Genomic DNA, 72,089 nt, shown 5'->3' with positions numbered 1-72,089 from the left:
AAAGTTCTTAAAGATTTAAAATTACTGAACTAAATCTAACTATCAACTTATAAATTCTTATATCTAGAAAGAAAATACTTTGTCCATATTTTCTAAACATAGGATAATGCTTTTCAATCCATTGGTTGTTCATCAACAATTCTACAAAAGTAAATTGAAGTTAAAATTAGTATATATGAAAATGAATTAGGACATTTGTTTAAATGAGATAAATCATATTACCCCATTTAAACCACTTTCATAACTGGCTTCCACAATGGTTGTTATCCATTGTTATGTAGTAGCCACACTCAAAGCCATTAGTTTGTTTATTACACTATACCATAGTTATACTCATTAGATAAATTATATGATAATACATAGTAAATGAATGATATAGTGTCAAACATCTAACTTGCACCAATACCAAAGATAAAAAACTTTGACCTCTTCTTCCATATGTTAGTCAAAGTTGTCTTTCTTTTTTTCCCAAAATCAACATGAAGACCTTTGACCTTCTCATAAATATGGATACCAGTTAAAGGAATTGTAGAAATGTCATGTGCTTGGTGTCCATTGAAGGTCTTTATCAATCTACGATGAAATTGATTTAGAAATTTGTGATGCCAAAGATATAATGTTTTCCTCCCATGTTTTAACTGCTCATATGATGATTTTTCTTCACAAAATGGACATACTCTATGACCTTTCGCATTATAATATGACAAGTTTTCATATGCAAGAAAGTTGTTGATAGTATAAAATAACATTGCATGCATCTGAAAAGATTCATTGGCAAAGGCATCAAAGACCTCAACCCCATAATCCAATAACAACTTCAAGTTATCAATCAATGGAATAAGATCAATGTCTATGTCATTCCTTGGTTATCGTGGACCACAAATCATCATAAATAACATAATGTACTTTTTCTTCATACACAAACCTGGAGGCATGTTATAAATAACTAACAAAACATACCATGAATTATGATTACTCTTAAAATTCTATAAGGGTTCATTCCATTTGTAGCTAGTCCAACCCTCAATTCCTTGATTCCATTCTGAATGCAAGAAATTCTTTATCAATGTTCTTTAGTTATATAAAATCTACAGGATGAGAAAGTAGTTCATCACATTTCCGTTCATTAGCATGTCATCTAAGATTTTTAGCATCAATTGGATTTGTAAACATATATTTAAACCTTGGAATTATTGGTAGATACCAAACTCTCTTCAAAGGAGGGTTGTGATTTGTGACCTCATCAATATTCTCTTGATCACCATCTTTGACTTTATAATGTGACAAACCACACTTGGGGCATCTTCTTAACTTTGTAAACTCTTTTCTATATAAAATAAAATCATTAGAACATGAATGAATATTTTGATATTCCAAACCCATCGAATAAAGTATCTTCTTTGCCTTATAATTTCAGTCAAGTAGTGCATTACTTTCATGAAGCATTTCCTTAAACAATTGAAGTAATTATGTGAAGCTTTGATTAGTTTACTCATTCAATGCCTTCAAATTTATCAACCATAACACTTTTGATAATCGTGTGAAGTTAGTTGGACCAAGATATAATGGAGTCTTTGCATCGATAGACGTATTTTCATACACCTTTTTAGCAAAGGACTGTATTTCAACATCACATATCATGTCCTTTAATTTGTCGTCCATTGTCCAATATACAAATTCATGTGTTTCAAACACACTTTGAATGCCTAAAAATTCACCATACCACATCCATGTTGTATAGTTCTTCAGAAATTCATTGCACAAATGATATTTTCTAATTTCGGCAACATCCAATCTTCTCCAATTCAAACAATTCACACGAGGACACCTCATTCTGACTCTATTTCTACACTACCAACATTACATTGAGTGAACTATATAAACTCTATCACCACTCTCTCGTAATCATAAATTATATGAGCTAAATTAATCAAACTTCAATCCATATCTATATTACGTAAATATGTGATTGAAATTAGTTTTCTATCAGTGCATGCAAATCTTACTTTGTCTCATAAAAGATATGACCCTATCCGATTTGAGAAGATTCACTTTTATTATAATTGAATAATATATAAATTGTGATCATTACCCCTTGTATTTTAAAAAAATTTAGTAGCATTTCATATTGGTCTTCACAAAAAAATGAAAGTGGTGACACAAAATCTCCACTATTATGCATCTGAAGATCAACCCTTAGTGCAATAAATCAAAATTGAGTAAAATTATATGAAATGAATATCACAATTTATGTACCAATCAATTAATAAAATGTGATTACTCTTCTCAAACTATCGGACAATTCAAAATTTAATACAATTATTGTCAATACAACCTCTCTTATTTTATAAAAAGTTTAAATCAATGCAAGATAAAAAACAATAAATAATATTTGTTGGGGATCATACACCCAAGACTCAATACCAACATGTTCACCAAAATAAATATTTCAAATCTATATAGGAACTTTGCATTCAATAAATCAAATATCTCTAAACAATAAAATTAAACAAATGTCTCTAAATCATACATATCTCTAAGTCATATATAACTTATAATTTATAAGTAACAAATATTAATCAAATTCAAAAATCAAATTAAAATAGCCAACATGGAATGAAGAGTAACATTAGGGGGAAAGTCAAGAGTAAAGAAAAGAGAATGGACCGCCTGAAATACTACAATGACACTAGGTTGGAGAAAATATAAAGAAGGCACTAAGGTGGAGCAGAAAAAGTGGCGATGACTTTGTTGTTTCTAAGAGAACGGTGAAATGATGAGGTGACGACTTTGCTCATTTGAACAAAGCAGAGAAATGAAGTGATGACTTTGCTGGTTCGAAGAGAACGACGAAATGCACAATAGCGTGGGGTGACGATGGGGAAGAAGTGACTAAGAATGCTAAAAAGTAGTGAAGAAAGGGTGGTGGTGCAATGTGCTTCAACAGTAGGAAGACAAAAGGAAAACTATGCATGCAAGAGAAAGTAGAAAGGTAAAACCTTTTTAACCTCGCGAGCAATTTCATGATGATTACTATAGTAAATTATCATTACTTTTTCATTCCCACTAGTGCAGAATTGGTCTTTAACATCACCCCGTAGACGTCAGACCACAAAATAACCAACGTAAATTATTGACCGGTGGCATTTTTGTAAATAAGTGGGCATATAGACGTCTGTTAGGTAGGGCCCCGACGTCTATAATATTATAGATGTCGGGGCCCCGCCTAACAGACGTCTATATGCCTGACAGGTAGGTGAAAAATCATTTTTTTCAGCCTTAGAGACGTCTGATCTCACCACCCCGACGTCTATATTCGATTATAGACGTCGGTGCCCCTCCCAACGGACGTGTATATGTCTAACAGGTAGATGAAAAGTTATTTATTTCCGCCATACAGACGTCGGATCACGCCATCCGACATCTAAATGACCTGATGAAAACTTGTTTTGGACTTCATATTAGTGAGGGCCCCGACGTCTAGGCCAGAATAGACGCCGGTTCACCTGGGCAGCCGACATCTAGTTTGCTGTTAAATCATACATGAAACCCGCTGTTACGAGCACCACTTCATCGTCTTCCTTCTCGCCTTTTCTCTCTGCGGCATTGCTTTTCCAGGTGTGTTTTTGTCTCTTTTGAACCGTTTAAACATACTTTTATTCCGATTATATTAGTCTTTGCTTGATTATCTTTTACTTGAACCGATTAAAATGAGTTTTTGTTGTGTTTTGGTGCAATTTTTCTCGTGTCTTTGGGTAGCGTTGTACCGCATTCTCTCTTTGCTAGTTTCCTCGTAAGAAAAGCTTGCGTCTTTTGGATGTCTTATAGCATTTCAACCCAAAACCGAACTTCGGTCCTTGCCTAGTTCTATTGTCACCGTTCGTTTTCATTGGCGGTTTTAATGGAACTAGGTAAGGACCCATTCGGTTGAAATGCCATAAGAGATCCAAAAGACGCAATCTTTTCTATGACAAAACTAGCAAAGAAAGAAGGTGCTACTACGCTACTCAAAGACACGAGCTGCAGTAGACGTTGGTTAATGCATGTCTGACGTCTAAGGGGCTCCATAGACGTTGGACATTGCATTGTCTGACGTTTATGGAGCCCTTTAGACATCAGACATTGCATTAACCGACGTCTATGGAGCGTCTTAGACGTCGGGGGTCATGTAGTAACCGACGTCTATAAAGACGTCAGATCTGTTTAAGTCCGACGTTTGATTAACGTCATCTACAAAGACGTCGGTTCTGGAGCAGACGTTAAAAGGCCAAAATAATAAACGTTAAATGCCCTTTCTACACTAGGGTCCATAATGGTTCTAGGTCAAATCATCGTGATTTTTTAAACTTCCACTATGATTTCTAAGCTTTTTCAAAAATTTAACTTCTCTATATTTAAGAACATGCCACCACATTTTGGTTTCACTACATTAACACTAAAAATGTTGTAAATCCACATCGTTGAAGGGACTTTTTACATTACTGAGTGATAAAGAAAAAAAAATAAATTTCAAGAATATGAAAAACTTGGGAACATAATGTTTGAAGATGAACAAGAATTTGCAATTGTAATGTCTTTATCGAGTGATAGTTAGATATCTCAAATTACTTAAAAGATAAATCTAATTTACAATATATAATTAGTGAACAAATCTTATTTTAGTGAGCCAATTAAGGTAAACTTAAATTCTAGTACTTAATAATAAATTGTGAATTAAGTAAGAAGAAAAGTTTGATATGTCATAACAATATCTTGTGAGTTGCCTTTTGAGTTGTTAGCTTGAATAATATTATGAAAATATTGACTAAATTTATGTGATCAACCACAAATTATATGTCCAAGTTTACTAAATTTTTCTTTTGATAATTTAATACTACAAAAAAAATCATGATTTATCTATCGATTATTATTTACAAATTTGTTTTGATAATTAAACATTACATACAAATATTACTTACCGAATATAATCCATAGATAAATTCAACATTACATACATATATTATCAATTTATCATAATTCGTAGATAAATTCAACATTACATACAAATATTACTTGCGAATTTCGATTATTACCTACATATTTTTACAGGTAATTGTCTTCTTTTTTTTCTTGTAGCGTAATGAGATTAAGCATTCTACTACTTTTCTTAAAACCTTTACGAGAAAAAGAGAATATACTCCTTCTATGTTGTTAAAAGATCCTTAGGATAACTAATCTTTCCTCCCTTATAATTTTGATTATTATCTCTCCCGCAACCAAAAATAACATTAAGTTATATAAGTTGCATGAATAAGAATTCTTATTATCAAAATTCTAAAGAAAATGAAAACTATTAGTAGTTTATTCTATGTGAAGTCGCCTACTCGTTTATTAAAGCTGTCAAAACGGGTAACCCGGCTCGATCCCGGTCCAACCCACCACAGGTGGGTCACTTAGTGAGCGAATTCAACCCAACTCACTTATTAGCGAGCTAAAAAATTCGAACCCGACCTGACCCATCACGGATGGGTGGATTAAACGGGTTAGCTTACTAACTCACTTAATTACAAGTTTTTTTTAAAATAAAAAGAATTATAATTTTTTTTAATTCAAATCTAAATAAATTTCACTTTAAAATGATGTTAAAGTCCAAAGACAATTTAAAATAATAAAAAAAAACAAATATCATAGAGTTCAAGCGTAATCCAAAAACAAGCACAAAAGGCGAATAAATATGTTTTTAATATTGATAATTTTTGTATCACTTGTCCATTTATTATATTAGAGTCTTGAATAGATAAATTATAATATTTTTTCTCTCTTGAAACATTTTTTTTATCTCATCTACAATATAATAAAAAAATTGCTAACTAAGTATATTAAAACAAAAAATAGTAAATAATTAAATTAAATTGGGTGGGTTGGTGAGCCAACCCAGCTCATCACGGATTCAACCCGCATGAGCCGGATTCTACGTGAGCTAGATTGAAAACTAACTCACATAAAAAAATTACATTTTTTCCAAACCCAACCCGGCTCAAACCTGTGGTGAGCCGGATTGGCTCGCGGGTCACAACCCATTTTAACAGTACTACTGTTTATTTGAGTTTCTATTAACATGCTTAAATTAGTAAAAAAATATTAACCTGTATAACGAAAATTTATTTAGAAAGGTGAAAGAAAAATTCAAGAACCAATTGAGCACATGCATATTTTAGAACCATTAGTATCTTTTATCATTTTCTTTTGTTTCCTATTCTCTTTGTCTTGCTTCATTTTCTATTGCGGGAAAGGCCTATTCAATCAATGACTCGAAGAGGCACAATTTTTCCACTTCCTTTGGTAACATGATAACATATACTTGTATGAAATTATATCTCGTTGAATTCACATTAAACTTATCCAATTAATTTTTTTTTTAATTTTTTGTTTAAATTTCTTGTTTCCTTTTTGGTAACAAATAATTAAAGTTATTATGATAAAGACAATTTGGGAAAAACACTATTTTATTTCTTATTAATTGTGGCAAGATAGCTATCATATACTTATACAAATATTAATATATCAACTAATTATCGTCGATTTGACATGATATTAAGAATACATATGATATTGTTCTTGAAGATAACTTTTGATCATTTGTTATGAGGGGTTATATTAAGCCTTGAAATTATAGTTCATTCTTTAACATTTTCATATCTAAATTGATTAGAATTTCTTATTTTGACCGAGTAAAACTATACTTTATTGTTAGTTTGGTTCGGATGGGTACTATCTCAAACTTTTCTTCTTTAATAGTTCATGGGGATGATGAGTTGCCTAATTGAATTTTAGATGATAACAGTGTGATTTCTCAAAAAGTTGTAATTTTTTTTTACTCTTCTAATATGGAATATGTGAATTAGAGGAACTTGATTCACTAACTAAAGTTTTAGTTCTTTCGAATTTATTGTATGATCGTTTACCTATTGATTTGGATGTTAAAAAAATGAGTGATTTTATTCTCTATGTGTCCTTTGTGTGATAATAATGTTGAATATTTCTCTCATTTGTTATATTATTATATGGTTATGAAAATGGTTGAAGGAAGTTTTTTGGAATTTGCAGTTTTCTTTTTTGGATTTGGTTCTCATCACTACAATTATTGGGATGATTTGGAAGATGAAAAATCATAGTAGATTTTAGGATCCAATTGTGTTTTCTTATAATATTTTTCAAATTAAGAAGTTAGTGTGTATGACTAAGAATAAATCTAAGAAGCATATGAATAATATTGTCTCTGATGTTTTGGTACTGAAATTTTTCAATATTAAACCAAGGAAGGTATAATGGTTTCTTTATACATAATATGTCAAGTTTCAACTATCAATTAGCCTAAGGTGAATTCTTATTGTGTAGTTAGGAGTTTTTCTTGGAGTTTTAGAGAGAAGTGATGTTGATGCTTGTATTTTTCTATATATATGCAATTCAAAGTTTCTCATTTTTTTTCGTGAAGGAAATCATTGTGATGATATATTAGTTAATTTAACTTTGATTAATAGGGAGCAATATAAGTGATTTAATGATTTACCTCATTATATTTACTTATTGTTTTTAGAACTTATTATAGTTTGAAAAAATTGAATAAATTTTATTATATAGAAGTTTAAAAAAAAATATGTGTTAAAAACGTGTCAAATAAATACTTAATAACTAACCTATTTAACTAATCGTGTCCTTTATTTAGTTGCATGGGGAAGAAACCGTTAACAAGAAAGTAGATAACCAATCTACACCAAGAAGAAATAGCAGTGGATCAGCAGAAACAAGTAACTTCTACATCAAATCCCTCTAAAAAAATGAACTTCATATAAATTTACTTCTTCTATTTAATATTTTTATTTATACAAGGACGTGCAAATATCTTGTGCGTAAACGAACGCTAAACATAAAATTTCAGCACCCAAAATCTCAGTTGGCACAAAAATAATCAGAACTTGATGAAGGTTAAGACACAAGACACAATGGCAATAAGATAGAACACCAAGTGAGAGCGGACTTCAATAGCGTTTCCATCAGATGAACCACCATCTATTGATGGAACCGTTTTAGATCCCGCACCTGCAATTCACCAAAATTACATAATAAAAACATCAGCAATGTACATGCATGTGTATACAACTATTTGAACTTATTACTCTAAAAAGTTTAATATAAAGTAATTAATTTAGGGCAAGAAAAGTTATTTACAAAGTGTACATTATACCTGAGGGAAAGTCTGAAGAAGAAGGTGATATCGACTCTTGAGGTGATTCAGCTGAGGAATCAGAAGGAGAAGCAAGTGGAGCAGTGGAAGGAGGTGTTGGTCCATTCCCAGCTAAAAATGAAATTAAATTCATGTCAATTCTTTATTATTAGCCAATTCATGGTTTAGTTTTACTTATGATAGACTTAAGACTTTAGTTAATGGTACTTAGAATTGTTACCTTGACACTGGCTAACTGGGGGTGTTTGAACTTTACAAGCGCCAGGGAGAGACAAAGCAAGAGTCTGATTAATGGTAATTCCGAAAGTGGAACCACCATTGAGGACGGAGCAAAGGCACTGTGGTGAAGATTGGACAATGCTTGAGAGCTGTGAGCAACATGGACCTGATGGGGTTGAAGAACTTCCCATTACGTAGTTCAGGCAAGGGCTCAAGCTAGTCAGTGTACTGGTGCAACCTGATTGAGCAGTAGCATTTTTAGTCCATATGGTTCCCACCATAACCGTAACTAGACACAACATAAACCCTCTAAAACCCATTATATTCAGAAACTTCTCACAGATCAGAAATCTCAAACTCTCAATGTGGATACCTTGTGCTGTGTTCTGATATTGATACAGAGGGATTTGTGTGAGTGAGGATAAAAAGGGTCGGAGGTATATGAGTTATATAGAGGGAAAACTAATTCTAAGACATAGACAAGTAAATTAGGTTGCCTACCTTTGTGAAAACTTTTTCCTTAAAAGGAAGTGTTTAAAGTGTCGTAATATTCTAGAATATGTTTGACTCTACCACCCCCAACACTTTAATATTTTGAAGCAAGATCCAACATACCAAGAGAAGCTAATTTGGGTTTTGGTTTAGTGATTATGGTTGCGAATTCACAGCAACCTAAGTTGATGCAGATCTTTGTAAAAGTCACACGAAATTTCAGAAACCTATTTTCTCTTAAAATTATGATGAAATTTACGAATTCCATCAGAATAATTTGTGTATAATTTTCATTCAATTATGAATTAGTGTATAGTTAAAGTTCATTAATATATGTAATAATTATTGTAAGAGTTGTATTATGATTATTTCTGTGTGGTTTAAGAGAAGTAGTTCTCACTAGTCTCCTGGTTGGTTAACAACAAGGTTCCAATGCTTGTTCCGTATGCGTAAAAAATGGTGGCTAGAAAATAGTGATTGTGCTTGAACTGGAATATTGAATTCTAATTATGTTTCTTTATTGATAAGATAATTTTATATAACGTTATAATTTTCCTGACGAGGTTATTATCTGTTGAGACGATGATATTATGGTATGGGCCATTCATTGATGGACCTTCTTCCTGCACCCTTTTAAATATTTCTCTACATCCTCATAAGAAAAATTCATTTTTACCCTTTTTAGGTTATGTAATCCGAAGGTGTCGAAAATGATTTTTATATTATGTAATTTGGAAGTAAAAATTATTTGCTAGATAAGAATTAATATTGACGAAGTATATAGAAAAAAGTGATAGAGAAAGAGATATACAGAATGACTCTGAATGGTTTAGAAAAAGGTCGATTGTAATTTTTAGCCCACCGAACCACACCATTCTAAAAACCTTTGACAAGATTATTGTTGTAAGGTAGTTGAACGTACGTGGTCTCCCTCATCTTCAAATCTACCTATTTTCCTCTTTCTCAATCATCTCGTGTCATCACAACATATAAACAACTTAAGACACAAACCAATCTTATATATTTTACTTCTTTCTGTGCAACTTTACATATCAGATTCATCACATTAAAACAAAATCCATCTTTATCTCAAAACCAACATTAATAGAATTTACACCAAATGAAACACCCACGAAAAGTTCAAAATTGTATCACCAGTGCTTTTGACCCTTTATTGACAACTTGCTCTATATATTGATATGAAAATCGGAATATTGGTAATGTGCATGCAATGAGTCTCCAAATCAAATCGGGTCCACCATGAGCACAAGAAGGGGCATTTCTTCCTGCACCCACTTTTTTTTTCCTACACTCCCATAAATTATGATATCTCCATTTTATCTTCCATTAAAAAATTATTAAAAACTTTAAAACCCTAATTTCACAATCCCTTCTTGTGTGCGGAATGCCCTGCACTTTCCTCCCTCTTACGTCACAGGTTCTCGTACATCTCCCTCTCTTGTTCTTTCACCTCTGCTTGTACCTTCTTCAAGTTCTCCATCTCTTCATCCATGGATGTTTTCTCTTGTTTCTATCACTTCTTATGTTTCAGTAACCATGTATTAGACTCCTTAACATACAAAAACATGATCCCAACTCAACCAGCCTCTAGAGCTCCATTGTCATGGCACACTGCATGTAATCCGTCGTGGTTAGGATTAACTCGTGATAAACCACATACTCAGGAGTGCAACCCTTACAATAAAGACCACTATTGGGATGAAGATGACATGACATCCCATTCTAGCAGTTAACATGTCGAGCAACTGGGATCTCACCTCTCTAGCCTCTCTTAAACCTTTGACATGTAAGAAATAATAATTACACCAATCACCTATGTAATTATGTTGTTTCCACTGTCGATAAACATTTACAAGGTTAAATGATCCGATTTTTCTAGAAGAATCATGGGCTCTGGATTCCGCGTTCCTGGAAGGTTTTTTTTTTTTTAATATTTCAAAATAGACATTCCGGAAGGTATTGTGAACACATGATTATACGTGAAATTACTTGAATTCTGTTATTGAATATTGAAAAACCATAGAATCTTATGGCCTGATAAACCTAATGAAGCAGGAAAAATTTACTAATTTCACGTAGGAAGCATGGGTTAATAACTAACTACTACATCATGAATTAAGTTTTAGCTCCACCTTCTAAAGACCTGGTTAACAACAAACCTAACTTATTAAAAAAAAAACAACTTCCTAATTAACATAACATCTTGTTTTTGACAGCTTCTTCAAATGTCGCTGGATCATCTTCTAACACCGTCATTGCATATATGTTATCAACATTTGATAGTCCTTCTTCCCTTTCATAATCATCCATCCAAATATGTTCTCTATATACCTTTTAGCCCTCCCTTAAGTGGAATATCAAGGATTAGAGTATGAGACTCATTATTAGCTTGACTAGAGTTAGTTTTAGTATTTCCAGCACTTCGTATTTCTGCTATTTGTTGTTCCAGATTTTCTGTTTCATTATGCTTAAGTTGTTCCTTAGTGTCACTTTCATAAGCTCCATTTTCAACCTAATCCAAAGTATCTTGCTGATTTGATGATATTTTTTGTCCCTATTTTCTATATTAATTGTACCTAGAACTGATATAGACACTACAAAAGAGTAGGGTATTACCGAAGGCCAGAAGCCCTCGGAAAATGCCAAAGGCTGTCGATAATGGGTGTTTACCGAAGGCTTATCGACAGCCAAAAATCCTTCGGTAAATCTGTTGTCGCTAACAATTACCGAGGGCTTCTGCCCTTCGGTAATTACCGAGGGCCAAAAGCCTTCGGTAATTACCGAGGGCCAAAAGCCCTCGGTACTTACCGAAGGGTAAAATCCCTCGGTAATTTCCGAAGGGCAGAAGCCCTCGGTAATGGCCATTCGAGGGTATTTACCGAAGGGTAGAAGCCTTCGGTAATGCACATCAAAAGCCTTCGGTAAAATGCAGAGCAGGTTTCAGAGAAATGGTTTTTCTTTGCAACCCACACCTGTATATCAAATTTCAATTACAAACAGACCTGCATATCAGTTTTCAAGCACATATAACCTTCCATAATGTGCATCTCAAAGATGCAGATGCAATCAATTATCAATATCCATTGAACATCAATTAATCCATAGAACATCCATTAATGTATAGATTATGTAATTATAGTTCAAATATAAAACAATGTAACAAAAGGATGTTCTAACATCCAAAGTCTGGAAGTAGATCTAACTAACAATGAAATGATATCAAGTCTAAAATGTTCTAATATCTAAATGTTTGTCTAACAAAGTAAGAAGAAAATGAAACTAATAATGTACATAACTATCATCAGAATAATCTTCATCATCCTGCTCCTCTACTGATGGCTGGACTGGTGTGGGTTGGACTGATGAGGGTTGGACTGATGTGGGCTGCTGAGTGGCAGCAGGTGATGAGGAGGGTCGTGACTGGGTGGGAGGAATATTTTGTTCGTCCTGTGAGGTTTGAGGCAAGACTCTCATGACCATGGCCTTAAAATTTGTAAACTCTGCTCTGAGATCAGTGATCTCCTGGTCACGTTGATGGAGTTCCTGCCTGAGTTGAAGAACCTCGTCAGGAGTACTGGTGGAAGAAGGCTGGTGCTTCAGAGTACCTCCTCTGGATGCTGTATAGTTTGCAGCAAGCTGTCCCGCACCATACACTCGTCCCTTTTTCTTCCCACCAACGATGTCGATCCAGCACTGTGTCCTACGGATGTCATCATCTGCATTACTGGCATCATCCGGTGTAGGAGCTGACTCATGTTCAGATCTAACCTGTGAAAGTCTCGTAGAAAAGTCTTCCTGTTGAAACATTAAAAGCAATGTCAGGGAACGATAGTATAACATAAATGAACAATTAGTAATAGTAATAATGTTATTTGCTTACATGAGTCTTCCGAGATCTTTCATCAACAAATTGATTAGTTCCCTTCCGAACATGAGTCTGTGCAAAGACCTCATCAACATGGACCGCCCGTCCTAGAGCCTGTGCCTGTAACATAATTAAGAATTACAAGCGTACATATGAAATAGAATATACATAACTTATGTATGAAAGAAAAAGTTATGTAATGAGATTATACCATACGAATGGCATGCTCATGAATGGTGATCGACCCACCAGTATGCAGGGTGCCACCCCTTTCAGACGCTCTATTCCGCTGGGCTTTGGCACACTTATTACGAAACTCTACTGTATTCCAATGGGCCAGTAAAGAGTTCCAAATGTGTTCACCCAGCCAGTTAGGGCGCTGTCCTGCATTGCGGGCATCCCTAAACATCTCTGACAGCCGATGAGATGCTTTCATGTGGAAATTTCTGTCTCCATGAATACATGACAATCATGACTCTTCAACCCTTGAATAGTACCGTTCTGAACATTGGCACATCTGGACAAGTTAGAAGCATATCCATCTGGCATTCTAAGCTCCTTGATCCATCCACACACTATTCTTGTCTCGTCTTTTGACATGGTGTAATTTGTTTTTGGTTTAAATAATCGGCCGTTACCTTGTGCCTTCAACTCTAAGTCTTTTCGTCCACAATACAAAGGTAAATCTTTTCTTGCTTTCTCATTATCTTTTGTCTTACCTTTAACATTCATAACTGTGTTGAAGACATTGTCAAAGAAATTTTTTTCTGTGTGCATGACATCGATGTTGTGTCTTAGCAAGTTGTCCTTCCAATAGGGAAGTTCCCAGAATATGCTTCTTTTAGTCCAATTATGCCATTCCCCAAACCCTTCTAGCCTATTCGGACCAGATTCAGTCACTTTTGGATAGTCTTTCACTCTTCTCCACACGTGTGATCCAGTCAACTTTGGCGGGGGCATATCCGTTTCAACTTGTCCTTTGCGAAATGCCTTTTTGTTTCTTCTAAAGGGGTGATCAATGGGCAAGAACCGTCGATGGCAGTCAAACCAACTACTTTTCCGGCCATGACTCAATTGGAATGACTTTGTATGTTCCATGCAATGTGGACAAGCTAATCGACCATGTGTGCTCCAACCAGATAACATGCCGTACGCTGGGAAGTCATTAATAGTCTACATCAAGGCTGCCCTCATAAGGAAATTTTGCCTCCTTGAAACGTCATACGTCTAAACACCATTCCACAACTTCTTCAAATCATCAATCAAAGGCTCCAAGTAAACATCAATCAATGATTTGGGATTAGATGGACCTGGTATTATACACGATAAAAACATGTAAGGCTTTGTCATATACATCTCAGGTGGTAGGTTGTATGGGGTAACTATCACGGGCCAACATGAATACGGTGATGCAGACGCCTGAATGTACGGGGTAAACCCATCAGAGCATAGACCAAGTCTGACGTTACGCGGTTCACTAGCAAAGGATGGATGTTTACGATTGAAGTGCTTCCAAGCTTCACCATCAGAAGGATGACGCAAAAGTCCCGGAGTTTTGTTACCATCATGCCATGTCATGTGTTCTACTGTTTGCATTGAAGTAAACAATCTTTGTAATCTTGGAATTATAGGTAAGTAGAACATCGACTTTAATGAAATTGGTTTTTTTTGCCTCCGTCCAGCATGCATTGTCTGATATCGAGGTGAGCCACAAAACTTGCATTCCACCAACAATGCATCATTTTTGCCACTGTCATTGTCATAGAATAACATACATCCATTAACACAACAATCAATCTTCTTCACATCCAATCCCAACTTTGAAACACATTTTTTGGCTTGGTAATAGTTCTTCGGCATGAAATTGTTTGGTGGTGTCAAATCTAACATCAATTTTGTATAGAAGTCCACTGCTTGAATGGGAACGTTCCAATTAGATTTCCCAGCCATGAGTCTAATGCACACTGACAATTTTGACTCAGATGAACCTTCAAATACAGGTAGATTTGCCTCTGTCAGTAAATTGTAAAACCTCTGCGTCGTTTCATTTGGAGGCTCTTCATCATGACTATCGTGTGCTTCTTCAGCATGGTGACGAAGAGCATTGTCGACCATCTCTTGCATGTAGGCAAATTGATCTATCTCACATGTATGTACAACAGTATTCGAACCTGATGCAAGCCGTTTTTCAGCTGCAGTGGAGGTCGAAGGAATTTCTTCACCATGAAATGTCCAGACCGTGTAATTAGGCATGAACCCTTTTTGGTAAAGGTGAACTTTGACGACTTCATCTTTCAAAATCCTTGTACATTCGCACTTGATGCATGGACATCGGATCCCTCCATCAAGGGCATAATATTGATATCGTCGGGCCGTCTCCACGAACTCTTCAACTCCGATGACAAAAGATTCCTTCAAACCTCTCCTTCCACTATAACAACGGTCGTACATCCATCCACGATGGTTGTGAAAATGGGCCATGTTCTGTGACAAGCCAAACAAATCAAAACTAAGCCAAAACAGCAACACTCCATGTGACATAAGTAATAAACCTATTACTACTCAAGTCGAACATGGAAGGCAATTTGAACACTATTGTCATAGGCATTCAATAAGGGCATGCAAAGAGAAGTCCTCAGTATTGAAATGCCTTAGATATTCTAAGGGGATGTCTATTAAAGTTGGAGGAGACAACTTATTACTACTGAAGTTCTCTTGTCTAGAGTACTTCCATATATTTTGTAGGTTCTAAGTGTTTACAGTATTTTTACCCTTCTAATTGCATTGAGAATGTGTGTAGTACCATAGGATTTTAAATGACTACTTAACATAATCAAGTTGTAGCCTAATAAATGAAAGACAATATACATGAACATACAATATAGACATCAACATAATTTATGCAATCAAATATCTATAATAAAAGCATGGATATATACTATAATTTGTGGTTTATGGAATTCTTTGCTTTTGAATAGTTTACTAGGTCCATTTCACTACTCTAGACATGTTAGGATGTTCACATTAGTTAAACTAAGTGTACATTAGGTCTAATTTTAGGTTTAAGTAGCCAAATTGAGATTTAGGTTGTTTTTGTAGTGAGTTTGTAATTAGATACGTTTTACCGTTCTAAACTTGTTAGGATAACTTCTTATAAGTTTCTTAGGCTAGTTTAGTGCAGTGTGCAAATTTTAACCATTCTAGTGCATTTTTAGTACTCATTTTGAAGAAGAAAAAGTTGTATTGGGTGTCAATTTTCGTGCAGCAGTCATTTTGTGCTATTTGGCAGTTTAAACAAGTCCTAATTGTTGTTTTAAACTTGTTAGAACATTCAAATTAAAGCCATATTCATCTATGGGCAATATGAATATTCAAACCTCATTTTTGAGTGAAATTGGGAACTAAAAGGGTGAATCTACTATACAGTTTGGTTTTGAACCCAATTACAGTTCAAACAAGTTTAAATTGATGAATGAAAGTTGCTGAAAGTATTACCAAAGAGTTTGAATAACTTATTAGTCAGAATCAATTAGAGTTCAAACAAGTTCAAAGGCCTTTCTAAGATAGTGCCAGTTGAAGACCCAATTAGTCAAGATAGTGAACTTGAGTGTTAAATACTTCTATGTGGTTATCAAAACTTAATAAACCTTTCTTGGTTTTATTTATTTTTATGCTTAAAGTATTCAAACATATTTACAAATCAAATGCAACAGGTTCTTAGCTTAAAAATAAAAGGAAATGATTTATTTATGATCTTCATTTATAAGCTTAAGGTTTTGAATTTTGACAGTAGACTCAAGTTTCTTTTACAATATAGGTGACATTGAGTTTTACCTGCTTCATTCTCCTTTTCATTTTTGACTTAGGTCATAATTTTAGAAGTGTAATGTTATTACAGACACTAGACATCATTTCTTCTTTTGATGTCTGTGTATCATTTCAATGTTATCATTTGTAGAGCTGGGTCATTTTTTTAGTTAATCTCCTTATTGGAACTTCTATCTCTTCTAACTCACTTTCCTTTGCATGTAATTTTGGTTCATGTTGTAGGTTAATATGTCCTAATTCTCAACTTCTACCCCTGTTGTTTTGGCTTTGGTCTTTCAAGTTTGATAATCTTGACAAATTTCATTTTTTATATTTGAAGCAGATAATTGAAAGAAATATTTCCTAATTTTAATTAATTCAAGATTTATAAATTCTTTGGTCTTGATCATGCACTGTTCATCCAAATAAAATGGTGAAGGAATATTTCTATAATCATAGTAATAGGTTGCTTTTCTAGTTCCCTTAATGATTCTGTTGTGGGTTGCAGGGGTGACTTTGGAGGATCCTCGCACCGATGATCTCAGCCAAGAAGTCAGAGGATTTATATTCTCTAAAATTCTGTTTGGTAAAATGTCACCTATATTTCTTTTTGTAGTTGACTCCCCTAAATTGACGTGTACATTTAGTTTGACGAAAATTAACCAGACAAAGTGGTTTATAACCACTATATGCTTCTGTTATTATCATGGGATCTATTTAGTGAACCTCACTTTGTGGCATAAGGCTTTTGTTATTGTTGTAAGTGTCCAAGGATAGCCTTTAGTACATTACATGTTTACATTGTAGCCTTTGCAGGGTCCAGGAAAAAAAAAGTAAACTGCACCAGAAAATGACACTTAAAGTGGTCCTTGCAGTGGCAAAAATGAATGGCAGGGTGTTTAAGGCTTAATTGAGACCTCAAGCAAGTTTATATCATCAATTTGGATGTGTGGAAACACTTAAACAGCAAAGGAAAAGACTACACCAGAAAATCACTAATCCACTTCCAATTTCAAGCAAAATTGATGGTTTGGATGGTGATTTTGCATATACGATTGTAAATGACCATTTCAACAGTGCACACAAGTTTGAAATGGTGAAATAAACTTGTGCAAACATATACAAATCACAGAAACATCCAAACTCAACAATTCAAAGCAGTTGTAGCCAATTATGCAGAACTTTTAATCAAAGTTATACCATAAAATCTGGTTGGAAAATGGAAAAATCAGTGTCCAAAATGAATGGTACTGTGTTTAAAGCTCAACTGAGACTTCCAGCAAGTTTAGATGATGAAATGGAATGTGTACAATCACTTAGGAAACAAAGAAAGTAACCACATCAGAAATTCACTGGTTCACTTCCCAAAATTTAACAAAATGTGAGTATTTCAAATGTGAAGTTGCACCAAAGCTGGAAATTGACCAATTGAATAGTGCAGACAAGTTTGAAATGGCCAATTATACTTGCACAAATGGTCAAACAGTACAGAAGCACACTAATTCTCAAAATCACCTTGTAAGTTGGCAACTATGCAGTAAAAATGGCCAAACAACACCAGGAATTAAAAATATAACAGAGTCAATGGTGGATGGATCAACAAACATGTAAGAAAGGTCCTAAGCAACTAGATTCTAGTTGGAAAATGTTAGCTGGGAGATGTTAAATGGCCTAAGACACAACAAAGAAGTCAAGCACGGTGTAGAAGCTTGGATAAAAAAGTAACAGTGTTTTGAAACCAGATTTCAAGCAACTCAACTGTGCAGCCAATTATGCAGCATTGTTTACACCAAATTTGCACCAGAATTGAAAACAAATACTACAATCAAACTGGACAGCACAAACAAAGCTTATGGAAGTCCTAACTCACTAGATGTAGCCGATGAGAATATTAGCTACGACATATTTAAAGACATAAAACACATGCAAGGATATCAATCACAGTGAAAAGATTGATTAAAATATGTGACAGCACTTTGCTAATGGATTTGAAGCAACTTAGATATGCTTTTTGCATTTTATGGATTATTACAAGTTGCCACTACTTGAGACATGTCTTATAACATGAAATGAACGTGTTCAAATCTTAAGAACAACAAAATATGCATTGGAACAGGTTTTGGATATTGCACCAGATTTGAAAATTATGTGCAGACTTTGAAAAACAGAATAACTTTTTTAATGCTTTAGCTTATATCATCCACGCTACACATTGCCTCAATGCCTTTTATGGATTGATATATTGCTACACATGCATCTAAACAAAGATTTGCAAAGAAAACACAGAAAATAAAGGCTGGAACATAATCAACACTTCATGGCAGAAATAACACTGCACATAAGGCACATGACTTTAGACAAAACTGGAAAATGAATATGCAAGCTGGAATTCAACTCAACCAAACGAAATTCACTGATTAAAATGATGAAGAAACACTAAGGAACAATGGAAGTACAAGCACAACAAGTACAAACACGATTTAAACCAATTTCTCACCTTTTTAGTTCACTATTTTAGGTTCTAACTACTCAAAATTTGAGTTTTAGGTACTTGTTTGCTTTTGAGTAGTTTCCTAGTGTCATTTCACTACTTAAGACTTGTTAGGATATTAACATTAGTTATTGTTAGTCTACTTTAGGTGAATTGCCTCTTTCTCACCCTCTTAGTAGACTTTATTAGGTTCTACATACTCAAACTTTGAAGTTTAGGTAATTCTTTGCTTTTGACAAATTTCCTAGCTTCATTCTACTAGTTTAAACTTGTTAGGATGTTAAATATAGTAGTACTCATTTTAGGTTTTAGGTTGTCAAATTTTGATATTTTGCTATTATATTAGGTGAATTTTGAAATTGTCACCTATTTAGAACACTTTTTATGTTTTAAGTACTTCAATTTTGAGACTTCACAATTGAAGTCCAAAATCATATGTTGAACTTTGACTTTAGAGTTCACTTTCACAATGAAAGTCTAAATTGATGTCCAAGTTGTTGGAGACTTTAACAGACATATCTTTTAACATGTTGAAGGCCAAATTAATCGTTGGAGTGCCCTTAACCACTGCCAGTTGGAGCAAAGTTAATAAAGTTTAACCTAAGAGGTGGTCTACTTTAGCCCTTAGTAAGGAATTTTAAGTTTTTTAGTTAATATATAAACTATAAAACAACTAGAACTTTGGTTCCTCCTTCTACTTTGGTTACTTGGGGGATTCAAGATAATATATAACCAACATATATGCATGTTGGTTTGTCCTTGTGCTCTACTTCATCCTTATAGTTACTCATTTTAAGTCTTACCCTGTATTGAAAGAAATTTTTAAGGGTGTTGTCACGGTCTCTTTCCAAGAGGGAATTTCGGTTGAAGGGTGGGGAACAAGGTGTGGAGATTATATATAAGAAGAATATGCAACACAGAGAACACAAGACAGAAGACAAAAGGCGAAACAGAAAGAGAGATAAAAGGCAAATAAAATTTTATTTACCAAAAGGAGGGGCCAACATGTTTATTTATCAAATTGTTGCATGGCTATGGCTATAGGCTTTTAGACAGATCAATCAGGAGCAAAATAAAGCAAGGCAAATAGAATAACACATCATTTACCTACCTGGAAATGATGAAGTCTTCGACACTTGAGTGTAGCCTTTAAACAATGACACTTTTGCAACTAACTTTAACCCACTCCGTTTGAAGCTTCCAAATGTTATGTGCTCCTAATTGAAACCCCAAGACCTTGTACAATAATGGAAAATTTTAATTACCAAAACGCAACAATAACAAAAGATTAATCATCAAACACCCTATATCCATCCCAAACCTAAACAACTTTAACTTTAAGGTTTCTCACAATATTTCACAGTTTATTTAAAGATTTCTAATTAGATTTCAGAACCTAAATCATACCAACAGAAGGGCATACAGTCTTAAACCTTTACGGTTACATTATCATTGTTCTAGTTCCAAACCGGTAAAGAAGGTTATAATTTGAATGTAATAGGTTGGCTATCAAAGAAGGAACATAACTATCCCAGTTACAAATCTTGTGCAATTACACTACAAGGAAGAATAACTCATGACCTCAATGCTCATGCAAGAGATAGTCCAAACAAAAGATCCTTTGCATATATCAGATTATTAAAAATCAAAACCACATTCAAATGTTGCAATACTAAAACGCTCAGCGGGTCCTTGTTTTAGTTTCCATTGGATTAAGCTACTTATTTTATGAAAGTGCAGGTAACTTTATTTGATGATTTTAATTCTCTTTAAACTCTAAAATGAGTTATAAACAGCCTGCAACTCAAAATCACTACTCCACTTCTATTTTAACTCAAAAAGTGATGGTTTTCACCGTGTTAAATGTCCTTGCAATGTCCAGTTCGAGTTTGATCATGCTTAGTTGTTGTTTTCAAGCTTAGTTTAGTGTATTTACACATTCTACAGTCATTTGCATGGATAGGTACATGTTGGAATCATTACAACTTAGAATGAGGTGTCTAGTTGTTTAATTTGCTACATTATTACCTGTTATAAGGTCAAATTTTGGAATCTACTATTTATATACCAAATAATAGCTCAAAAGACTTTGTTTTGATGATTTAAAGTTGTTCTAAAATTCTAATTTTACTTATAATCACTGTTGAGCAATTTCACAACTCAAAACCTCAATTTACAGCTCCTTTTTTCTACTGCAAAGTTGAACAACACTCTGATTTTTGAATTTGTGCATTTGTAATTGGTTTGGGTTGTAACAAAAGCTAGGTTGTGATTTGAATTGAAACATGTGAAAAAGAAACATTATACAGTTGCTAAAAGGCATTTACTTTAATGGTTTGATTATGAGCACACTCTTTTTGGCAAATATTTATTGATTCTAAGGCTTGAGACAAGTGTATTTGATACATTCATACATGTTTCAGGTGCTAACAATCAGAAATTATCACTGAATCTCAAAAAGAGTTGTTCAGTTCATCATTTTCCTAGTTTTATCATTGTTTCTGTGTTTTGTAGAGCTTAGCACTGTGGTTTAGTCTTTGAGTGGTTTTAGGTCACTTCATATCTCTTAGTTGATAGTGTGCAGCTAGGTCTAGTTCATTACTCTTTTAGCAACATCGAAGGTCAAACCCTTGTGTAAGTCTTTATCACCTTGTTGCACCATTAATTTTCCTTTTTGCCTAATAATATTTCAGTTTTACCTTATAGAACCAGGGGCACATTCAAACCTTTCATTTCTATGTAAAAAACTGTTATGTTAACTCTTATGACTTGAATATGTACAGGGACCTCTCCTACAACAACCTCAGTGGTTCCTTGCCTACAATCTTGGGAAGAACTAACTAGATCTTTAATTACAAGATTTGGGGGAAACATAGGTGTACGTTGACAAACTGGCAGCATTAAGGCAGAAAGGGAATGTTACTGAATTCTCAGAAAAAACCTTCTTCAAATAATTTGGTGAGAAATGCCATGGTTGAAATTCTAAGAACTTCATGGTAAATTTTAAATTTTGTGTATACATTTTATTATAATCTTAACTGCTGATTTTTAAATCAACAGTAATTATTGTATTTTACCCTGAAAAGTGTTCCCTCACTTTAGAGGAGTGACATCCTTTTACAAGTGCAGTTTTATAAATCAGTAACAATTCTCCAATTCCAGAAGATGTTCATGTTCTCACATAACTAAATATATTTTTACTGTTGCATATCAGATGGAAGTGTAACATACACAAAAGGGGTATCAGGAATTTTCTACAAACTAATAACAAACAACTCATTCCATCATTCATTTAAAGCAAAACTTATTTCTTTTACGAAAGACACAAACAGAGAAAGCAAATCCCTCCCAAGATGTCAACTTTAATTTGCATGATATTTACGAACTCTCCAACCAATATACTATATATGAGAAAGTGACAATATACCATTGTCACAAATTAAATCTTTGCCATCATAACTTGAAAATAAAATTTAGGTTATGAGGGACTACTCTTAAGTTACAGACACTGGCAGGAAGCTAGGAGTTGTCATCCTCAAGATATTTATAATCAATTTTCCAAAACAAAATCAATTAATCAAGGAGCTAAGGTGAAAATAGTTTGTCATTTTGGGTAGGCACACAACCAACTAATCAAGGAGCTTTACACAAAATGGTCCACTAATATTTTCCATGGTAAAATGGTTTAGAACAAGTTCAGAACAAATTATAAAAGCTAAAAATTAAAGCAAAACAGTGAAAAGAAGATGAAAAATGGAAAAATCAGGAGTGAAGAGGCTTACATATCGATGCGAGAGAAGTCGAGCAGGTGTGTTGTCTTCGGTTGTTGCCTCCTCCACGAAGCCCACACCGCTCTTAACGCACCACGAAGCCCCTCGTCACTGTTGTTGCCTCCTCCATTAAGCCCTCCTGACGCAGCGACAACCAATTTGTCACGCAGCCGCTCAACCACAGAACAAACTGCCACCGAAGAATGCTTGCATGAAGGAGGGAGATGACGTCTGTGAATGAAACCTCGCAGATTTGGGGAATATTGGTGAGGGTTCGATGGCTCGCAGAAAGGGGGAATGCTGGTGAGGGTTCGAAGAAAGAAAGGGGAACTTTGGCTCGAAAAATGAAAATTGGTAGAGGGAAACCCAAGTCTGTTGGGGTTAATTACACCAGCACCTTACCGAGGGTCATATATCCTTCGGTAAGTTAATTCACCACAGCCAATACCGACGGCCCAAAGGCCTTCGGTAAAAACCCTTCGGTAATAAGCGTATTTCCTGTAGTGAGAGAGTTTTGTAATTTATTATCGAAATGTCATTGTGTCTACTTTCTATACCGATTGTTCTATATAGAAAGTCAAATGATAATTACAATTTTGCTACTATGTCACTTCTTATACCGAGTTGATTATAACCAACATAATAAGTCATCATAAAAATTCATTTTTGCATTAGTGTTTATATATCTTTGATTCATCACTAAATCCAAGAAAAGCAAATCTTTGCTCTTATCATCCAACTTGGTTCCCTGTTGATGTGGTGTATAGACATGAGCTAAGCATCTAAACACGTGAAAATACTCAACAAACAACTTCACTCCATCCCATGCTTCTTCAAGGGTTTTGTCCAACACTACTATTGTGGGACTTCTATTGAGAATGTGAACACACCATCTTGTTGCCTCTAGCCAAAATATTTTTGGAACATATTTTTTTATGCCATGATTTTTGAAAAATTCTTTGGTAGAAGTAAATTCTCCCCCTCTATTTGTCTGCACACAAATAACTCTTTCTCCAACCTCTTTTTTCACCAATGATTTGAAACTTTTAAAGAAAGAAAATTGTTTTGACTTCTCACTTAGAAAATATACCTAAGTTTTATGTGATAAATCATCAATAAAATTTAGGAATTATTTCTTGTTACTGCTTGATGTAGGTTGAATAGGCTTTTCCTCGACATTGGATTTCAGTGTTTTTTCCAACTAGGGGATGTATGGATAAAACTATAGGAGTTGTGATAGAGGGGAACTCGTTCACCATTTGTTTAGAAACCAGTGTTTTTAAGTCATCGTACCTTAAATGTCCTAGTCGACTGTGACATAGTTGTTAATCACATTCCACTTCCACCTAAAGACATGTTATGTTTGTTGCTACCATATATAGTGGTTGTTAGTACAAACATTCTGATGTTGATGTTGTTCATATTCATTTCCATAATCAGTCCCCTTTTAGGATGAACACACTACATTTGTTGTTTTAAATTATTATAATTAAGTCTTTCTCTCGAAGTTCTTCTACCATTGAGAGATTATTCTTGAGTTTAAAAACATAGTACACTTGAGAGATTACATGTATGATACCATTCAAAACCATATGAACATTATCTTTCCTCATCATAGTAATACATGCATCATTCCCTAGCTTCACTTTGTGGCAAAAATTTCTGATCTAATTGTTAGAACCAATCTTTATTTCCACTCATGTGGTTACTGCATCCAGAGTCTAGAAACCCCTCATCCTTTTTCCCTTCCTTGACATCTACGGTGGCCATTAATAAGAGTTCACCTTCTTGTCAACATAGTTTGCCTTATTTTCCCACATAACTTATATTGAAAGTGTCCAAGTTTATGACACTTAAACCATTACACCTCAATTTGTTCAACGATTGTCTTCCCCTTTCTTTGCCTAAGAAAGATCATTTACCTCTTCTTCTTTCTCTGTAATTTGTCACAATTTACAAAGCCTATTCTTCTTCTACAACAAGCATCATCAATTGTTCGTGAACCAATAGGCTACTTTAAAGTTCATTTATTGTCATAGCTTTCATGTTGTTAGATTCTTCAATAGAGCACATTACATAATTAAACATTCTTTTCATAGACCACATAATTTTTGCAATGATGAAATTCTCGTGTATGTTTTCATCGCATATGCTTTCATTCTTTTAGAAATCTCCAGGGTTCGAGCAAAATATGAGTTTACTGATTCTCCCTCCTTCATTTGCAACAATTCATAGTTCTTGCTTAGAGCTTGTTGTTGTGCTTGCTTAACACGAGTTGAGCCCTAAAATTTTGCTTCATCGAGTCCCATATGTTTTTGGATGTTTCATACAATAGTATCCAAAATTTCTATATCAATTGCTTGATAGAGATAATTATTTATCTTCATATGCTTCAACATTTGTTCCTCCATTAACTTGATTTCCACTTTTGTTGCATTGACTTTATTAGAGATATCTACGATTCCATGCTATACAAAATGCCAATGCTCATTTTATATTTGCTTCCTTTAAAAGCGTCATTCATAAGATTTATATTTTTTTTCAAAGGACGCTTTTCTCTCATCATATTGCGTAATGATATCTAATGCACACAAAACTTAGTTTTCTAAATGCATAACTAAGTTTGTCCACGCTTTTACAAAGTATGTCATATACGGAAATTATCCAAGACTCATTAACATATTCAAAGAATAAAAGTCATTGAATACAAGCATGATGAAGGTGATTAATACAATTTGTAAACATTGATTCATGTTTACAATCCATGACATTTTCGCTTGATTCCATCACGACATCTCATGCCTCAACATAATTGATTAATATTTTGCATTTGACTTGTACATTTTTCTGAATGTGGAAGCGACATAGGAGATGATAACATTAAGGGAATACAATACCAATGACATTCATCAAAGTTAGGTCTATGTTGCTAACAAAGACCTGTGGATCACCCTTTTATGTCAAAAATAATCCTCTAAGCCTTTTGAAAGTCCAAGTGAAATTGTTTTCTCGTTCACTTGATAAGAATGTTGCTGAGAAAGTCAACCCTGTATATGTGACCCCAACTATTTCAAGCAATAAAAACCTATATTTGTTGGTTTTGTATGTGGTATCCATCAACGAAACAACATTAAATGCATTCAACAATTTAATTGCATTCATATGTGTTTACGAATTTGTTTTTAAATACTACGATGATTATGTTATTTTTTATATCATTTTGGTATTCAACAATCCAAAAGTTTACTTTTTTCGTCGGGTCTTGTTGTGTCAACTATTGTAGATAGGAATAAAGCTTAGTACTAGTAGTAAATAAAAGTATGCCTTATATGTCAACATGGTGGAAGTTCAAAGCATCGAAGATGAGTACATGGAAGCCCAAAAAAGGTCACTTACTATGTCATATTCATCAACACATATACTTAAATGGATGTATTTATCATGTTTCAACATCACCATCAACTACTGTAATTCATTCTCAAACCTCTCAATGAAAGTTTGTAAGTATATCTTGCATTATATATGTGCTTAATTGTTGTCACATTACAATCATTATTTTCTTTGAGAGTGAGTAGAATATTTGCAAGCTTCATTTGACTTTATCATATCAATAAGCAATAATTGTTCAATGGGATTTAACCTCCCAGCAAAGTGGTGACCAACTAAACTCTCTTCCAAATCATGGTTATGATATCTATATATAACCTTCAATACTTACCCCACTTCATTAAAATTGGTTTGTCCCTCAATTTAAAATGACACTCACATTTTTCATGTGTCGTATACACTCGGTTGAACATCAAATTTGTATTTCCTATACTTTTCCCACTTTCACATCCTAACAATACATACGCCTTTCTCCCAAGTTGATAAGTACCTCACTTCTTCGATAATAGTACCTCAAGAAATTACTAAAAAAAACACAAGTAAAATAATTAAAAAAAAACTTAAAAAATTAGAAAAAAAATTAAATGAATATCGAATTTCGAAATTCAGTAGGAATGTCAATCGAATTTTAAAATTTGTAGGATTGTTAGCCAGATTTTGAAATTAGACGATTTCCATAACTAGATTTCAAAATATGGTGAGTACCTTAAACGAATTTTGAAATTCGATGACTTCCTAAACCAAATTTTGAAATTTGGTGACTTTCTTAACATGTTTTCGAAATCTAAATTTCTTAAACGAATTTCAAAATCCAATGACTTCCTTACCTGAATTTCAAAATTCGATGAATTCCTTAATCAAATTTCAAAATTTGGCGTATTTTTTAACTGGATTTTAAAATTCGATGATTTCCTTAACTAAATTCGAAATATGATGAGTACCTTAATTAGATTTCAAAACCCGTGACTACCTTAGCCGAATTTCAAAATTCGAAAATTATCTTAATTAGATTTCAAAATCTGGTGACTACCTTAACCGGACATCCACTACGAGAAAAATTGATATTACCGATGATTAAAATTTGTCGATAAATTAAAATTACCAATGATTTATTGATGGTAAAAAATTCATCGATAAAATTGTCATCGATAAATTTAATCAACAAAATATTTGTTTCATCGATAATTATTAACCAATTTTTTGTGAACAAAATTTGTAATAATTATCAACAAAAGTAAATTGTCGATAAAATTCATCACTAAACACCTGGATCTGGTGTATCTTCTTCCTATCATCCTTCCTCTTCTTCATATAGTTTTTCGTTATTACACTAAAGTAAAATGTGAACTTGTGTATATGTTGACACTAAAGCAAAATTTGGGTGTGAAATTTTTCGTTATTTCTATTGATGGATTACTGACAAAAATAATTCGTCATTAAGGCATATTTCACTTATAAACAAATTTTACTGACGAATTTTTTCATTGGTAATACATAATTCATTTTTTGATGAATTTCATTAACAGATTTTTTTCGTTGGTAAATGAAATATAAATTATTAGTGGATTTACCGATGAATTTTTTTATCATTAAACAATTTGAAATTTATCGACGAATTTATTTTTGTCTGTAAAATTTCATCAATAATTTCATAATCTTTTATAGTGTTTAAAATTCGGTAACTGCTAACAGATCCGAAATTTGGTTACTACCTTAATCAAATTTTAAAATCTATTTACTACTTTAATTAGATTTTAAAATTTGAGTACTACCTTGACTAGATTTCAAAATTTAAATGATTTCTTAATGAAATTTCGAAGTAACTTAATTTTTTTTCTTATATCAAATTTTAAAATCTAGTAATATTTTACAGTGAATTTTAAAATTCAGTGAGTTTTCTATACTAATACCTCCAAAATATAATAAAAATATCAAATCTTAACGAGAAAAAGTATTTATACCTGGAAAATGAAATGAAAATGAAAAAGGTTAACGAAGTAACGCATAAGGTTTTATTTTTCTGAAGAAAAGTAAAGCACCATCACACACGTACGAAAAAAAGAAAGATAAAGTGAGAAAAAGTTAAATTATCAAGTGATAACAAGCGTTTTCTAACAAGTTAAATTGTCAACAAAAATCATACAAAACAATAATTATTACCAGTGATATTTTTTACCAATTACATAAGTGATAATATTCCCAACACATGATTCATTCATACTTTTAGGGTACGTGTCTACTAACGTCGTCTCTTTCCGTCATTGTCGTAGGAAGATAAGAGTATGAAAAAAGCAAAAAAAGTTTGATCTCTATATGGTTTTGTATATATCGACGCCCTCCCACCTCTACTTGGCATCAATTACCTATCTTGCTTGCGAACTAAGAGACACGTACATTAACACTTGTCCAACTGCATGCAATTCCTATCCCATTCATTGCTCTTTCCCTTCATATAAACAAACACAATGCACCCTTTCATCTCAAACATTCACTGTGTTCTTCCACACCATGGCCATGAAAATCAATCTTTCTTTACCTATCTTTCTCTTCTTCCTATTAGCCTTCTTCTCAACCCTAGCCTCCGCCAAGAGAGAAACCGAGGTAGCAGCAGACCCTGAGCTAAAAACATGCAAACACCAGTGCCTACAGCAGCTGCAATACACTGAAGCTGACAAGCAGATCTGTCTTCAACGTTGTGACATGTACATTGACCTGAAGCATGAGCACGAGAAACAACTAGAAGAGAAAACTCGAAAGAAGAAAAAGCATGAAGGTGCCCCTCGAGAGCACGACGAAGAGGAGGAAGGCGGTGAAAAGGAAGAAGAAGAAGAAGCAGAGGAAGGAGGGGAAGAGGAAGAGGAATATCCCTACATTTTTGAAGAAGATACGGATTTTGACACCAAGGTTGAAACAGATGATGGCAGAATTCGAGTTCTGAAGAAGTTCACTGAGAAATCCAAGCTTCTTAAAGGCATTGAGAATATCCGTTTAGCCCTTCTAGAAGCTGGAGCGCACACGTTCGTCGCTCCACGCCACTTTGATTCTGATGTTGTTTTGTTCAACATAAAGGGTATGTATACATTTAGACAACTATGTATACTTTTTTAATTTCGGTTATTCATTATTAATTTTGTTTTGTCCTTCTATGTTGCTTAAAGTGGTGGATACTGTACAATTTCTGAAATTTCCCACTTTCATTTCTTGTTTTGGTATCTGGTAGGGCGAGCCGTACTTGGGTTGGTGAAGGAAAGTGAAACAGAAAAGTTCGTGCTTGAATCTGGAGACATGTTACCGATACCAGCAGGCACCCAAGTATACATCGTTAACAGAGATGAGAATGAGAAGCTCTTCCTTGCCATGCTCCATATACCTGTTTCCACTCCTGGAAAATTTGAGGTTACTGCTTCTCACCACATGCATTATCATGGATAATTGATAAATGAATTTTTTCACCCTGATTAACTTATATAAGCTGATCTAAGGATATTATGGTGTAGGAATTTTTCGGGCCTGGAGGACGAGACCCAGAATCGGTTCTATCAGCATTCGGCTGGAATGTGCTCCAAGCTGCTCTCCAAGTAGATCCTACTAGCTATAAATATATATATATATCATACTTCATTATACTATATATTAAACATAATTGTTGCTGGTTGAGTTTGGTTTGGGAAATATCTGCTAAAATGAGAAATTAATTACAGAGCCCAAAAGGAGAGTTAGAGAAGCTTTTTGACCAACAGAACGGGGGAAGTATTTTCCAAATAAGCAGAGAACAGGTGCAGGAGTTGGCCCCCAAGAAAACCTACTGGTGGCCCTTTCGTGGCCACTCCACGGCTGAATTCAATCTTTTCACCATGTCTCCCACTTTCTCCAACCGTAATGGTATTTTAACTGAAGCTGGTCCTGATTCCAGTAGTCTCCTTCAAAAACACAATATCATGCTTTCCTTTACCAACATCACCAAGGTCTAATACCAACTCAGCTTCCTTTAATCTTTATCTCATTAATTAACTAATCTATGATAAGTTATTCACTTTGACAATAGTTATCTTGGCTTTTTCTTTGGCATTGATTTGTTATTGTGTAGGAATCAATGAGTACTATTCTGTACAACTCACATGCAACGAAGATAGCAGTGGTGATCGGTGGTAAAGGGGGTCTTCAAATTGTATGTCCCCACATCACATCAAGTTCAAACGGAAATCATGAAAAGAGTAGCCCCTCATACCATAGGATCAGTGCCGAGTTGAAGCCAGGAATGGTGTTTGTTGTTCCTCCCGGTCACCCCTTCGTGACCTTCTCTTCTAGGAAAGAGAATCTCCAGATTTTGTCCTTCGAGATTAATGCTCAAGACAACAAGAAGTTTACGTTTGCTGGTATAAATCCTTAATTAATTATACTATGCATGGATGCGTGCATTTACTTTACATTCTTGTAAAGTTTAAGGTAATTATTGTGTGTAACAGGGAAGGACAACATTGTGAGTTCTATGGACGACGTTGCTAAGGAGCTGGGATTTAACCGTCCTTCGAAAATTGTTAACAGAATCTTCGACAGAAAGGAGAGTTTCTTTTTTCCTTTTAAGCTGCCACAGCAGGAGCAGGGGCATGATCGTCGTGCTTATGCATGAGTGCGTGAGAGCTTTAAAAGAAGCAAGAAAAGGAAAAGGAAAAGGAGTGATGGAGGCTGAAGTTATTTTCTTTCGTTTCTGGTATTTGTGTTTTATCTTGATAAAGATGTAAGGTAGGAGATGGAGTGTATGAAAACGCAGGCCCATGCATCCAAATGGAATAAAAAGGCCTCTAGTTTCTGTCTTCCACGCTGGTGGCAGAATAATAAATCTTTGCTTTTGAGAATATGAAAGCTAATTGCTGGGAGGAAATTATTTAAAATAAAAAGTAAAAAGAGAATAAAAAAGAATCGATAATGAATTAATCAGGCCCCTAAATGGGTGTTTCATAATGTTGACTTTTTATTCCTCATCACAAATATCTATTATAATGATATAAATATTTATAATAATATAAAAAAATTCAGAATTTTTTTTTCTTTTATAAGTATTTTTATTTTTTGTTTTATTGTTTTAATTTTTATTTATTTATATTTACTTTGTTGTTATATTATTATATAAGTATAAAAGAGGTTTTAACTCTATCGTCTAATATATAAATTATTAATATTTTTTTTCATTTTTCATTTTATTTTTTGTGATTTCCAATCACTTATCCTTTAATAATATAAAATTTAAAAACATATATATTTTAGTTTTATTCTTAAAATAATATTATTTAAAAAATAATATACATTTATAAATAATACAAATTATTTATATTGTAATATAAAATAAATTTAACTTAAAAATATTATTTATTTTTACTTTTATTATTGAATATGTTTTTTCTATATTTTTAACGTATAAAAATTAAATTAATATTTATTTAATAAAAAAGCTAGTATAATAATATAGTAGATGAATTATTTCACACATTTATTAGATTAGAAATATTCATGAGATAAGTTTATCCATAAATTAATTAAACCATAAATTAATTAAATAGACTAGGAATATTCATGAGATAAATTTATCTATTATATATATATATATATATATATATATATATATATATATATATATATATGGGGTTTGGTAACGCGCGTACGCCTGTTTTTCAGTTGGTACGTTTTAGCAATGTGTATCGAGTTTTAGTAGACAAAAATATCCTTATATATCATGGATTCTAAGTTTTAAGGTCAAGGGTATTTTAATAATTTTCATTCTCAAAACTAAAAAAAAAAAAAAGAAACCCCCAAATCCTTACTCACCTCTCTCATTCCTTTCAACCCTTTCTCTTTCATCTTTTTCACTCCAACCTTTTCTCTGTTATCCCTACTGTAGCTCCAATTGAAAAAAAAAGTGACATTTAGTTGCTTAAATTATTTTTGAAATATTTTAATATATATTGAGGTTATTGAAGTGAAATTTGGTTTGTTAAAAATGTGAAAATAAATTGTTTCAAGCTTTAGAATAAAGCCAAACAAATTCCAAAAAAAATTGTTCTACACCTTTAGCTTCTACTTATACACTTCCTTTTTCAAACATATAAAATTTGTTGGGTGTTACTCCCTACACCACCACACATTGCTTCTTGTACTACCACACTTTTTTTAAATTCCAAAATTATCCTTTATATCTTAAAATCTCCTACACCCCTCCTTTTTCCTTGAACGGACGTCGACATCCGTTGAAGAAAAAATTCTTCAACGGATGTGAGACATCCGCACATCCGTTTAGTTTTTTTTTTTTAAATTTTTAGATTTTTTAAGTTTTTAAATTAATATATAAATATTATTTAATATTTTTTTAAAAATTATTACTTAACTATTTATAAATTAATTTTATTTTATTTAATAAAATAATTATTATAATTTAATTTATATATTATTATTTTAAATAATAATTAAAATACTTTTAAAATTTTATTAAAATGGATACGGATGTGGTAACATCCGTAAAAAAATTTTCTTTTTAAAGTTTTTAGTTTTTTATTATATTATATTTTAAATTAATATATAAATATTATTTAAGTTTTCTAAAATTATTATTTAATTATTTATAAATTAATTTTATTTTATTTAATAAAATAATTATTATTAATTTAATTTATGTATTATTATTTAAATAATAAAATAGTTTTTAAAAATTTATTAAAATGGATGTGGGCAATTCATGAAGTTTTTTCTTTTTAAATTTTTAGTTTTTAATTTATTATATTTTAAATTAATATATAAATATTATTTAATTAATTTAAAATTATTACTTAATTATTTATAAATTAATTTTATTTTATTTAATAAAATAATAATTATTAATTTAATTTATATATTATTATTTAAATAATAATTAAAATACTTTTAAAATTTTTTATTGAAACGGATGTGGCAATCCGTTAACGGATCTCGCCACATCCGTTGAAGATTTTTTTTTTTAAGTTTTTAGTTTTTTTAAGTTTTTAAATTAATATATAAATATTATTTAATTAATTTAAAATTATTACTTAATCTTTTATGAATTAATTTTATTTTATTTAATAAAATAATTATTATTAATTTAATTTATATATTATTATTTAAATAATAATCAAAATACTTTTAAAATTTTTTATTAAAACGGATGTGGCAATCCGTTAACGGATCTCGCCACATCCGTTGAAGATTATTATTATTTTTTTAAATAAAAACAATAAATTAAAATATAAAATATGTGAATAGACGGATGTCAACATCCGTTGAAGGTGAAACGGATGTTGACATCCGTTTTAGAGAAGGGTAAAATTGGTATGGGGTGGTGTAAGGAGCATTCGGTGGTGGTGGAGGGAGTAACTACCAAATTTGTTCTACAACCCTTAATATATTGTTTTTGTTAGGAAAAACGTGACCCACATAAATAATAATACTCTTCAATTTACTGGGGTTATTTTTCATTGAACCTTGGCAACCTTTAAATAGGTGCAAATAGGTAAATAATAAAAACTAACAATAGAATATCAACTAACTTAAAATAAAATCTACCTAATCTATCTCTATCTTATATCAATAAAATAAAATAATAATCTCCTAAATAAATAGAAAATCAAAACTACCTATATCTATTTTATCTCTATCAAAATCAAATCAAATATTACTAAACCCAAAACTAATAAAATAAGATTTTAATGAATCCCTAAAATTTAAGTTTATCCCAACAAACTCCCCGATAAACTTAAATTCTTCCTTCCTTGAGTAGGCTCCCCTTCAGGTGAAACTTTTCCTGAAGCACTTGAACTAGTGGCTAAAATCTCCGCTGCCGGTACGCCTCCAGAACCTGATCAAAGTCTTCAACCATGAGCTTTGATAGGTCCTTCGACTCCTCGACGACGCACACAAAACTCTCGAAATCATCTATCAATGATTTCAAACTCTTCTCCACAACTCGACTGGCAAGCAGCGACTCTCCATTTCTGCCGAGTTGATCTGCCACTTTCTCCTTCAAATTTTCAAATTCCCCTTCCAGCGGAAGCATTCTCAACCAACCCCAACTATGAGTAGCCCTTCCAACTGCCGTATCTTAACTTACCTGGATACCCTTTGCCAGGAAGACTTTCAGTATATGGATCATTATACTCGTTTGAGCCAGTCACCAAGAGAATATCTTATCACTGTGGAGATATCTATGTGTATGTGTGTGTTGAATTTCCCTACAGTTTTTACCCTCTATCACTCTTAAAATCAGATCTTTTCAGAACGTGGTACAACACACAAATCTAACCAATTTGATGCTGCTACATCATCATCTTCAACCTTTTATTTTGTCTCCCTTCCTTCTCTGTGCAAACTAAGGTGTACTTTACTTTGATGCCACCACAATAATGTAACAGTGATAAATTTCTCATAAATATATCAAAACTCTTAACATGATATAAGTGAACTGGACTATTTTTTCTAAACGTGATCTTAGTTCAACTACATATAAAATGTGTATAGTCATTAGATCTTAGGTTTAGAGTTTTTAATAATGTAGGATTTTGAATAATGTATAATTTTTTAAAATGAAAAATAAAAAATTATGATATAGGTAACTATAAATCAATAGAAACCATTAGGTTATGTGTTTTATAAGATAAAAAACATTGAAGATAATAGTTTAGTGTTTTTTTGTTCCAACAAAATTTGCAGTTTTTTTTATAAAAATAAACTTATTTTGTTTTTCATTGTATAAAATTAAATAACTTTTTTTTATTCGTATAAAATGTATGAATTTTATTTGGCTTTAATAATTTTTTTTAATTTTAATCTCTCTAATGTTTTAAATAATTAGTTTTAGTTATTAATATTTATTTCAATATAAATAAATAGTATTTATTTTACAAATTTTAACAATGTTTTTAAGTGACGCAAGTATGATTTACAATACTAATATTATTTAACCTTTTCTTCAACATATAAATAATGTTTCTTGTTATCTCAAGGTAAGCTTGTGTGACAATAAATAGCAACAGAAAAGGTTTCAAGTCCCATTCAGTAAAACGGTTATTTTAACTGTCAAAATAGTGTTGTTTCTACTTAAAGTTTTCATAATGACTATTTTAGAAAAACAGTATGGAGGTGGAGGTGGAGTTGAGCCGAGGTCATTAAGATTTTTATTATTTTTTCTACTAAGCGGTATTTTAGACAATTCACATATGATATGGAGGTACAGAATAAAAACACCGTGGTGCAGGAAGTAGCCCTGAACTTACGGATACAAAAAGCCTGAAAAGACTGCCAGTATGTTTTTTTTTTGTCTTAATTGTTAATTGTACCTCTTTATTGAAAAATTTAACATCCAAAATTACTTCATTTTCTGAAAAATATATTTTAGGAAGAAAATTTAAAATTTTATAATCTAGATTTGATTGTTAATCTTTTGAAAATATATTTTGGATATGTTTTCTAAAAATTAAAAATTAAAATTTTTATTTGAGTTTTGAGAAGGAACATTTCATGCACATTGTCTTGACGAACTTCTCTGCAGTACTTAATTTTGTATTTGAAGAATGAGTGAATTTCCTGAAACATATTGCCCTAATCTTACATAATTATTAGTACGTTGCAAAATGTGTCGTGAGTTTTACTAAAAATGATTTGGTGGCTAAATTGGCTAGTTAACAATGTTAGGGTGTAAGATGATGGTGATGTGATGAAGCAATTGCATGGTTTTTTGTAGCAGTGAGTGGGTGGCGTGAAGCACAGATTACCATAGATGATGACAGCACAGATCACCATTAACTTCTTCAAAGCTAAGCCCTATCCTATAACTACTACCACATAACCTACCTCCCTCTTTAGGTCACTTCTTCTTCTCTCTCTCCATAACTGTTTCTTTGACTATCCTCATCTTTAGTATTTTTCAATTTCTAAGTCTCTCATTATTATTCAATTTGCACCATATATATATATATATATATTATATGTTTATCATTTTTTTTTCTGTTAATTACAATTCAATTTTTCTTTAATTCCACACCATAAGCCACAGCAAAAATGTATCATTACAGTGTCCTCATAAATATACTGTGATTTCTACAAACAACTAATCTCATCTATATTTAATTCAGCAAACGGAGAGGAAGCAAAATAAATAGAAATATGTATGAAAACTCTCCAGACTTTTGATACCTATTTTTGCAATTACCCTTGCTTAAAATTTATCTGTAAACCTAAACTTGAAGAGTTAATACATTATCATAATGACTTATGTTAGAATATGTTATATACTAGATTTCAAAAATTATACTTTTGCAGTCAACATATTATCTCTCCATTGGAGTTTGTTGTTTGTTATTTTAATTTTAATTTTATAAATTATAAGTGTTTGCATTTCTTTTTTTTAATAACGAGTGCGTATATTTATTCTTCTCTCGTGTAGTAAATACAGGATTCATTCTGCTGAGAGCAGAAAATGGTCAGTGATTTAAACATATAAATAAATAATAAATGCATAGATATGGTGAACATTTTTGTGTATTTTTAATGCATGATTTGGAGAAATGAATCCATAGACCAGAGATATCAAAACAAGAGATACATACAGAGACCCACTTGCAGAGAGATGAAATAATGGATGACGTACATTCTTTAAAACTCACATCACAGGAGAGTATCGTGATTTTGAATGCTGACTATGAAGATCGAAAAGGGACAAAAGCAAACAAATAAAGGACCTTGCTCCATAATAACAACAGTACTTACTCAACAGAGTAACTCAGAATGGAAAAAACTTGCACGGAGGAAAACACCAGCTTCAGCTCCATGCACGTGGCTGCAGAAAATAATGGATCATCCAAACAGCAAAATCTGCACTCGTCCTACGCCAACCATGATATCACTCCCTACATATACTATATATACACACACACTGTAATTAAGAATAACTTGTTTAGAAAATATGTTAGTAATTTTTAATTTATTTATTTTTATCTTATAATTTCAATAAGTATAACACACCTTAAGTAGTTATATTAAGAAAAGATAATAACTCTTCTAAAATTATTCTGGTAGGATATCTGTATTCATACATATACCTAATTCAATTGAGTCAGACTGCACTGGACAGTCTGCACTGCAACACTGCTGGAGTAGAACGAGGGATGTGAATCGAACAGACTCATATTAAGGATTTGATAAATTGAATTTGACATTTGCATTGACTACAGGAATTAATTATCTGTGAAGTGTGGTGTGGTCTCTTGTGTTGTAACCATTTAACATAGGTTTAATTAAGTTCTTCTTTCTGGCCACACTGATACCTTGTTTTACAAGCAAAATGAATCAGATATTTAAGACAGAATAAGACAATAAAGCTGGTCTAATGGTGACATCACCACATAGGTATTTCGCATCATATAACGAACCATTCATTCTTTACACCTATACATTTCCATTGTCTTATTATGGTCCGTGCCTAGCTAGCTGGCTAGCCAGATCTAGCTTGCGGATTCAGTCTCGTTATTTGGCCATTCTTTGCTGACGAGTTACATATTCATACCTAATACTGTCTGTTTTGGATTTTGCTGTTTTGGTGCTACAGCACACGAGAGAAACTTTTACTAAGCTCCAGTGAACAACTTGTACAATCCTAGAAATTAAGGAGTCACAGGTGGAGAAGGAGGAAATTCCCTTGCACTTGCTTTGCAAAGAATGCCCTTGTTGCAACTTTATTGTGATACTGAAAATTGGTGAAAGAATCTCCTCCAATGCAAGGGATGATGAGAAAGAAAGAAAAATGACAAAAAAGAAGGAAAGAGGGTTTCTTTTGTTTTGCATATAATAAAGGAGTTTGTGATGTTTTAATTTTGTTATTTGAGCAAGAAATGGATGATGACATTGCCGTGAGGTAGGAGTGTAGAAGTACTGCTCAGATCTAGCTAGCTTTTGACGCCTTCCAAAGCCAATGAACTTTTATCATAGCCCTTTGTGCAACTTTCGAGCGTGCGTCAATATTGTCAGAAATCAGAATTCTCTCTCTGCATAATATGTCTGTCTTTCCCTGTGAAATTTCCAACCTATAACATTTTAAACACCCCATCATCACTTACCACTTAATCAATATATACATTGGACACACCAGACAACTTTTGATATCACCGTCTCCATTTACTTTTGAAAGCTTAATTCGTTATTCAACTCAAAAGTCATGATTCATTCCTGCTCTAATATAATTTATTTACAATAAACAGTTTAAACCATAACATTATTTGTTGACACATAGATATTGATACATAATTACAAATGATATATTATGATGATGAGTGAAAAATGTGAAATAATGGTTAAAAATAATGATGTAATGATGATCTTGAACTCCAAATGTTTGGCATTTAGTCATGATTTTAAAGCCAGATATGTTCTTTCATGATTCATGAGTGCCCCCACATTGTCCTATATATGGATATAGACTATGCCATTGCAGTTCAAAGTTGCAGGTAAGACTTTTTTTTTGGTATCACTAGTCAATTTGGCAATTATAATTAAGTGGTCCACTCCAAAAGACCCAGACTCCCTTCCACTTATGCATGTAGAAATGCACACAACATAACCCTAGCCTAGCTCGCTTGCATTACGTGTAACAGATAAAAGTGAGTTTAAACATTTATCATTCAAATTCAAAAGCATATGTAAAAGGTATTCATTGATCCCACACTTAAGCCTTTTTTTTTCTTAAATTTCAACTACATATGAAGTTTTTATCCTTGTTATCAGGATATGTTATACGATAATTGAACTCAACTTATCTTACTAAGGAACTCACATCTATTAAATCTTTGCGTTTCAATAATTAAATTCCTGTTTGGATAAATCTATTCAAGAATAATATTTCATTTTTCTATTACGTCTACGACAATGGAGATATACATGTACAGTGATGGCGTGAGCAAATAAGCATGGGAATGGAGATGGTCCAACCAATTTTGAGGGAATTTATTGCTGCATTGTTATTTTTGTTTGATTTTTTTTTAATAAATTAAAGTGTAGGTGATTAATCAACTACATATATAGTGAAAAGAAAAACATTTCCTAATGCTAAATATTTTAGTTTTAATATGTGGTTTTTCTCTTGGAAATAGATATAATACCACTTCATTAAGTATAGATGTGTTTGTGAATATTTATCCATTTATGTTAATTAATGATTTAGTTGATGATACTTAGAAGAAGAAGAAAAAAAAGTCTTCATGGGTTTCAATGTAGGGGACCTTTGATATGTTTATTTTTGTACCATATGTCCTTATATAACCGCTAATGTGGAGCATAACTGATACCAACTAACTAGTAATTGTACTTGAGCACCACATTTTTAGCAACTGAAATTTTATTTTTCTATTATAAAAGTTGAAGTGTGTTTTTGAATGGGAAATGGTGCATGAGTTAGGTAAAACGATCTATTAAATTGGTCCAGAGCACTCCAATGGTGGTGAAACCTTGGTAGGGCCTGGCAATGGGAGGAAGATGATGAAGTAGGTGAACAATTTAATTACTTGCATGAAAAGTGAAACTCTCATATGGGTTGATCCCTATGCATTACTTGCAAGCCATTTCCATCATGGAAAAGCAACCTTAATTTCCTGGAAGAATCATATAGGACATCTTTCACGTGATTTACAGCTACCAACTTTGAATATATTCATCATCCATGAAAATACATTGTTATTATTTTCTATTAAAACTGCTATTCAAGTCTTGTAATAAAATTTAAGAGTTTTGAGTTTGCATCTGACTCTTGGTAATGTAGAATAAGATATTGATAAGGTGTCAGTAAAATATATTGTAAACAAAAAAGTAAAGTAGTGTAATGATATCATGTTTTTTTACGCTTCAATTCAGATCCAAATCTTAGAATTTGGATCCTAAGATTTAAAATTTACGATCATTACTAAGGAATGAGAGACATTATAACTCCATACAAATTAGTGTAGGAGAAGTAAAATAAGAATTAAATTAAATGTAAAATAAAATAAGATTTGTAAATTAGGAAAAATGAAAAAGAAGATAAGAATGGTGAGAGTGTGTTTTGGTAAGAAGTTTTTGGAAATAAGAGCCCGAGCAGAGGCACTAGTTGTCTTTCCCTTTGGCATGTGTAAGTATAGAGTGGCTATTTTTGTCTCTAAAAAGCATTTTCTTTGCTTAGCCAAATTGAAACACAACTGTGTCAACTGTCAACCCCTTGTCCCCACTTTAAATTTCTGTCCCCTTCTCTCCTACGCCATTACTGTTCTTTTTTCTCTAATTCAAATACACTCACATTTCAAAACTAATCCGTGTTATAAACTTTCAAGTTTTCGGATTTGAAGTTTTTGTATGTGGGTGTAGCCATTCCAATGGTGGTGGTGGGATAGGGAAAAAGAGTAGAGCATGACATGAATGAACAACATAGTCAGAAAATAATTAACGTTCCAAAAGGAAATGAAACAAACAGGAAACATTTTTTAAACCACGAAGCAAGCACGTCTTATCTCGAGTCTGGTTAATAATGTGATGCCCAAAAAAAGTGGGAACATGATAGGAAAAAACACCTCAGAGAATCTCATCAAATGGTCATTTTTTTCATAACAATATACAAGAGCCAGACGGCACGTTGCCAGAATGTCTTCAGGGTTAAAGTTTTTTGTCTCCCCCAAAGAAAAAAAGAAGAAGAAAGAATTCTTAGCGATTTCGTTTTTAATATAGTTTTAAATTTTAATTATTGTTCGTAGGTCTTAGGAAATAAAAATGATGTTTTTTTAATGTACATCTCCTTATAAGTAAGCATGTCCTAGTTGGAACCGTACGATTCTTGGTGAGTAACCACGCGAGAGACAAGAATCCGTTTACACCACGCTTGGATCTTGAGGACGACACGTGGAGTTGTTGGTGGAGTTGTGATTCAGTCTCCGCAACAGAGCGTGGAGATTTGTAGAGAGATTTTTGAAAGCCAAGTGGGGTTGGCACAGAAAGCCTGGTTATTTTGTTTTGTAACTAAAACCATTAAATTAAACCTCTATTTTGGGTTAGCAATTGTTGCTTTCCTTCTCATTCCGTTGTTTTTTCGGGTTTTCGGTTCCATTTAGGTTGTAAAAAAGTGAAAGTTAGAACCATAATGAGCGCAGTATCTTTGCAGTCTCTATCTGGACTGCGTATGAGATAATTGCCGATCCATCTTTGTCACATCAGAAATTTTTCATTTTTCATGCATAAAATAAAATAATTTTATAAAACGAACATTAATTTGAAACGGATGGGTTCCTCTAATGTAGAGAAGTTGCATCCTGAATGGTGCACACAGATTTGACAACTTAAATGAGAAGCATAATTATAGGTCCGAAAATAAATACTGTGAAAGGGATCAACATAGGTGTATGAGCAAAGCACTTTGGCACGTCCTTTTCTTTCTATTGCATCGCTATAACAGTTATGTCATTCTTTATTAGAACTACTTTTCAAAATTCTCACATGAAATATTCTAAAACATGGCAATGCCAAAAGGGAGTGGGATTTCAAGATTTATTAAGCATGGGCCGAATTCACCCATTCATTACACAGTAAACATTGACGGAAAAGGTGTTGACGTTGCCCCAAGAATCATTCCCGAATCAGAATGAAAATAAAAGAAAAAATAAAAGGTCATAATTTGGAATTTGGTACAAATAATTACTTACTGATAAAAGCCAATAAAGCAATCTATGTTGTGCGCATTTCTCTCTTTCCTTTTGGTTGCAACTTTCATCTTAATCACAAAAGAGAAAACATCACAACATGATGAAAACAAAGCCATAAAAAATTTACTCATTAGCTTTAATGGTCCTCGGTGAAATCATTAGCTGCCACGAAAAAAGAAGCTTCATATACGTCAGAACTTGCACATATCTTTTCTAACACAAGCAATCAGTACCCTTCACAGCAGTAATTCTTTTCATGTTTCTGCAACACAGCAAATAATCATAAGAAATTTTTATGCTTATTTCTACTTTATGATGCATTCACTTTTAGTTATTCCTCACTGAATTGTTTAACATGAGTAAACCAAATAAAAGTTAAATTACCTTATTAGTAAGAATTCAGATGCTATTTGCATTTGAGCCAGGAGTGTTTAACTGCCAAAAAGACAAGTTTTCTGTATAGCAAGCAAAATCAAACTCCGCAGCTGCAACATAAAAATAAGGAGGAGGTTTAGTAGCAAATAAAAATAATTACAGAGATGCTGAGAAAAGGCAGAAATGCAAAGGACAAAAACCTTAATTTGGGCTGAGAGTAACAGAATGTTTACATCACCGTTGGGGCTAGCGTTCCCCAGAGCATTACCCACCTACAATGCAATAGGGGGGGACCAAGCCAAGGATAAGAATACGACATGCAAGAGATCTCAACTAAAAACTTAATTAGGAAGGAAGCCACACTCCAAACCAATGCTGTCAAGAAATCTATGAACTAAATATTCCATGAAAGTATGCAAACTGAGAGCCAAAAATCCTGAAATGAATATAGCCCAAGAACAGGCAATCTAAGGTTCTAATTCCATGAATGGATCCTGTTGCAAAAAACATGCTTTTAGGAAAATGCTTCGTAACCTAAGAGGACAAATTGTTAAATTGCTTGTGAGAAGCATTACTTTGTGGCAAAGTAGAGATTCTTTGGTAAAAGGTGGGTGATATTCAAGCACGACAGAAATTACCTTGTATTGTACACTTCGCTTCTTCAGTGTCCTCAATTGCGGGTTGATCGACATATTTTACAGCATTCCTTAATAGAAATTCAAATCAGCATATCTGTAACCATGTGAATGTGGCAACAGCTCTTCTACTTCAATCCTTGAACTGGAGCAACTAGAACATTTTTTTATTCGGCTACGGCTAACAGACTCAACTTCTGCCAGGAACATGCTATAAACTGGCCTATGATCTGAGAATCTTGATTCCCCACGAACATAAGATAATTGGCGGAGGCCTCTACCATACCACAAGATACGATCACACCTTCATGAACAAAATTTTTTATTAGATTCCCGTAAACAATTATGCAGATTTACTTTCAGAATAATGCGGGACATTTTTTTTTTATAATAGCATTAGTTAAGTGTCATTTGTTTTCTATCTTTTCCATGGACATTTTCCACTACATGTATTCATTGATACAGGTATAATTATAAGGCTATTAGAAAAAAAGAAGAGCACCATGCTGGAGTTCTTCTCTTTTGTTTTGAGTGCCTTTCATCGCCTGCATATCTGTCTGAGTTGTTTGAATACTTGTACGTGGGAGGGAAATATATTTTCCCCTCATTCCATCCTTCAAAAACTCGACCTTGTCTGCGCTCTATATGTAGCTGAAAGAAGAAGCTATCAAACAGTGAGGATGACATAATTCAAGAAAAAAAGCAACACTAACAAGTTGTAAGGTTACAAAGTATCCAACCTGGTCATTCTCTAACAGATCCTTCCAGTTATGCATCTCAACAAGAGCTTTTGCTGCACGGTAAGAAAGGGCTATCCGATAATTTAAATCCCCCAGCCAAATTATTCGACTACACCAATTAAACCACAAGTTTAGGTCTTTACAAGGGAAAAAGTTAAGACTTAGAACTGCATTTTACTTGAATGTCAAACGAAATCTACAAGCATCAGATGGATAGTAAAGATTCAAAGAAAAAGGATGAAGGCCTTACTCATGTTCCAAAATTGTCTGCGGAGAACTCTCATCGCCCATGCCATGAACTCGGGGAAACCTTGTCTTTCTCAGAATCTCCATTACATCAGAATTTCTCCTTAGCTCATCACCCTCCTTTTGTCCAGAAGTCAAATGACTACAGATGAAGCAAAAGCTTGTTTGGTGCAAAGACATGCTGATTGATATTGAACCCTGGAAAATTCAAGGGAATGAGAATGAGAATGTTGTCTCCAGGTTCTCAGTAAACTCTTCTATTAATTAACATATATCAAAATCAAACTTACCTTGTTTCCAAGATATCCCATTAATCCTCTTCCAACACAAGATACTTTCATGTTGTGAACATCATCTCTTATATCGCTCTTCACCCAAACTGTTAGAAATATTCCAACCATTTGTTTACTCGCAACCAAGCAGTATCTTGAGTGCCCTGTCTGTCTATCTCGATCCTCCACAGAGAAAAAACCTTTACATGTCATTGGTGAATATTGTGTTGCAACTGGGGAGTCACCAGTGCCATTTTCATCGTCCGAAGAAGCCCATCTATAGTTGGGGTCGTAATCACTTGTTCTGTGACCAGACATCATTCTGTCACAGACGCTGAGGCGGCGATCAAGGTATGCTTGTGGAAGTGACATGTCATTGTCCATTCTCATACTATGACTGAAGGATTGAAACGACCGGCGATGAAAGAAAGAGGTTGCCTTCTGCCTCATTGATCCTTCAAAATCAGCATCTAACTCTACAATAGGATCAGGAAGTGGTGAAGCAGTGTGGCATTCACCACTTGTTCCAGGAAGACTGTTTAGGGTCTTTCTAATAAGAGCTAGCCACTTTCTGGCAGGGCCATTATCTTCCGTCCCCAAAACATTACCAGCATTGAGAGGTACAATTTCTTGAAACCTGAGTGCAAGAAAAGGCAAACTAGTTCATACTTGAACTGTTGAAAGTGAAAGGAGAGAATACATTATACAAATACAATCAGAAATCTACCCAAGAACATAGATATCAGCAGGAGGAGAGGAGTGAAGCCAATCTTCCAGACTCAAATAACTTGGAGGAGATTTTCCAGCTACATTCCAAGTAGCAGCAAAGATTCTGTATGCAGGAAAAACAACAACTCAATAGAATAACAATTATTCTGAATCTGACTACAATAAAATAGACGTGGGACACCATTAAGTAAGCACAACGATGAAAAATATGAAGCATACCTATAGTTATGCACATCTGTATCCTGAGCTGCATCAAAGTTAACCTTGCCTCGCCGCATTCTGTCTGAGTGCCTTCTCTTTGCTCTCTCTGCGTTAAAGTACAACTTAGACATTGTAGGAGACAAGGGAAAAAGAAAAGAAAAAACAAAAGTTCTCAGAAATTCTAATGGGGGATTTAAGAATGGCATGGGCCCGGAACCTGTTTTGCTTTTCTTGATAGTGTATTCCTCCCTCTGCGAACAGTTGTTGCTCCAATCTTCATTAACACATGAAAAAGAAAAATCATAAAGTAAATAAAGTCACACTCTTTCCACTGTAAATTTTATCAAACCACAGAATGAATCAAACGCACAAACCCGAAAAAAACTATAACAAAAGGTGGAAACCGGGGAAGGAGAAAAACCACAAGCTGCAGAGTGCAGATCTTGTCTTGATAGTTACCACTCATTCAAACGAAAACAAGAAGCCGGTACCCAAAGGCAAACCAAGTTCGAGAAGAAGAAGGAGAATCAAAGTTTGGTTAATATTCAGAAAATTTACAGGCAAGAGAAATCTGATTCAAGCAAAACCGACCATGATCTTTAATTACATAAAAATCACGCGAAAATTGACGACTGACCTGCGTAGAGGACGTCATCTGCGTGAAAGTCCTCATTTTTGCTCTTAATATTGAACCACTTCTTGACCAACGTCTTGGGCCAGGAAAGCTTTACAGAGAGAAGAACAGAGAGTAAGCAATGGCGGAAACAGAACACAATGCAAAGGAATCTGAAGGAGAGGAGGGCGAGGTGGCATATTTTTTTCAAACCTTGCTTTTCTTCGAGTGCTCATCTCTCATTGTTGGGACAACTTCATAAAGCCTTGTGAGTTAGCAACAGAAAACAATCTAATTAAAACTTTTAGTCGTTGAATGAAGTGGTTGAAGAGGAGGTAAAGTATAATAATAGTAATAGGACAAGATGAAAAGGCTTCGGACACTAAGAAGACGGGTTTGAGTTTAATTTCTGGTTGTGTTTAAAAGGGTTGAAAAAGACATAATAAGAGGTTGGTTGATGAAAGCACCGAGTTGGAAACTGGGAGTGGAACAGAACAAAGTGGGGGGCACTCCTCTGTTTCTTAGGTAACGATGAGGGAACATAGAAAATCAGAGTTTGTGAGCATTTTAGGCAATGTGGTACAAGTGAAAACACTCACTCACATGGTGGTGTTTTTGGAGAGGATAAAAATCCAAGGAAAGAAAGAACCAGAGATGGGACAAGCCCCTGATACGTTGTAAGAACTATAAGAGATTAAGAGGCACAAGAAAAAGGAAGTGAATGTGGTAGTTTAGTTTGAGAGAGAGAGAGAGAGAGAGAGAGAGAAAGAGAGAGAGATTCTGTTTTGCAAAACCAAACCTCGTTTATGGGTACAGAGCAAAGTATCGAATTTGAAAGGGAATAAAGGGTGGCAAGGCTGGGTCTCTCTCGAGGCCTTTTACCCCAAATCCAAGGCGAGGGTGAGCTTAGGAAGTTGGAGAGAGCAGAGAGAAGCAATGGTTATATTGGTAGTAATAGAAAGACACAGACATTGTGTATCTAAAATAAACTAAAAATGTGCATTTTGAGTCTACCAAGTTAAAGTGATAGACAGGGTGAATAAGAGTTAGGTTTGATCTTATTATGCCAAGCACCGGCAGTGAGTGGTACTAACAAGTAACAGTATCACATCACTTCTTACATTTGGTCTTCCACCACAGAAAAGCGGTTAGAGGGAGAAAAGTTAAACAAGGATATGTAGAGAGACTGCTTTGTTTTCTGTTTAATTTCTCTTATTTTGTTTATTTTTTCTTGGAATCATTTGCACAAATATTCCTTTTGACTGTCACTCTGTCTATGCACACATATACTCACTTATTATATACTTAGTCATTTTCCAACTTCAAACTTCAAACTTCAAACTTCAAACCACCCTTTTCCATTTCATTTCCCATTTTCACAAATACATTTCCTCTTTTACATCCATATCAAATCTTAACTTTCCTTTATCTTTTTTTTTTAGTGTAAAAAAGCCTACTGCAACTATCATTCACCCAATGTCAAAAACACTCACCTACTCTACTACCTCTTTAGGTAAGATAATAATAATACATAATGTCAATGAAATATTTTATTAATAGTAAATTTTATATCATTTTTAATTATGAAAGAGTTGAAGTTATTTGAATATTTTTCACTACATTAAAAGCTTCGGTACCTTTGCAAGGTTGGAATCTTGGTGAGAATGTTTGGTGATTGAAAGAAAACAGTTGAAGTACTTGTGATTTAAAAGCCCCTATTTACAACTTGGTTTCTGATATTGTACAACATACAAATCCGCTCCTTTGATAAATTTATTACAAGATTTCTTTTTAAACTATTCTAGATATCAGATTTTTAAACCCTTTCAATGCTATATCACCTCTCTTGCTTTCAACATTTGAGGCACAATTCAAGGAGTTCATCAAGATGAAATTGTATAACGGAATGTTTTATCAAACACTTATTCACTCAACAGAAATTATATTATTGTATTAAAGCGTATGAAAACATAATCGTATATTTACGTTGTTGAGCTACATTATGTTGATCTATTTAGAAAGAAGTTTATTGAATATACAATATTAATAAGATCTGAATCTAAATACGTATTACTTTCTATTTAAAATTTTAAAATAATAGATTAATTCATCTTTTACCTTTATATAATATTTTATTTATTTATTTTTATATAAATGTGAGACTTTCATTTAAATTTTCAATTCATCGATCACAACCAAAGAAATATCTCTAGGGTGAAAAAGAAGTGTTAAACCAAAAAATCCAAACATGCATCTACGTAAAAGAATTTTTGAACAAAACATGGGATATTGTACTAAGTAGTTTTCATTTGCACATGGATTGTGTTGATGTAATAATGTATTATAAGTTTTGTTTGAGAGACGCGTGCTTCAATACATTTGGCATAAATGTAGGATCTTGTTAGACCACACTTTAATGAAATAGTTGCATTTAATGGTCTAATCTCAGTAACATGGCACGTATGGGAGATTGTGTTTGCAACTTCTCTTAGCTTTAGACTCTCATTTTTCAATGATAATTGCTTTTACCAATCAATTATGCTCAAATTGCTGTGGTAATTTCTTGGAATTCTCACCAAATTATTACTATATCGGTTTCATAATTAAATGTTTAAAAGCTTATATATCCAACATTAAAACGTTTATAAGCAATTTATCTATTCGAGTAATGTCTCAGTTATAAGAAGAAAAATTCGCCATACAACTGTGGTTTCTAAAAAAAATTATTAAAATGGAATTTTTAAAGAATTATATGTACAAATAAACTGTATTTAAAACGAGCAAATCCAGTTCTATTGCATGATCTTGAAGTTTAGTTCTTTTTTTTTCTAATTAAAGTTAAGAAGTTGTAATTTGTGACACTACTTTGATTTATTTTTATTTAATGAAGTTGTGTTTTTATATGCATTATTTTTCTTCCAAAATCAAAGGAAAAAAGTCATCGGCTTCTGTTTGTTTTATTTTCTTCATGCAGTTGTGATTTGGATGAAGAAAAAAATAAACAATATATATTGGATAATACTTCTTCCCACACTTATATATATATATATATATATATATATATATATATATATATATATATATATATATATATATATATATATATATATATATATATTTGTACGAAATGACTCGTTTCTTACTTACTTCATTTTTTTATAAATTAATTCTTTTACTAAATCAAATGAATTTTAAAAAAAACGAAGACAGGAGTTTGTTGTTCCTTAAAAGAAATATAAAACATTAATCAATATAGATAATGATGATGTTAAATGAGCTAAAAAAAAGATTTATAAGAGTTTGTGTAATAAGTCGATTGTATTCTTTACCACAATTTTCTAATCAGATTTATTTCACATCACTGAATAATATTTTTATTTGTTTTAGTTAAGAGCAACCTTCTTTCCTAATATATATTTTTTTATTTTTAAAATTTATTCAGTTCATAAAAATATATAATCATTGAATGAATTGAATTGATTAAAAAATATAATAATTTCCTACATCAACAGTACTATTATGTAAGCAAATTATGCGATAACAAATTATTAAGCAAGAAAAAACTTTATTATTTATTAAAATTTTATTCAAACAGAATAAAAAAATAAATAACGTATAATTAATAAAATAAAACATTATAAAAGTTATAAAACATAGTTTATATATATATATATATATATATAATATTAATACAGTCATTTTTAAAAATAAATAACTATAATAATATATAAAAATTAATGATCTTTTAAAACTTCTACGTAAGATAATTACTAAAAGTTAAAGAAGACTATTTTGCAGTATCATTGTATTCTGTTATAGGATAATTACTAAAAGTTAAAAAAAACTATTTTGTAATATTGTTGTCCTCCATCATAGATGCATCAATACATATTCATGGTATGCTCACACTAATAAGGTGATAATTACAAAAGAAAGAAACAAACAAATAAAAAGACGCCAAGCACACGAAAGGGTAAGTTAGTGCATAAAAGAATTATTTTACACAATTAAATCATGTCAAATACACACACAAGCATGGATAAAATAATTATACATACATATCAAACAATTGACTCTAAACTCAATTATTTGAATAAATGCTTTTTGTAACATCCCAAAATATAGTATAAATTACATAATAGAATATTTACATGAATTGATATGATAGACCAGTTATCCACTTAAAATAAAGTGTTAATAATACAGTTATCCCAAAATAACTATAAAATTAAAACTTTAAGCATAAACCTATTCTAACACAAAACTATGTGCAAGACCGAACGATCTGTACTAAACTAGTGGATCCTCTCCTTCTAGAGCTTGCTCCACCGAGACCTCTTCTCCTTCTGCTCACATCCACCGGATGATCATTGCAAAAGATAAAGCGAACGGGTAAACATGTCAAAATAGAAAAGCAGGGTAAGCTAGTGTAATTTAATAATCATGTTAACATATAATTCAATAAACAGATAAAACACTCATACACATGCATAAAACATATACACACATATTGACTGACCACTTTACTTAGACTGTCCGGACTGGTATGAATACGTAGCTTTGGTCGTTCGTGCACTCGTGGGTGTAGTAACTGGAAACTCATCAGCTGCCACACGAGGTTAGCCCGTTATACCTCACCTAAGGTCTTCCCCCTTAGACTAGGGCCTCTTGCTATTCTCATGACATGAATTACCCATCTCTACTTGAGACTTGCTAACCATTAGAATGTCAGGATGAACGCCGTGGATTTCAGTAACCATATTCATACCATACTATTACCTTGAAAACCAACCACCGAGACATTCCTCCTTGGAATTCTCTTTTATATCTACCTTTAGAAATCTCATACCACAGTACAATATCAACATTATTTCTCATGCATAATACATTTAAACCTCTGAATTAAACACTCAAAGTACAATATATCCACAACCCTTTTACAGGGCGAAAACTTCTTAGTAATATCAAACCGAACGGTAACGACTACCACCCATGGATACGATCGAACGGTCAATTGGAAGAGTAAGGCTCAAACATGAGCCGAATACATTTTGGGGGTCAAACACTAGAACAACCGAACACTTAGAGTTTAGACCGAATACTTAGTGTAAGATCGAGCGATCTTTCACTATCCATAGAACAGGACCGAACGGTCCATACTAGATAATGTTGAAGAAGTGGTCAAACACTATTGCTGCCCGACTACTAGAAGTGAGACCGAATAGTATAATATTCTGATTCTATAGCAAGGCCAAGAACCAATATTAACCAAACACCCCAACGAAACCGAGTACCAATGTAGACCGAATTCTAAACGAAGGTCGAACCCCATTAAGGGACCGAGCTCTAGTGTAGGACCAAACGGTACAATAGTATGACCGAACGGTATACGAAAACGAATACCAACACATAACCAAATGGTCATTAACTGGTAAGGCCCATAAGAGGCCGAACACAGTTAAGACCGACTAACAATACTAATACTAGACCAAACACTATTTTAAAATCAACTACCTATACAAGACCGATCGGTGATTAACTGAAGTTTCACATAAGCAGAACTTAGTTAAGACCGAACACAAGGAGAAAGTCGAACGGTCAACGAAGGATCCTCAACGAACTGCATAATTCTGCAGAATGACTGCATAATTATGATCAACACCAATCTTTACCAATTTCCTTAATTCTTCCCAACTTCTAATCCTTCCAATTTATATTATACAGACCAATACACTTCTCTAAGAACATCTAAACATTCCTCACATTATTTAAAAAGTTTCATCTTAGATTTGAGAGTCAATTCTGCAGAATCATGAACTCAAGGACCGAGAACCAGATTTCTCTGTTTTAGTACAGTTTTTAGTGACTTAAGGATCTCAACGAGTCCTAAATAACTTACCCAAATTTTCTATACAAACCAAACTCACACCGAACACAAATTCCCCAATTTCACCATCACACTTCCTCACAATTCACCCGACCATTGAACCAAAATTATGCAAAATCACAATCAACATGAATACAACACTTAATAGTCTTTAATAACAATACCAAATACACAATCATTCAGTTTCACACACATGCAACACCATCAAACAACATTTTCATGCATCATAAACCAAACAATTAAATTAACTAGCTTCCCTTACCTCTTTGACCGAACCGAACTCTCAACAACTGCAGAACTCGCTCACCACCACAAATTCCTAAGAACCTAAAATTCATCGATTGATAAGAATAGACCCACCAAAAGACCAGATATATGATCAAAAATGGGAAGAGGAAGTTGATGAACACATGCAACCAGAAACTTGACTTGCATGTGTAAAAAAGTTTTGGAATCTCACAAGAGCTCAAGAAATCGAGACTTACCAGCTCTAAACAAGACTTTGATCGGTGTAAAAGGATGTTTTTGACTCCAAAATTACTTAAGCTTGGTCTGATTGGAAATCAGATGAAGTAAGATGAGAGATTTTTAGAGAGAAGGAGGAGAAAAGAGGAGATCAAAATTTTGGAGAGAGAGAGTGCATGCAGAGAATGGAACGAAATTTGAAACTTTCATTTATATACCACTCTGAAAATTGAACGGTCCAATCCAGTGCATACACTTATCTTTCTCCAATTTTCTTTATAAATTCTCGGTTCTTACACTTTTGACATTGGAATTCAATGGAGGTGTGCACTATAATAGTACTTACGCTCTACAAAGCCAATAAACAAAAGGATTATCATCCTAATAGCATTCATGCCTAGGACCAAATAAGTCTAGTGATACCTTGTTATTCTCTCCCCTCAACAATGGCACTCATCGGTACAATATGTCACTCAGCGCTCTAAAGTTAAAATGCTCTGAGACATGTAGGACAAGCTAGCGCTCAATGCCATTATGATACCGCTTAGTGCCATTAGTTGACAACAAACACATTTTGTGATTTTAAGTGAAATTTGACTTGATTAATTGCTCAAATTAGTACTTTTTTCTTAGTGCATTGGTTCAAACGAACTTTAAACATGAAAACTCGTACCGATTTTCTAAATTTCTCATATTCTAAATTTTTTTAGTCACACAAACCCAACCACAAACAAACAAAAATCATGAACCAATCATTCAACCTATGCAAGTGTTGTAGAAAAGCTAACAAAATCACAAACAAAATTTTCCTCCCAACTTACAGGATGCTCTATCTACACATAGAAAAATCACAAGAACAACCAAGAGATATCATTATGATCATTGATCAATAAATACTCATATTGATGACTAAAAATATGCATGCAAGTGGAAGAACACTCGCATGCAACCGATAACAGAAAAAGATAAAAAAATGGTTAAAATTCAACTTACACGAATTGAGAAACTGATCAATTCAAATCGAAAAACTCGATAGAATGATTAATCTTACGATCTTGGTTCTTCAATTAGACGAGCAGAGAAAAAAACTTTTAGAAAGAAACCAGAGAATTCTAGGAAAATATATTCTAATAACATTATGTGTTTTAATATAATGAAAATCGTTTGTAACAAAATTATTTATATTAAAACTTTTTAATATTAAAATAATGGGTTAAATATGTTCTTAGTCCCTCAAGTATCAGGTGATTTTGGGTTTTGTCCCTCTTCCAAAGGTTTGTTTATTTTCATTCTCTTCCTTAGGAAACTCGAATTTTTAGTCCTCAAAAAGCAACAACGTTAAATTTTCTCTGAGGTGGCTAATGGTGTGCCACATCACTTTTTCTTTTTCTGAAATGTGGATCCTTCCTTCTTGCATCTTCACGCTGAAGCTTCTCTCCCTCCCTTATTCATCTCCATCATCCTCCAATTCTCTTCATCATCGGGCCGCCCCCTCTCCCTTCGTCTTCTACTGGTGGAAAATCCTTCCACACCGACCAGATCGGCGCCAACATGTCCTACTCCATCTCCATCACTAGCAAGTACATTTTCCTTCCTCTGTCTCGTTTCTCCCTCTCACATTCTAAAAAAAATACAACTAGCTGTTTAAGCATGAACTGAAGAAATCAGATCCAGTTTTATGAATTTCAATCACATTTCCCTCAAGAGACATCAAATTTCCCTTAGGGAACATGTTGTTTGATCTTTGAGTTCCAAAACAAGATTTAGGTCTATCCTCTGAAGTCCTAGTACCTAAAGAAAGGTTAGCACTATATTATGATATTACAGACTGCAAGCTTGGACTATCTTCCAATTCCATAACATTATCCTTAAAGACATCTGCAAGACTGATGGGGAGATATAAGCAAACATCAGGACTGACACCGGAAGGTTCACTATTGGCCACGATAGAATTTTTTTACGATTAGATGAAACTCCATCAACCGAAGAAGATAAAGAATCTTTTGCAAATGTATATTCTGATAGATGATAAGAAAGGTTCTCATCATAAATAAATGAAAATCTCCAAATATGTTTTCCAGAATCAACAAGTAATTTAGCACTATCACTCCTACCAAAGTCAGCATCTTTTGTGCTTCGAAAGCAATCCCTTCTCTTATGATCTATGATGGAATAATCACGAGTCTGTAACAACTGAAATGCATTAGATAGTAAATTAATGCTTGGGTTTGCACTATTATATAAAATCAATGACCTAGTTATTATTAATTTTTCCCCCTTTTACAAAAGGTAAATAATAATGTAAAATACATGATTGTCGGAGTTCCCAACCTAGGCATAGGGGTATAGCCAACCTTGGAGGGAAAGGGGAAGTAGTGGAAGTCGTAGACGACACAACAAAAGTCCTTCATGGTGACGTCCTCGGCCGTGAGGATCAGGTAGATCCACTGCGATGATCGACGGGGAAGGGTTTGGCGTGGATGGTGATCTTGATGACCTCCTGCACGGATATGCGTGTGAGGTGGGTGTCATGGGAGTAGAGGAGGAGGTGCCACCAGTGAAGATGTAGGAAGGAAGGATCAACACGTTTCAGAAAAAGAAAAAATGATGTGACACACCGTTAGCCAACTTAGAGAAAATTTAACACCATTGCTTTTTTAGGACTAAAAATTCGAGTTTCCTAAGGAAAATGATGAAAATAAACAAAACTTTAGAAAAGGGACGAAACCCAAAATCGTATGATATTTGACAGACTAAAAACATATTTAATCCTAAAATAATCTAATCTCACTGTTTTTAAACTATTATAACTTTTAAAATTGTAACTACAAACACGACTTTATTAAAATATAAAATAAAATAAAGCTAAATAAAAATAGTCACACAATTTTTTTATTAAGAATCCATGTTTCGAAAATTCAATTTATTCTTTCAAGATATATCTATTTTAATAATTTTTATTTCAAATTACAAATTTACAATAAATTTTTCTCAAATATAATTAAATCAATTTATATTATTAAGATATATAATTTATATTAAGAATGTCAAATTAGATCAATTCAACTCTTACTAATTAGTTCCAATAGTTAAAATTTAGTTAACTCAATTTTTTTTATGTTTTTATACTTTTTTTCTCCACTTTATTTTATATATTTATTGTAGTGGACTTAAAATAGTTTGACTCAATCTTTCTTTTTAAAACAATATAATCAAAGTATTCACATAGTTTATTAAAGATTATTATAAATAAAATAATTAAAAATTCGAGTGATCACAATATAATTTAACAAATAAAAAAGTTAAATATTTAAATTATTTAAAAACTATTAAACAATATTTTAACATTTAAAAATCAAATTATAAGCTAATTTAATTTGTAGACTAACTGATTCAAGTTCAATCTAATTCACATTTAATAAATTGATTTTATTTTTCAACCTAACCTATTCGAGCCTGAGATTAAGTTTCAACCTATTTTAACATTTGTAATTTATATAAAACTTACTATATAAATATTTATTTAAATGTTATTACAATAATTATTGTTAATTAAACTAGTACTTTAATAATTGATAATAAAAAAAAGCCATGTGGCTCAGTTAGAGTAAGATTCGAGTTCTGTTTTTTGAAAATGCTAATATTTAAATTGAGATAATTGTTGACAACATCTCTTACTATTCCTCATATTTGATAAAAGTTTCCTTTTTGACAGTAAGTTTGGAGTATTATTATTTTTACACCCAACATTTTTACACACTTTATATTTACTGCTTTATTCTTTAATTTCTTTATTATACGAAAATTAATTTTTTAATAACCAAAATATTTTAAAAGTGAGTTTTCAAGAAATATAAATAGTGTAAAAAAATATTTCCCTAATTTTTAATGAAAGGAATCAAGATTTGAAAAGAAAAAACTCATTAAATTAATAGCGTGGCTAGCAAAATCGCATAATCATTCACTATCTTTCATATCACTCTAAATCTAATTCTTAGCCTCCAAAAATATTCATAGGTCATAAGACATACTCTTGTGATGGATGCAAAATAAGCATCCATCTTCCATCTAATTATATTTTAGTAATTTGCATATAAAATAGAAAAAAGGGAAGGGTAATAATGAGGATTTATATTAATATCTAGTGTATAACCTATAGATAAATTCCCCTAATTTGAGTTTACTTGATTGGTTGTAGGTTAACCATCTTCATGAATGATGATCAAAATGTTTTTTTTTTAAACTTTATTTCATAATAATCATTTGCCATAAACTATGTTCCAAAATAGGGAAAACATTTCATTTGGGTTAAAATTCTTAATAATGTGCACTGTTGACACCAAAAAACAAAGTGAATAAGACGTGCAAGATCACACAAACATCAAATCAAAATTGAAGACAAATGGGTGCCCATTCCTAGATGCCAATATGAAAGGGTGGCATTTACACTTCGATTCGGAAAAGAAATTCTAAAATATTTTCTACTCTTTTATTTTGCATCATTTAATAAAGAAAAAACATAGTTATTCATAGATATTTTCGTAAGGCATGAGTGTTTATAGATATTGCCAAAATTGCAGGGAGACTCTAACTGGGTTCAATGATGAATCTGTACTATCCTGATAAGGTGTTTTACCTTCTCCCTTCCACTTAATTTGGGATAAAAGGGCACGGAAATACAATAAACTTTACCACCAATAATGACAGTAATGCTAACTAATGACTTTTTTCTTTCATTTTATGAGCATTTTTATATTTTACATTAATAAAATAGAAGTGACTAATTGATTTTAAAATTAGCTTTAAAAAAAGTATCATTTATGCCCACCATTCATTCTCTTTTTAATTTAACATTCAAATTCAAATGTTTGATTAAATGAGTTAGAATCATTAGATTAATTTAACATTCTATTAATAAAAAATTAATAATTTTTTATGAGATTAAAATTTAAAAATAATTTTTTAAATAAGGTCATATAACATGAATTTTGACATCTTAACTATGTTAATACTTCAAAACTCATCCATCATTTGTTATCATATGAGAGATCGTACCAAACCTACGATAAAAATTACACTTCATAAAAAATGGACAAATTATACATATTATGAAAAACAAATCTAAATAAATACATGGAAGTAAAACATTAAACTACTTATACTGTTCTTTATGAATCAAAGCTAAATTAGCTAACTTATTAGTACAATGATTTTCCTCACAAAAAATATGAGAAATTTTAAACTACATATGCTTACAAAAAGGCAAGCATCAGCGTCACTCAAAAGAACAATTCATTAATCTAAAAAATCATGACAAACTAAAAAATAATCACTCTTCAACCAAAGTCTTTGAAAGTCCTCTCTCTAAGATGCTTTAAAGCATAAATGTCCCTCATAAATTCAGTACAAATAGAAGTCCACACCTCTAAAATGGTTAAAAAAAATTACCCACATATTTATCCCAACTTTCTCTAAAAATATGAGTTGAAAAACTACCTACATAATTTTTCCTAATTTGTAACTGTTGTTCGTCCTTTCTTAAGGTTGTCTTCCTCCATAATTTGTTGTTTATACATTTTGAGGTATGTTAAAGGGTCCACATGTCTTCATCTTGCTCGTGTAATTCGTCAGAGTTTCAAAATCATAACTTTTCCTCTCACTGTGGTGGCTCTAGGGGATTGGGTGGAGCACCCACTTGCAATTGTGAAGAGTTTCTTGTGTTGAGAATGAGTAGAACTGCTAAGAATGGTGGGAGACAATTTTGGGATTGCCTTAACTACAAGGTTAGACCCGTGGAGCTTTTATTATCATTGGTTTATGTTTTTGTTATTTACAACTAACTACAATGATATGTTTTCTTATGATTGTTGTGAATAACATATGTAAGTTATTCAACATGATTTTATGATTTTACACTTTCATAATTAACTTTGTGTTGAGAATTAATTGCAGGAGCATCTTAGAGTTCTTAGAGAATCAAGATCACTCATTTGGAAGGAAATTAATAAAGATTATTGCAAGAACATTATGCTTACACATTGCTGATCAAATATGCACATTTGGTGTGTTCTATCTAGATCAGTATTAATCTACAATCAAGAAGATTGTGTTTCCCTATTGATGTGAGCTAGGAAGAGAATCTTGTGTGTTTTAGTTCTTAGAGTTGGGATTGTTTTAAGGTGACAGAGAATGAGATAGCTTTCTAGGCTGAGACTGTGAGGTGTTCACGTCTTGTGCTATAAGGGATATTGAGTTTGGGAAAGGAGAGTGCATTGAGAGGGGAGTTCTCTATATTCTTTCTTGTATAAACTCTATCATTATAGTAGTTCCCTTCAACTCAGGTTGATTGAAGGAAGACTGGATGTAGGCTTGGCCGAACTAGTATAAATATCTGTGTTGATCTTTTTATCCCTTCTCTTTTACCATTGTTCATATTCTTGTTTGATTGCATTCCAAGAAAACTTCAAAGATTTTGAAAACCTTTTAAAAGAACAAATTTTTTAAAGGGATAACCAATTCAACCCCCCCCCCCCCCCCTCTTGGTTGAGATTATTGGCTTAACTTTTTCTACACTATCTTTGAATGCTTTTAAACACATAAAATCTCATGAAATATGTATCCCCTTCAATTTTTTGAATTTTAACCTTTGTAGAAATCAGATTTAATCTAATAATATCATGTGTGCACTAGTGCAAAAGCACTATATAACGTCGGTGTTTTTTGGGTCTTTCACGTCGAATTCGAGATCGACGTCATATCGGGAGACGTTAAATTGATATCGAACATAGAACAATTCATCGTTAATAATTTTTTTTTGTTTTTTTAATTAATTGTGATCTTTTTTACAACTGTACGAGACTTGAAAAGCAGAAAAACAACAAATTTTAGTTTTTGATATTTTACAAAGTATGAACTATGAACGTGTAATGTAGTATCAACAACAAACAACAATAACAAACAACAAACAAGTTCAATTAAACAACAACAAAAAACAGGTTCAACCAAACAACAACAACAAACAAGTTCAACAAAAAAAACAAACAAGTTCAACAAATAAGTTCTTCAAAACGAAAACGAAAACTAACCTTCAAAAAGTGGGTTCATCGGAATAAAGTGTTGTCACGAGTGAGAGAGAAAGCAGAATTGCCTATGAAGGACAAGAACATGAAAATAATCGGTCAAAACAAACAAAAATCATACATAAAGTAGTTAATTAACATGCAATAAATGAAAGAAAGATTACATGTGATGGTCATCAAACTTTGTTCTAGAAAAGTTTGACCAGAGAAGAGGGTATCGTGCGATAAGATAAAGTGAATGAATTTTCAAACTCCTGTTCAAATTTTTATTGAATTTACTAACCTTTTAACATCTAATGCTGGGACATTTGACGTTTTAAATCCTTTTGACATCTAATTCTAGGGAATTCGATGTCATATGTAAAAACATTTTCACCTTCGCACCAAACATTTTCGCAAAATTTACCTAATATAACAAATTGACGTCGAATTACAATTCTAAACGACGTCTAATAATTGCATTTATTTTATAAAATGACACCGGTCATTTTTAACGTTGGTTATTCAATGGTTAGACGTTAAACGCACGACGTTATACGGTATTTTTACACTAGTGGTGTGATCATATGTTCTTTTAAATTATCTACAAAAGAGCCATCAACATGCTCACTATCCAATGTCTTTGCTCTACGTGCCATTGAATTTGACAAGCCAACATTCCACTTCCTAGTTACTTTATTATGAATGTCCATTGCCCTTATACTTAGATTATCTTTTACTATGTTCTTTAACTTACAACTTAACCACTTCGAAATTATTAATTTTATATTGAACTCTATATTGCATTTGTGATTGCCCATATGTTTGTTATAGGCACATACCCACAATATACATATTACTTGCATTTCCCTTTTACACCCAAACATATAACTCTAACACCACATTTATCATTTTTCTAAAGTTTTAATCTTCTTCCATAATGCACTCCATATGTCCTTATGGCTTCTACAAATTGTGTCTTATATGTGAAATATATTCCAACTTCCTACTTATATTAAACCATGCTTTTGGATATTGAAAATGTGACAAACTTTGACTTACACTTACTAACACTACCCAATGACTCATCACTATGTGCATCACTATCCAAGTTATTTGATTCTCACTCATAATCCTCTCATGCATATTTAGTTTGACACTTTCATTAGATCCCAAACCTTTATCCTCAACTTTTACTTCTACATTGTCATCCTATAAATTATTCTCAATTACATTATGTATGTAAGACCTAGAAAAATTAGATATCTCGAAAATATGGTAGTCATGAGAGTCGTTATTTAAAATAAGAAAAGATAATTATTATAAAAGTGAAGGACAACATAGTTGGTTATAACTCTTTGTTATGGATTGGTGGTCATGTGTTTGATTCTTACTTTGTGTATAATATGTGTTTATTATTTTTACTATTTGTTTTATGTGCAAGTTTGGTGTGTATTAATATTTATAATAATTGGTGTGCATTGTCTCTTAAAGTATTAATGCGTTGTTGTGTTTATTTAACTATAATTTTAAGTATTTCTCTTATATCTTATCATAAGAAAACATAAGAAGAATATCCTTTGTTTTTGTAAGTATATTTTAAGGAATGAAAATTTTTGTTGGGATGTGAGATCCTAGAAATTTTAATAATTAGAAAAAATATACACATGTGGTTAACTATTTTAAATAAAAGATAAAATAGTTTTCTTTTTTATTTAAAGGGTTATTTTATTAAGATAGAATATATTATCTAGGGACGTATTATAATTAATTAAGTTAAAGATAATTTTATTATATTATGAAAATAATGGGCTTTTATAAAGTATTTGGAAAAATAAAACCAATTGGTTAGGTATACCCTCTGTTAGATAGATTATCATTAGATATCTTAGATAGATATATTATTTTTATCCTATCTTTATCTTTTATCTTTAGTTGGTTGTTATTACTCCTTAATATTTTAGGCTTAGTTCATATTTTTTTCTATTATAAATAAAGTACTCTAGATGTATATTCAACACAAGGAAAATTAATTTCATACATAATTGATACTATATTAGACACCTTCTATTTATACAAAAACTCTGGCCATTAGAAAAAATGGACAAAAACTTTGAGGGTGAGAGTGAGAGTTTGATTGAGTGAAGATCTGTGAGAGCTTAAGGGTGTTGTTTAAGGATATTGTTACATTCTTGATTTCTTACATTTTTTGATTTGTTACATTCTTGATTTCTTACATTCTTGATTTCTTACATTCTTGATTTGTTACATTCTTTGATTTTTCACATTCTTGATTTGTTACATTCTTGATTTGTTAAATTCTTGATTTCATACATTAATTCTTTAATTTGTTACATTCTTGATTTTTGTTTTCTTGTTTCCTTTCTTGACATGTTGTGTATGTTTTTGAGATATTTGGTATGATGCTATGTTGTTTGGGTTTGTTGTGGAGTTGTTTGTGATGATTGTTGAGCCGTAGATGTTGTTGGTTGTGTTGTTCCGTTTTGTTGTCGAGTTGTGTGGTTGGTTATTGTAATATTTGAACATGAAGGTATTGCTTGTTGTTGGTTGTATGCGTGTGAGGATAAGACAAGTTGTTGTGGGGTTCTCTCACCGTACCTAGTAAATCCTGAGTTGGTACTATCTACAGTACTATACGAGAGATAGGGACTCTCTTTGGCCTTGTGAGCTAAAAAAAAGTGACGTTCGAGTGTTACACCCTCTTTGTATGGGGAAATGATATTTTTCTTGGTGTCCAACTCATTGCTGAGTATAGTACCCGGTGCGCGATGTGCCAAAGTTTTACTCGTAAGACCTTACGGAGTAGGGAAATAGGACGACTCGAGTGAGCCTGTATGGGGAAAGTACAAGTGGTATGGTACGAGGGATAGACCACGAGTGTTTGTGATAACGTGTTTTTGTGTGATGTGAATGTGGTTGACTTTATGTATTAGGGATAAATATTTGAATAATATGGATGGGTGTGGTTATTGTGTATTATCTTGTATTGTTTTATGTTAGCTCACCTTTGCATGTTTAGGGTTAAGGTTTCTACCTACGATAATCATGCAGTTAATTCGGATGTTGTATAGCGCAACAAGTAGATTCAGAGAGTTGGGGAATTTATGATTGTTTGAATAACCATTTTATTTGGAGTTTTATTTTGTAATTAAATTGGAATTTTGGTTTATTTTTCTTGAACGGTAAAGATTTATCGAATTTGGATTTCCACAATGGTATTATGATTTTAAAAATTATAAATTTTCACTCGTAATCATGGTATCCCAAAACTGGGATGTTACAATGTACGTCATATTCAATATTCACATTAACTAGTTTTTCTTCACTCATATTATCACTCAAACCATGATATTCAAACTCATTCCAACTCTCAACCTCAATCTTAGTATCACTTTCATTTGTTTCACCCTCAACCCTAATTTCAAGCTCAACCTCACACTCACACTTAATCCCAATTTCAGTCTTAACCTCATTCTTACCCTCAATCCAAATTTTAGACTCAACCTTAGTCTCACATTTAACCCTAAAGTCTGGCTAAACCTCACATTGAATATCCACCCAATGCTATAATGATTATTAGCATCACCTTGCAAGTTAGACTCAATCTCAGAATCACATTGTACCCCTTCCCCTCCATGTCTGCATGCATGTTAGCCACTAGCCCCATGATCCTCCTCCACAAAACTTTGGTGATTTTCACCCTCCACCTCAAAATTCCCACTCTATGTAAGTGCCACATCCTCATAGGTAAATATTCCAAAAAAAGTATCCACTACTACAGCTTCATAAACTGTGTGTATTACAACAAGCGCACTTGACCATTCTTTTTCGCAATATTGACCATGTGCATTGTACCCTTGTCATCACACAAAAGCTGCAACCTTTTGTCCAACAAAAGACCACTACCAATTTTATACCATAACTTCTTGATTACAACATAACACATCTCCTTAAGTATTCCAATTATTTCAAAATAAGTCCACTTATTTGGGTCACAAGACCATGTGTTTGTTTCCCCACATTTTAGGGTGTTGTTGTTTGCAAAGTGGCTACCACGATAGACCATCACCCCAAATAATGATCAAACATCCCAACCTATATATAAACATAGAAGAAATTACTCCATCAAATATCAATGCCCATGAAAATAACACACACCACAAAAACAACTAACACATTACAAATTCCTATTCTTATTTATTTCATCACACACCAACAATAGCAATTAACTTCCTATTTACTTCATCACATACCAACAACAAAAATTAACTTCCTCAGACAAATGTAGGAACAATAAAAATGTCACAACCCTAAATCCACAATCATGCATAAACCATTAAAATTGACCTTCGAATTCATAAATGAATGCCTATGACATTCGAACAACGAAAAATCCGGCCAACGAATGTGAATGCTTCTTCTTCTCTATAAAAGTTCCCAATTCTTAACCCAAATTTAGGTCATGAGTTCTTCCTTATTCTTTTCAACCTGACTTCAAATTCAACCTAAATAATAGTGCACATCAGCTAACATATTACAGAGCCACATAACACACAAATGCCACGTAAACTCTCCAGCTCACTCTAACGTTAAATATTTTAATATTATTAACATCGATAATCAAATTGAATCTTTTAACAAATTAAACGACTAAATTGAACCTAAAAATAATAAGAGGGCCAAAATGAACCAAACCAACAAATTAAAGGATTAAATCACTAATTAAGCCTAAATTAAAAGTTAGGCTAAGTAGGAAATAATGATTTTGTGTTGAAATATTATTTTGAGTAGACATTTCATATTAAACTAAGTAAATTTGACGGCAATGGTTAGTTTATTATGAATTAAAGTAAACATGAGTCAAGTTAATTTAATTTATTTTTTAATAAGTTAAAAATTTTGTTATTCGGTTTGATCTATCAGAGGATAGTGTATTAGATGGGTTACTTATGATGATGTTTGTTTTTTCAATTTATTTTACGTTTTTATTATAATACTTTCAATTTATTTTACGTTTTGATTATAGTGCTTTCAATTTATTTTACGTTTTTATCATAGTATAATTAAAGTGGAGTAAAATACTAATAGAAAACTATAAAATTAACTTACATAACAAACAAATAAATTAAACATTTAATCTATTTAAATATTAATCTACTTTTAACCCAGTTTGAATCGGTTTAATTCACATGTTAAACAAATCGAGTTTAATTTAATTTACATTTAAAAAATTAATTGTTTTTAATTTAACTCAACTCAAACTTATTGTGAGTCAACTTGATTCATGAATTTAAATCTATTTTTCATCTCTACTTCTAAAAAAATTATTCGTTTCTTAACTAAAATTTCATCATTAATAAAAATATGATATTATGATAAGAAACATATCTTTATACCAATCTCTTTTAAGAAAAATGATATCAGAATCCTTTGAGTTTAAATTAAAATATTCATGAAAATATGGAGGATAACATTAAATAAAAATGCATTTAATAAATTAAAAAAATAATAATAACAAGACTATAAATTTGATATTAAGTTGAAGTTAATATTCATATTATTAACAATTTCAATAGTATTTGTAACGTTTAATTAAGAATTATTAGAGCTTTGAATTGCAGTAAATTTTTATGATATTATTATTTATGAGTAATTTTTACTTGAAATTACATGAAAGTATCTGAATAAGGAGTTTTTACAAATCTCAACATAATAATGGAGGGCTTTATAATGGTTATGTTTCGTTTCCAAAGAGTTATCCTAAAACATCATTTTATTTGGTAGGTAAATCATATAAAAAATTAAATATAAATTAAATAATGTAAACTAATAATTTTAAAATGTCAATAAGTATCAATCACGTCTTAGAAATGCTAGAGATTAGGCTAAGTTACAGATTTTTAAGTTTAATAAAGAATTTCTTAATGTACAAAATGAAGTTAGAGATAATCAATAAATGAGATCTAGCTAAAAATACTCAAATTTGAGCTGAGCTAAAGATGTTTAAAATGTGTAAGTTCAAGGCAATTAATGACCTCACTTTGAAATGTTTAAAGCATAAGATCAAACTAGATGTTCAATGAGTAAATAAGGTCAAATATCCAATATTATATACCTAGATAGACTGTTAGACATAAATCAACCTTGATTAAGTGAGGTATCAATCTTACATTTTTTTAATAAATAAAATACAACTCAACATGTGGCAATGACTGAAAGTGTTAAGTTGAATTTGAGATGTTCAAACCATATAGTTGAGCTAGAGATACTCAATGTGTAAAAACATGTTAGGGATATTCAAGAACTGAAAAATAAAGGTTAGACATCCAAGAATTGACAATTTGAGAAGTTTTTAGACACAAAAAAGTGACATACTAATTTTACATTTTTATTAAATAAAAAGATATAACATCAGCCAAATTAATTTTCCTACATTCTCTTAGTCATATTTTATCATGTATAAAGTTATAAATTATACAACATGTGTGTATAATTATGTCCACATAGGTGTGAAAGACATGTTATAAGAATAAATTACATATTAGGATAATTTATGAAGGTGCAGGTGCACCCACATGGATGAGAGAAGTGTGATAATATTGTATTACATGTTATCTTATTGGAGTGTGGTTGCAACCAAATGATGTAGGAGAAACACAAGTAAAGAAAATTGCATAAGAGATTCATCTATATGTGTATGTGTGTTAGAAAAGAAAATCATATCAAAATGTTCATTTACATGAGTGTATCAAGTATCTTGTTAGCTTATTTGACATGAATTTGTCTCATTTTGATTAATTTATAAAAATGATGATAGAAATAATTTACTAGATTTTGTATATTATTGTCAAGATATATATGTGAGGATAGGTTTATGTATATGCGAAAGAAATTAAATGAAGGAATATAAAATTTCCTTCCACATTAAATAAAAAAATGAATTTTTAGCCATAAAATTTTTTAAATCATCATTAAATATTTAGAAATGTAGATGTCTTTATGTGTTACACCATTGAATTAACAATTGCTAAATATATTGAAAATAAATCAAATAAAAGGTGAAATCGTGATAATGTATTTAAAAGAGATAAAACTTTTCATTTATGTGCGAGTAAACGGTTTTATTAACGTTCTATCATGGACCAATATTTTTTTAGGAAATTGAATATTTTTAAGTCAAACTCTTTATAAAAGATGGTATGGAGAAAAGTAAGTTTAGATTGAGATTGTGTTTAAATTATTCTTCTTATTGTTCACATAGTATTATATAAACATGATTTTTTTTAATAAAAGATTAAATATATGTTTTTTTAAGTTTTGTTAGAAAGTTTGAAATCATTCTCCATTTAAACTTTTATTTCAATTGACTAACAATTTTTTAAAAATTAACTCAATTAGATATTTTTTGTTAGTACTTTACAAATGGTGTTATTCTTAGTATTGTGTGCAAATTCATTATTTTTTTTAATTTTTTTTGCAAAGTTTTTGTTATCTACATGTTAGGTCTCATAGTATGACGCGTGACATTGATAGTAATAAATGTCATTGTCTTTTACTCAATTTAGTTCTTGCATATGTTTTTTATTCATTTGAGTAGTAATTTTTTTTAAAATGGAATAATATTTTTCCTATTTAAATTGAGACCAAATTTATTATTTGCATGTTGATATTTTTATTAAAATTGACTTATTAACCATTACTTTCTTTATTTTAATAAGTCCTTGTATTTTATTTTATTTTAAGTCCCACATTATTTTTTCATTTATCATATAAATATTATTATATTTATTAAATAAATTTAAGTTTCATTTACTAAAAGAGTAATTATTTAAAACTAGTATATTATTAATACATATTTTTTATAATATTAAAACTAATTAATTTAAATGGAATCTAATATTTAATTTAAAAATAATTCCATAAATATTTAATAAAAAATCAATTTTAATATAAATATTCATATTAGAGTTATACAAATAATAAATTAGTCTCAATTAAAAGAGGGACAATATTGTATCATTTTAAAAAATTTAAGACTGACTTAAATCAAACAAACATATATAAGTACTAAATTGAATAGAAGACAATAACATTGGATATAGATATGATATTGTTTTGGCATATAGCACACTCGAAGACCATGGAAGAGAATACAAAAACAAATTAAAGAAAAAAACTAAAATACTACGAATTGACACATAATATGTTTCAATTATTTTTTGTAAGGTAATAATAAAAAAGACGTAATTGAATAATTTAAAAAAAATCAAGATTCAATTGAAATATGTAACATCCCCAAAAATACAGTAATAAACTATACAATAGAAATAATTACAATTAGTAATATACCAGTTCAGTCTTACATTAAAGAAAACGCGCGGTTCTGACCGAACGCGCATAAACAGTAAGAATTGGAATTAACTATACGATCAGTACAAGTCTGACCGAACGATTTAGAAAAGGAATTATCGAACGGTCAATCTCATCAAAAGGGAGGATGATCGGACGACCACCACATACTAACTACACTATACTACTAACCGAACATACTACGGTTCGGCCTTAACTTCAACTTCTACGAGGTTCTCTTCCTCCAAATTTTCTTCTTCCAACGCCTCTTCCAGTAGCGCGTCTCCTTCTGCTCACATCCACACGGATGATCATTGCAACGACAAGACGGACGTACAAGACGAGACAACACAAGGAAAACATAGGGTAAGCTTATGTAATTTAATTCAGTTACAAATCATACAATTCATACATCAACACACAGATAAAGTTAACAATACGCTTCAAGCAAAGCCTACCACTAGACCGACCGTCCGGACTGTATGAAATCTGTGTAGCTACGACGTTCGTGCACCCGGGTGATGTAGTAACTGGAATACTCTCATCAGCTGCCACCCGAGGTTAGTCCGTTCCGTCCAAAGTACCCCTAAGGACTAGGACCTCCTGCCGTTCCCACACATGACCTACCCTCCTCTACGTGAGGACGAGTACTCACGGAACATCAGGATGAATCGTCAGTCAAGCATTACCACATTCATACTTTACCAATTTCAAATAACCATACATGAGTCGTTCCTCCCCAGAACGCTCGTTCAAAATCCACAACCTTTCTTTCATCTCATATACTATTCATCTTTTATAATTCTTCACTTTAGTGACATCCTTATCACCATATCTAAGAACCTCAAAAACCGAACGTTCAGCCCCCTTTAGAACGAGGACGAACGATAGGAACGAGACCGAGAAATCTCCCATTCCAGAATAGATTAAGACTGAAGGGTTTACTTTTAGATTTAAGAATAAATCGAGTACAATTATAGAATATGTGACGAACGTTACTTACAACATGAATCAGTTAAATGAACTGACTCTCGTGAACTACAATCAACACTTAAAGAATACATCAGGTACGGGGACTATAGGTTGGATACAATGAAAGTAGATATGTCAAGACTTTAAAGAACCTTACGTAGAATAATTCATATATATATATATATATATATATATATATATATATAGAGAGAGAGAGAGAGAGAGAGAGAGAGAGAGAGACTAAGTGTCGGTCAATGATTATGATAAGACACGTCGGAAACAGTGTGGAAGAATAACTAATATACAAATACATGTTTACAAGACTTTCAGTTCCTCACTTAACACTCTGGTACATCTACGTTTGGTCGAACGCTCAAACATAGCACTATTACAATAAGGCGCTCGTCCTCAAATAGAATTCTTCCCAAATGAAAGAATTCTATTTCAAAGAATTTTTACTAGAAACACCGAACGGTCAAGGACCGTTCAAGGTCGAACGTTCAATATCATAGGGAAATTTCTTATTCAGAATTTACTTACATTCAAATTCATTTCTTAGCATATAACTTCATAATTTCATACTTTCATATCATAGCACATTTCATATTACTCATACATCAACTCATAATCATTATCATATATCAAATAATCCAACATCACAAAGTCATGCTTCATACAACTCACAGAACATCCATGCAGCATAGTAAAACATAAGAATTAAATTGAATAAACTTCCCTTACCTCTACTGTGAACGAACGTCCTAGAGGCAGAATACAGTTCACCTCCACCAATTCTTCTACCCTCAATGTTAGACAACTTATCAACTAAACCAAGAAAATCAAACACTCTTAGAATCACTCATTTTAACAACGACGATCAACACAGGAAACTCAAACTGAATTTGCATGCCTAGGAGATCAAACGATTGGGTGTAGAGAATGACTCACCAACTCAGCTTCACAAACCGAACGGTTTATCTGAAAGCTCTGGGTGCCGAAAGCACTTCTACGGTGTCTGAAAGATGATCGGAGAAGTAAAAGGGTGAATTTTCTTAGAGAGAAGATGGAGTTTCTAGTGAGAAGGTGGAGAAAATGAAAAGTTTCAGAGTTTGGGAAGGAGGGTGCATGCAGAGGAGAGTGGGACAGAAGTTTCAGAAACAATCATTTTCTTCCCACGTCCAAGCGAGCGTCCGCTCTACTGCCGACACTTGCCTTCCACTATCTGATTTCAGAATCCTAGTTACTTGACACCTGGCGTCCGCGCAGAGGGTTTTGGATGTGTTTTAAATGACTCTGACAGGGGTTTTTGGGTGCGTTTTTCCGAGGTCTGACAAAATAAAAATCTAAATAAAAACTCACTTGAAACTTTTTCATTCGAGACCTAAGTAATTAAATTTAATGAATTATATGATATCTTTATTATTAAGTTATATTAAATTGTTGTAACAAACTAATGTTATATTGTTGATTATGTAACTCATAATAATATTAGAAATAATAAATCAGGTTCTTGGACTTTATGTTTTAGAAAAAAGTTATTATTTAAATATATAGGATAAAAATTAATTATAAAATAGGTTTAATAGTCTATTATGTCCCCAGTTTTATTGAATAATATCAATTCAGTTTCTCGCTTTAAAAGTGTTTTAAATGTGTCATCACTTATTAAATTTTGCGTCAAATTCGTCCCTTCCGTTAAATATAACCAAACAAAGTTAATGGGATTGATCTGAAAGCAGTTAGTGGTAACATGTCATTATTTAGTTATGTGTGTGTTGACGTGTTACTTAATTACAGAAGATAGGATTTTTTTAAAGATAGGGTTTTTTTAATTGGAGAAAAATTAATTTAGGGCTGATTTGTGCGAGATTAGAGCTGATTTACACGATTCTCTCTTCTCTCCCACAAATGACCATGGCAGAAGATGGAAGCAGATCATCCAACCTAGCACCAAGCTTCCGAAGTAGCCCTTGAAGTGCACTACTCGCAGAGGTCAAACTTTGATGCAAAATCCCTATACCACCTTCATTGTCATTATCATCATCTTCTGCACCACCATCCATGTTAAATGCCAAGCCTCTGTCACCATCTATATCGCTAATCCTAACATCGTGTTCTTTTTCCTTAAGCTTATCGAAGTTGTCCTTGTTGCGGCGATCACGTTGGGAACCAAATGATTCATTGGCAGAGTCCATGGGAGGAGGATTCTTCGGAGGTAAGGGTTGTTCCTTAGTTCTTGATGCATGGGAGTGAGTGTTAATAGAAGAAAGAGATGTGATGGCGGTTGCGACGACAGAAGCAGAGGAAGAAGAATAGAGACGTGCACGCTTGCTGGAACGGATAGTGGGACCAAAGGAAGGGGCAGCTGAGGAAGCCTCCGCCCGCTTCCGACTTTGTGTTTCCATACAACACTAGCAAAAAAATAGCATTTAACCTCGCACAATAGGCTTCAGTTTAAGAGAAACTGAAGCCTATCAGAACGTGGTGGCATTTTTGCAATTTTAGCGAACTTATAGGCATCGGTTCAATAGGAACCAAAGCATAAAGACGTTATTACCTCGGTTAAAGTTCCCAACCGATGCCTAATGTTTTGCAACTTCCCACCAACAACTCCAATTTTTCGTGCCAGCTATTTTGAATTACCCCTACTGACTCGGTTCTCTGCTAACTGTGGCATAAAGCTAGTATTACCTCGGTTAAAGTACCCAACCGATGTCGATTGTTTAGCAACTTTTCACCTGCAACTGATTGTTTTCCTGACAACTTTTTGAAATTGACCTAATGCTTCGGTTTTCCAAAGACCCGAGGCATATAAATTGTGTTTAGGCATCGGTTGTAGTAAACAATCAAAGCAGTATCATGTTATTAACTCGGTTTGGCTGATAAACGAGGCAGTATGGCTTTATATTTTCACCCTGAACGAAAAGTTACCCTATGCGTACTATTTTTCTTCTTCCACTGGTTTTCTTCCTCCATTTTTCTCATTGTATGGGATATGTAAATTTGTGTATGTACTGAAGATAGGCGTGGTGATGGGAAAATTTGTGTATGTAAATGTGTTTTAATTGTGTTTGTATTATAATTGGTTGAATTAGATTTTATATAATTTGTGTATGTAAATTTTGAATTAGGTTTGTTTTAATTGGTTGAATTAGGTTTTGTATAAATTTTGAATTAGGTTTTATATAATATTTGAATTAGGTGTTGTATAATTTTGAATTGTTTTTATTGAATTTGTTGATAATGTAAATTAGTGTATAAATTTGAATTAGGGATTTAGGAACATAATCTTGATTTGGTCATGAAATAAACTTTAAGGTTAGAAATCACGAAACTAACTAATGTGCAATGGGGAAGGACATATATTTTTCTCTCTTATATAATTGGGTAAGTGAAGTTTGTTAACTTTAAAGTTTCATTTATTAATTTTGGTATATGACAATTAAGTTATTACTAATTTCAAGCGTCATTTGCAGCTACTTGTGATCTCCATACCGGAGAACATTGTTGTTTGGTTATGTTCATTGCACAAAACTCCTC

The 72,089-nt window shown here is 32.4% G+C and overlaps 4 protein-coding genes across 6 annotated transcripts; 1 reads left to right on the top strand and 3 right to left on the bottom strand.

Annotated features, from left to right (window-relative positions):
- Positions 1-7,776: 7,776 nt before the first annotated feature.
- Positions 7,777-8,849, bottom strand: LOC108325696 (non-specific lipid transfer protein GPI-anchored 5). The gene is made up of 3 exons (XM_017558792.2): positions 8,445-8,849; positions 8,225-8,335; positions 7,777-8,079 (listed from the first exon to the last, which is right to left on the bottom strand). Exons 1-3 carry the CDS (start codon positions 8,761-8,763, stop codon positions 7,949-7,951), a joined length of 561 nt encoding a protein of 186 aa, XP_017414281.1. The 5' UTR covers positions 8,764-8,849; the 3' UTR covers positions 7,777-7,948.
- A 3,015-nt stretch (positions 8,850-11,864) lies between these two features.
- Positions 11,865-13,262, bottom strand: LOC128195821 (uncharacterized). The gene is made up of 4 exons (XM_052874508.1): positions 13,033-13,262; positions 12,837-12,941; positions 12,378-12,751; positions 11,865-11,928 (listed from the first exon to the last, which is right to left on the bottom strand). The coding sequence occupies exons 1-4, from the start codon at positions 13,255-13,257 to the stop codon at positions 11,865-11,867; spliced, it is 768 nt and encodes a 255-aa protein (XP_052730468.1). The 5' UTR covers positions 13,258-13,262.
- Positions 13,263-28,763: 15,501 nt separating this feature from the next.
- LOC108326474 (sucrose-binding protein) lies at positions 28,764-31,132 on the top strand. The gene is made up of 6 exons (XM_017560000.2): positions 28,764-29,346; positions 29,497-29,672; positions 29,774-29,854; positions 29,978-30,241; positions 30,364-30,652; positions 30,743-31,132. Exons 1-6 carry the CDS (start codon positions 28,785-28,787, stop codon positions 30,904-30,906), a joined length of 1,536 nt encoding a protein of 511 aa, XP_017415489.1. The 5' UTR covers positions 28,764-28,784; the 3' UTR covers positions 30,907-31,132.
- Positions 31,133-41,912: 10,780 nt separating this feature from the next.
- On the bottom strand, positions 41,913-46,826 carry LOC108324277 (type I inositol polyphosphate 5-phosphatase 4). Of its 3 annotated transcripts, XM_017557183.2 has the most exons (13): positions 46,011-46,825; positions 45,822-45,909; positions 45,402-45,458; positions 45,203-45,290; positions 44,982-45,086; positions 44,273-44,891; positions 43,987-44,180; positions 43,737-43,845; positions 43,499-43,647; positions 43,000-43,300; positions 42,562-42,633; positions 42,371-42,471; positions 41,913-42,248 (listed from the first exon to the last, which is right to left on the bottom strand). In XM_017557183.2, exons 1-10 carry the CDS (start codon positions 46,038-46,040, stop codon positions 43,069-43,071), a joined length of 1,671 nt encoding a protein of 556 aa, XP_017412672.1. In that variant the 5' UTR covers positions 46,041-46,825; the 3' UTR covers positions 41,913-42,248; positions 42,371-42,471; positions 42,562-42,633; positions 43,000-43,068. The 3 variants fall into 3 exon arrangements, with proteins under 3 accessions (XP_017412672.1, XP_052730064.1, XP_052730065.1); XM_052874104.1 differs by lacking the exon at positions 42,562-42,633 and having other exon boundaries at positions 46,011-46,826; XM_052874105.1 differs by lacking the exons at positions 45,822-45,909; positions 46,011-46,825 and adding an exon at positions 45,559-45,808.
- Between the last annotated feature and the right edge of the window lie 25,263 nt (positions 46,827-72,089).

Source organism: Vigna angularis, chromosome 3, assembly GCF_016808095.1.
Source record: "Vigna angularis cultivar LongXiaoDou No.4 chromosome 3, ASM1680809v1, whole genome shotgun sequence".
Classification (NCBI taxonomy): Eukaryota; Viridiplantae; Streptophyta; class Magnoliopsida; order Fabales; family Fabaceae; genus Vigna; species Vigna angularis.
The sequence above is the reverse complement of the archived record's forward strand: the minus strand, read 5'-3'. Positions and strand labels throughout refer to the sequence as shown.

What these genes read in the sequence shown, in the direction of transcription:
- LOC108325696 (XM_017558792.2), bottom strand. Translation starts at nt 8,763, where the DNA reads ATGGGTTTTAGAGGGTTTATGTTGTGTCTAGTTACGGTTATGGTGGGA. An exon ending in CCCAGTTAGCCAGTGTCAAG is followed by an intron (nt 8,336 to 8,444) that starts GTAACAATTCTA and finishes TTTCATTTTTAG; the next exon opens with CTGGGAATGGACCAACACCT. An exon ending in TTCTTCAGACTTTCCCTCAG is followed by an intron (nt 8,080 to 8,224) that starts GTATAATGTACA and finishes GGTGAATTGCAG; the next exon opens with GTGCGGGATCTAAAACGGTT.
- LOC128195821 (XM_052874508.1), bottom strand. Translation starts at nt 13,257, where the DNA reads ATGAAAGCATCTCATCGGCTGTCAGAGATGTTTAGGGATGCCCGCAAT. An exon ending in ATGAGCATGCCATTCGTATG is followed by an intron (nt 12,942 to 13,032) that starts GTATAATCTCAT and finishes ATTATGTTACAG; the next exon opens with GCACAGGCTCTAGGACGGGC. An exon ending in AAAGATCTCGGAAGACTCAT is followed by an intron (nt 12,752 to 12,836) that starts GTAAGCAAATAA and finishes ATGTTTCAACAG; the next exon opens with GAAGACTTTTCTACGAGACT.
- LOC108326474 (XM_017560000.2), top strand. Translation starts at nt 28,785, where the DNA reads ATGGCCATGAAAATCAATCTTTCTTTACCTATCTTTCTCTTCTTCCTA. An exon ending in TGTTTTGTTCAACATAAAGG is followed by an intron (nt 29,347 to 29,496) that starts GTATGTATACAT and finishes GGTATCTGGTAG; the next exon opens with GGCGAGCCGTACTTGGGTTG. An exon ending in TGCTCCAAGCTGCTCTCCAA is followed by an intron (nt 29,855 to 29,977) that starts GTAGATCCTACT and finishes AATTAATTACAG; the next exon opens with AGCCCAAAAGGAGAGTTAGA.
- LOC108324277 (XM_052874104.1), bottom strand. Translation starts at nt 46,040, where the DNA reads ATGAGAGATGAGCACTCGAAGAAAAGCAAG. An exon ending in AGCACTCGAAGAAAAGCAAG is followed by an intron (nt 45,910 to 46,010) that starts GTTTGAAAAAAA and finishes CTCTCTGTAAAG; the next exon opens with CTTTCCTGGCCCAAGACGTT. An exon ending in TGGGATATCTTGGAAACAAG is followed by an intron (nt 44,181 to 44,272) that starts GTAAGTTTGATT and finishes TGAATTTTCCAG; the next exon opens with GGTTCAATATCAATCAGCAT.